Source organism: Zingiber officinale, chromosome 4B (genome assembly GCF_018446385.1).
Source record: "Zingiber officinale cultivar Zhangliang chromosome 4B, Zo_v1.1, whole genome shotgun sequence".
Classification (NCBI taxonomy): Eukaryota; Viridiplantae; Streptophyta; class Magnoliopsida; order Zingiberales; family Zingiberaceae; genus Zingiber; species Zingiber officinale.
The window spans coordinates 23,548,488-23,620,576 of NC_055993.1; the positions used below are offsets into that span (position 1 = coordinate 23,548,488).

A 72,089-nucleotide genomic window follows, 5' to 3' on the forward strand; every position below is an offset into this window, starting at 1 on the left:
AGGCTATTTGATTTTATGCAAATTCTCGTTCTGTAGGAAGGTTTGAGAGGGGAGGAGTTGTGGATTTTAATACACACCTTTTAAGTTACGAGAATCACTAACTGCCATTTTATTTTTAAGTCAAAAAAATTAGGCAGAGATTAAATCTATGTTCCAATACTATTATCTATATTTCACTCCCCACGCTGTTGACTTAAAGCCCATAGTAGCACGTTTTTATGTTATATAAGGGAGAGATAGTATCAATATTTTTGAAACCTATCAGGCCCACGTTGAGCCTAATATGGTTTCATATCAAGCCCACGTTGGACCTGATATGACTTCATATCAGGCCCACGTTGGGCCTGATATGGTTTCATATCACGCCCACGTTGGGCCTGATATGGTTTTATATCATGCCCACGTTGAGTCTGATATAGTACTATATCAGGTCCAATATGGGGCTGATATTTTTTCAGATCATACAACCACCCCTAGAGAGCTTTACATCAGTAATGGATAGCACTGTTGGAGTCCTTGCAATACTAAAATCTAACTAGACTTTGAATGAGTCTAATCAAAGGTATCCAGGTCCATCAGTGGATTTTGACCAAAACCCACTGATGACCCTACGCTACTTGGATTTACTTAAAATCAGGTTCCCTATGAAAGTTTGAGAGAGGAGATTGTATATATTGTGACAAGACTTAGTTATACACCTTAGATAAGAAGTTCTTGCTCTGTGCCATTTGACACAGAACATGTGAAGCTTATTTGTATTCAATGAATAACAACCGAGAGAGGAGAAGCTTTAATATTAGTATCAACATTTTTGAAACCTATCAGGCCCACGTTGGGCCTAATATGGTTTCATATCAGGCCTGCGTTGGGCCTGATATGGTATCATAGTATCAACCAAGAGAGGAGAAGATTTAATATTAGTTTATATATATATATATATATATATATATTCTTATTTTATTTGAATTTTTTGTGGTTATTCAAATTTGTAATTTCTTTAGCTCATATTGTATCAATTTATTTTATTGTATATATTACTCCTAATTTTTAGGGTATTTGATTTTATTCAAATTCTCGTTCTGTAGGAAGGTTTGAGAGGAGAGGAGCTATGGATTTTAATGCACACCTTTTAAGTTATAAGAACCACGAACCGTCATTTTATTTTTAAGTCAAAAAATTAGGAAGAGATTAAAGCTATGTTGCAATATTATTATCTATATTTCACTCCCCACACTGTTGACTTAAAGCCCATGGTAGAACGTTTTTATGTTATAGAAGGGAGAGATAGTATCAACATTTTTTAAACCTATCAGGCCCACGTTGGGTCTTATATGGTTTTATATCAGGTCCATGTTGGGCCTAATATGGTACCATATCAGGCCCAATATGGGGTTGAGATTTTTTTAGACCGTACAACCACCCCTAGAGAGCTTTACATCAGTAATGGATAGCACCATTGGAGTCCTTGTAATACCAGAATCTAACCAGACTTTGAATGGTTCCAATAAGAGGTGTCTAGGTCCATCAGTGGGTTTTGACCAAAATCCACTGATGACCCTACGCTACTTGGATTTACTTGAAATCAGGTTCCCTATGAAGGTTTGAGAGGGAAGATGGTATATATAGTGACAAGACTTAGTTATACACCTTGGATAAGAAGTTCTTGCTCCGTGCCATTTGGCACAGAACATGTGAAGCTTTTAGTTGCCGGATTAACAACCAATTTTTTATTTTACTCTTAACTTAGTTACTTTGGAGTTCCCTAATTACATGCCTAATTCAAATTTTGGTTTAACAGAACCTTGTATACTTGAAACCAAGTGTTGGGCCTATCCTATTTGATTTCAGAAAAATCCCATCCATTACAAAGTTTTAAGTTTTCAGAAGATAGATATGGTGTGCAGGTGAAGTTATATAAATTATGTCTCTTTTCAATGATAAGCACCAGCATGACAATTTGGATATTATGATTTTTAGTTCACTAAATCACTATGCAATAGTATTATTATTCCTGTGACAGTTTAGTATACTCTTCTCATATCATAAATACCACTGTATTATACAACATATACTATATACAAAGATATAAAACTACCAACACTATGTAATTGTACCTTTACATTCCCTATCAGCTTTTTGGCTTACAACACTATAGATATTTAATCCAATACTTTACAAAACTTATCCCTCAAAATTAATATAATTACATCGATTCTAATTTTGTTCATGTCTCCTTGTTTGAAGTCCATCTTCATATCGTATAGAAGACATCGAATGTATTGGATCACAAAGAAGGCACATTCAAGGCTGTAAATAACATCACCAATTTAATGTACAATATTTTATATCAATATTTTCTATTCACACTATTTGCTCGACTTACCTAGCTTCTTGTTGTGGGCATTCTATTGTATGAGACATCCATTGATCGAAGGGATGATGTCTTTCAAATTTTGGATCAATAGAAGCAAGGTGCTCATGACTATAGAGTTTTAAATCTGATACCTGTAAGATTGAAGAGGAAATTTAAATTTTACATCAACTAGCTTTGATACTACAAAACAAACGTGCACATGAATATTGGATATTCACCGCTGCATCAAATTCATATTTGTACTTTCTTCTAGTTGCTAGTGAATTGTAATGATTGAACGTCAATGATTTGGTGTCCACCATCAACAAGTGGAAGTGTGCATTATCACTACACAAAGGTATAAAAATATACCTAACCTCTTCATCTTCTGTATCTGTCTTTATCAATTATTAGAAGGCAACCTTGCTTGAGATTTTTATTAATGACTACAAAAATGCAAAGTCATACATACTCAACTGAATAATAAAATGTATTCAAATTTTAACTATTCTCAAATCGATTCTTTACTGTGAAGAAGGTTGAACAATAAATAGACTTGTTGTATATCCTACTAGACGATGATGCCCCCTAAATATAATTTTACAATACGTGTCAATTACCTCCTCATTTGTCAACATCTCTCCATTCACACTGGATAAGAGGGAATACACATTTAAACCAAAGAGTGGTTCCTCTAGAGAGATCGGTGACTGGTTTGAAGGGGGGTTGGATAGACGGCACCCCCAAATACTCGCTTCCTACACTTGTTAGTTTGCGCAGCGAAAATACAAACTAATATGAATACAAAGAAAGCTAAAGACAAGAAAGAAATCAAACCAAACTACACAATCATTTAACGTGGTTCGGAGATTGCTTGCTCCTACTCCACGGCGTGCTTGAGGCGGACGATCCCTATCCGTCGGTGGATTAGCCCCCGATAAATTCCGGCTATCCCAAGTCGCTCCTTATGGGTGGAGAAACCTCACCACAACACCAACCAAGACTCTTGAAACTAGTAGACTACTAATTAGGGTTTACCACCACTAATTTTGTCAACTGTAACCAAGCTCCCAAGCTTTGGTTATATAGGTCGCGGGTTGAAAACACCGCTTACCAGTCGACTGCTAAAACCATCAGTCGACTGCTCTCTGTGGAAATTCGACCGTTACATCCCAACGGCTCGATACCAGTCGATTGCTAAATCTAGCAGTCGACTGCTCCACACTGTGTAACGCCCCGCCCCTTCCTGCTTAAGCTGACGGGGGTTACTTATCATTTCTTCTTAAAAAAACAGCGGAAGTCTTATCTATAGTATATATTTTTTTTTTCTTTTTAAACTTTTCTTTTACTTTTCAAATCATCATCGCTAACTACCTATCATATGAGTCACATAACATGCTTAACATAAATTTAACCCATAATACTAAAGAGCATGATGAAGTGTCATAGAGTCATAAAAGAAACAACATGAACATAATTCTTATTAACTAGAAGCAGGTCTTTCTCTTTAGCCAAGTCACTACTACACACGTCCTCCTTGCCCCCTCCTACTGCTCCCTTAGTACATCCATTCTTTGCCCTTATCTGTGGTACAAGGAAAGTAAGCTGTGAGCACTCAAGGCTCAGTAAGATCCTTTCCTACTCACGAAAACCGTATAACATAAATAAAGCTTCAAGGCATAAAGCATAAAGACAACTCATCATATCATGTATAGAAGCATTATATCATAACATAATCATATGGTATCATAAAATATCCTAATAAGGTCAATATGTGCATCCTAACATAACATAATCATGATCATAACATATTCTAACATAATCGTAAGGTTCATCCTAACATAACATAACATAATCATAGACATCATGGTGTATCGTCACATAATCATAATGTGTTATGCAAGATGACTTACGAAAACATGATTCATGCAATAACATATGCAACATGTCCTTTGAAAACTTATTACTTGTATACTTAAACATATTCATAACATGATTAGGGCCCCGGCTTGTACCACATACATAAATGCGCGCGTCCCATGTAGGTCCAAGGTAGCAAGTCTTGAACCCTATAAGGCATACATAACTAGGCCCGTTTCTTAGTCCATCGACCTAGGGGCACTTAGGAACCCATCCCTAACGAGGCCCATTTCTTAGTCCATCGACCCCGGGGCGCTTATGGAGCCCACCCTTGGTACAAGCCATACAAAGTAAAGTAGCATGTCATACATATCATAATTCTTATCATTTCTTGCACATCATATTTCTTATCATATCATACCATATAGAATTTTGGGCACACAGTTCATCATAATGGTATGTAAAATTTGGGCACACAGCACATCATAAATACATGCATAGTTTGGGCACACAGCTCATCATAAATAGCATGTAAACTTGGGCACACAGCTCATCACATATATCATGCGTAAATTGGGCACACAGCTCATCATAAATAACACACAGCATAGCATAAGGGTTTCCATCATGTATAGATCATATATGTGCATAATTAAACATAGAAACATAGAAATCTCATAAACATGGCATATAAGATACATGGGAAACATAGTTAGATTTCTAACCCTAATGTCTTATAGGGGCCGAAACATATAGATTGGGTTTTAGGTAAAAACTCCATACCAACATGTGAACCCTAAATAAGTATCATTTCCTATACCATAAGAAAAACACCATGAGCAAGTTTAGGTAGAGTTCTAGGTTTTCTTAAGCTTACAACTTATCATGGCCGAAACTTATCAAACATTCATTGGGTTAAAAATTATCATTCAAGCTTGTGAACCCTAAACAACTTCATAGCAATTATTTCAAGGAACAACGTGAGCATTGTTGAGTTAGGTTTTAAGTTTCCTAGGCCCTTAAACATGATATGGCCGAAACTTATAGGACTTAAAACTAGGGTTCAAGTGTCCTAAAAGCATGAGAACCTTAAACAACTTTCATAGCAAATATTTCAAGGAACAACATGAGCATAGTTGAGTTAGGTTATAAGTTTCCAAGGCCCTTAAACATGACATGGCCGAAACTTGTAGGACTTAAAGCTAGGGTTCAAGTGTCCTAAAAGCATGAGAACCTTAAACAACTTTCATAGCAAATATTTCAAGGAACAACATGAGCATAGTTGAGTTAGGTTATAAGTTTCTTTGGCCCTTAAACATGACATGGCCGAAACTTGTAGGACTTAAAGCTAGGGTTCAAGTGTCCTAAAAGCATGAGAACCTTAAACAACTTTCATAGCAAATATTTCAAGGAACAACATGAGCATAGTTGAGTTAGGTTATAAGTTTCCTAGGCCCTTAAACATGACATGGCCGAAACTTGTAGGACTTAAAGCTAGGGTTCAAGTGTCCTAAAAGCATGAGAACCTTAAACCACTTTCATAGCAAATATTTCAAGGAATAACATGAGCATAGTTGAGTTAGGTTATAAGTTTCCTAGGCCCTTAAACATGACATGGCCGAAACTTGTAGGACTTAAAGCTAGGGTTCAAGTGTCCTAAAAGCATGAGAACCTTAAACAACTTTCATAGAAAATATTTCAAGGAACAACATGAGCATAGTTGAGTTAGGTTCTAAGTTTCCTAGGCCTTAAAACCTTGTGTGGCCGAAAGTTATAGAGCATGTATCCAAATTTCCATGCAACAAACTAGCCTAAGAACATTAAGTTAGTTTCATATCATTTCATCAAGAAGGTCATGAGCATCTTAGACTTGTTTTAAACTCCCCTAGGCCTCAAATCTAAACATGGCCGAACCTTTATAGACATGAAATATAGTTCAAATCAACATAAAATCATGGCATATCATAATAGCTTCATATCTTATCTTAGGGAGATCATGGCATGCTTAGTTTTAAGTTAAAGCTCTCCTAGGCCCTTAGTTCTACCATGGCCGAATATTCATGAGCATGAAACTGAAGTTCTAATCAACATACAAGTAGGAGAAAATGTTAACAAAACCATTGTCATAGGGCACCTATCATAAGAACAAAGGAGCATGTTTTAGTTTAAGGCTTAAGCTTACCTAATTCTTTTGTTCATGCTTGGCCAAAAGTCTAGGATCATGAATCTAAGTTCTAACTAACATTCTAGCATAGAAACATGAAATAAATCCCTACCATAAAATACATTTCACAAGAAACATATCAAGCATGTCGAAATTTAGATCTTTATAATTCCTAGGTCCTTCCTTTGGTCTTATCTTGGCCGAAATTCTTCATAAGGTTTGCTTAGATTTTTATGTAACCGAATCTTCATAGAACACACAAAAACTATTTTACCACAGGTGAGGGAAACTTACATCCTTTCGCTTGTGGTTTTCCTTAGAGAGAAAAGTATTCTAGGTGCCAAGGAAGGAGAAAGCTTCTTCTTCTTGTACCTCCTTTTGTTTCTTTTTGCTTGGAAGGCTAGGATTTGAAGGCTTCTTCACGGAAGTTAGTTTTCTTGGAGAAGAACTTATCTTAGCTATTGGAATGAGGAGAGGAAAAAGTTCTTGGTTCGGTGAGGAATGAAGAAGGAAGAAGGAGGAAGAAAGAAAAGGACTTACTCTCTTGTTTTTCCTTCTCCTAAATCTATTTATTCCTTTGTTAAATGAAACATGTCTTCATTCATTCCCTTAACTCTTCTTCGCCATTATTCCTTTAATTCCCACAAAAATTGAGAGAGGGAGGGAAGTAAGCAATTCCTCTTTTGCTTGCTCCTTTTCTTAACCAAGAGGAAAAGAAGGTAAGCCACTTGGTTTTCTCTTGCTCTTTTATTTAGTTTTCTTTTATTTCCTTCTCACCTTTAATTAAATTTCTCATCTCTTTCCATCCAAATATTACTCCTTATCCTAGTGGTTATCTTGCATCAATTTATCTCCATCATATGTGGGAGGTTCAAGGTTCAATCCTTGACCTCACCTCTTCTTATTCTATTTTTTTGTTCTTATTTTCCCTTTTTCTCTTATTCTTTTCATTTCTATGCTCTAAGGAAAAATAATACTCATATACCTATCTTATAATTTCATGGGTGTTACAGTACCCCATACCTCATAGAAAGTTCGTCCTCGAACTTAGAATAGTGATGGATACTTTTGTCTCATATCGTCTTCTCGTTCCCACATGGCTTCTTCGTATCGTTGATTTTGCCACAGAACATTTACTAAGGGTACTTCTTTGTTCCTTAGTCTTTTGACGTCTCGATCCAATATCTGAATTGGTCGGCTCTCATAAGTTAGGTCCTCTTGCACTTGTACTGCCTGTGGTTCGATCACTTGATCCGTGCTCGGAATGCATTTCTTTAGCATCGAAACGTGGAACACGTTGTGTATGGCTGACATCTCTTGAGGCAGCTCTATTTCATAAGCTACTTTGTCGATTCTTTTTAGAACTCGGTATGGTCCCACATAACGTGGGCTTAGCTTTCCTTTCTTACCAAACCTCATTACCCCTTTCATAGGGGCTACTTTGAGAAATACTGAGTCTCCGACGCTGAATTCCAATGGCCTTTGTCACTTATCCGCATAATTCTTTTGTCGACTCTGAGCAGTTTCTATTCGTTGGCGGATGTTCCGTATAGCCTGGGTGGTGTTATCGATGAACTTGGTTTGGACTCCCATCTCCTTCTTTTCACCGCCTTCGTACCAACATATAGGGGATCTGCATTTCCTCCCGTACAGAGCCTCGTAGGGGGTCATCCCAATAGTAGCCTGGTAACTATTGTTGTAGGCAAATTCTGCCAGGCATAAATATCGGCTCCAGCTTCCCTTGAAGTCTAATGCGCATGCCCATAACATATCTTCTAGCACTTGATTAACCCTTTCTGTTTGTCCGTCGGTCTGAGGGTGAAAGGCGGTACTGAATAATAACTTCGTACCAAGAGTCTTCTGGATGCATTCCCAGAAATATGAAACAAAACGACCATCTCTGTCTGAAATGATGGTCTTAGGGATCCCATGTAGCCTAACAATTTCCTTGACATATAATTGAGCCAGTTGCTCAATCGAATAAGTCATTTTGATTGCTAGAAAATGGTCGGATTTGGTCAATCTATCCATAATTACCCATATGGCGTCGTAGCCGTTTGTTGTCTTGGGTAATCCTGCTATAAAGTCCATAGAGATATCTTCCCATTTCCATTCTGAAATTTGGACAGGCTGCAGTAATCCTCCCTGTCTCTGATGTTCTGCTTTAACCCTCTGACAGGTCAGGCAAGTACCGACATACTGAGCCACATCTCTTTTCATACCGGCCCACCAAAATTTCTTTTTCAAATCTTGGTACATTTTGGTGGATCCTGGGTGCATTGCATAGGGCGTTGAATGAGCTTCCTCTAGTATCCTTCTTCGCAACTCTGGATCCCCGGGAATACATAATCGATCCCTGAGGCATAATATTCCATTGTCCGCGATCCGGAATCCGTCATTCTTTCCTTCTAGGGTTTCTTGTTTAATCCTTTGGAGACTTTGGTCACTGGTTTGTTTCTCTAATAAATTATCGAATAATGTGGGTGCTATGGTCATGGTAGAGAGCTGCCCGGACATATTTTCGATCTATTGACTAGTAATATCTCTCGGTTTCCCAATAATTTCGAGCACTGGTTCGCCTTTAGCATCAGATATAGCTTTGGCATATTGACTAAAAGTAGGTAACTGACCTGTGACGACAGTAGTGGCGTCTGCCATATCTTCTTTAGTAAGCGAGAAAACCCTGGCGTTCGTTGTAGTTGTTGGGCTTCCAATCTCCCTTGGCTAATCGGTGTTCCTTCAATGGTAGCTTGCATCTGATGTAGTTGTGAGGGGGTACTCTTGGTTTGGTTGTTTTGCTGGGGTGGTACCTGGAACCGGTTAGTGCAGTCTCTGGCCAGATGTCCTTCCCCTCCGCAATTATAGCACCTTATTGTACCCTTGTGACATATTCCAGGATGCAGCTTTCCGCAAATTGTGCACTGAGGGTACTTCGGTTGTTTATTCACCGAGCTACCTTTTGCATTGTCCCACTATTTCCTTTTTCCAGTAGAGGTCCCTTTCCAGCTTGTTTTGCTACCTGAGGGTCTCTGTCCTTCTGTTCGGGCCTGACTCTTATTCTCGTTCATTGCTTTCTGATAATGTTCTGTGATGAGGGCACTGCTGACCAACTCCTATGTAGTCTGAGGTCTATTAACTCCGCCGACCACGTTCAGTGCTATTTCAGGTCGAAGCATCTTTAACATCAGTCTGACCCTTTTTCTTTCTGTGCGAACCAATTCTGGACATAGGCGTGCCAAACGGTTGAAGCGTTTTACTGCTTCGTTCACTGATATATCACCTTGCCGAAACTCGGTGAACTCGTCATAGTGCCGGTTCGTCACTTGCATATAGAAGAATTCCTCGAAGAACTCTGTCTCGAAGTCCGTCCAGTTCATCAGATTAATCTATCTCTTTGCTTTTACTCTTTCCCATCACATCCTTGCGTCTCCGGAAAAACATAATGATACACACTTGATCTTTTCCGTTACGGGCCAGTCCAGTAATTCCACTATGTTTTCCACTGTCTTGAACCAAGCCTGAGCGTCCCATGGCTCGCAAGTACCTGAGAAATTTTCTGGCTTCAGCCTTAGCCACTGTATCAAGTAGGTCTCCTGTCTGACCACTGGAGCAGGGGCTATCGGTGGTACTGGTGCAACGACTGGGATGACGGGCGCTGCATTCTGATTTACTGGCGGGGTGGCAGGATTTTCTTGCTGACCCATCAAGGTCGTGATCAGCTGTTGTTGCTCCGTGATCTGACGCTGGAGGTCGGTAACTATCTGAGTCAGATCTGGTGGAGTAGCTGCCTCGTCTGTTCGGGTAGTACGTCTCCTAGCCATCCTTATCTTCATTAATAACAATAATTTATCGTTATTTCTATCCAGGCTAAAATAAGATCGTTATTATTCCTATCCTACCATCATGCATACCTAAACTAGGACTGTGACTTAACATCATAAAAACAAAATAAGAAATCATGCATAATATTAAAGCATCATAAAAAAAAATTAATTTTAAGCATATAGATTCTTACTTGGAGCGGCAGGATGGAGGCTTGACATGTGTGTAGTGAAAAGGCTAACCTGGCTCTGATAGCAAACTGTAACGCCCCGCCCCTTCCTGCTTAAGCTGACGGGGGTTACTTATCTTCTCTTCTTAAAAAAAACAGCGGAAGTCTTATCTATAGTATATTTTTTTTTCTTTTTAAACTTTTCTTTTACTTTTCAAATCATCATCGCTAACTACCTATCATATGAGTCACATAACATGCTTAACATAAATTTAACCCATAATACTAAAGAGCATGATGAAGTGTCATAGAGTCATAAAAGAAACAACATGAACATAATTCTTATTAACTAGAAGCAGGTCTTTCTCTTTAGCCAAGTCACTACTACACACATCCTCCTTGCCCCCTCCTGCTGCTCCCTTAGTACATCCATTCTTTGCCCTTATCTGTGGTACAAGGAAAGTAAGCTGTGAGCACTCAAGGCTCAGTAAGATCCTTTCCTACTCACGAAAACCGTATAGCATAAATAAAGCTTCAAGGCATAAAGCATAAAGACAACTCATCATATCATGTATAGAAGCATTATATCATAACATAATCATATGGTATCATAAAATATCCTAATAAAGTCAATATGTGCATCCTAACATAACATAATCGTGATCATAACATATTCTAACATAATCGTAAGGTTCATCCTAACATAACATAACATAATCAAAGGCATCATGGTGTATCGTCACATAATCATAATGTGTTATGTAAGATGACTTACGAAAACATGATTCATGCAATAACATATGCAACATGTCCTTTGAAAACTTATTACTTGTATACTTAAACATATTCATAACATGATTAGGGCCCCGGCTTGTACCACATACATAAATGCGCGCGTCCCATGTAGGTCCAAGGTAGCAAGTCTTGAACCCTATAAGGCATACATAACTAGGCCCGTTTCTTAGTCCATCGACCTAGGGGCACTTAGGAGTCCATCCCTAACGAGGCCCGTTTCTTAGTCCATCGACCCCGGGGCGCTTATGGACCCCACCATTGGTACAAGCCATATAAAGTAAAGTAGCATGTCATACATATCATAATTCTTATCATTTCTTGCACATCATATTTCTTATCATATCATACCATATAGAATTTTGGGCACACAGCTCATCATAATGGTATGTAAAATTTGGGCACACAGCACATCATAAATACATGCATAGTTTGGGCACACAGCTCATCATAAATAGCATGTAAACTTGGGCACACAGCTCATCACATATATCATGCGTAAATTGGGCACACAGCTCATCATAAATAACACATAGCATAGCATAAGGGTTTCCATCATGTATAGATCATATATGTGCATAATTAAACATAGAAGCATAGAAATCTCATAAACATGGCATATAAGATACATGGGAAACATAATTAGATTTCTAACCCTAATGTCTTATAGGGGCCGAAACATATAGATTGGGTTTTAGGTAAAAACTCCATACCAACATGTGAACCCTAAATAAGTATCATTTCCTATACCATAAGAAAAACACCATGAGCAAGTTTAGGTAGAGTTCTAGGTTTTCTTAAGCTTACAACTTATCATGGCCAAAACTTATCAAACATTCATTGGGTTAAAAATTATCATTCAAGCTTGTGAACCCTAAACAACTTCATAGCAATTATTTCAAGGAACAACGTGAGCATAGTTGAGTTAAGTTTTAAGTTTCCTAGGCCCTTAAACATGATATGGCCGAAACTTGTAGGACTTAAAACTAGGGTTCAAGTGTCCTAAAAGCATGAGAACCTTAAACAACTTTCATAGCAAATATTTCAAGGAACAACATGAGCATAGTTGAGTTAGGTTATAAGTTTCCTAGGCCCTTAAACATGACATGGCCGAAACTTGTAGGACTTAAAGCTAGGGTTCAAGTGTCCTAAAAGCATGAGAACCTTAAACAACTTTCATAGCAAATATTGCAAGGAACAACATGAGCATACTTGAGTTAGGTTATAAGTTTCCTAGGCCCTTAAACATGACATGGTCGAAACTTGTAGGACTTAAAGCTAGGGTTCAAGTGTCCTAAAAGCATGAGAACCTTAAACAACTTTCATAGCAAATATTTTAAGGAACAACATGAGCATAGTTGAGTTAGGTTATAAGTTTCCTAGGCCCTTAAACATTACATGGCCAAAACTTGTAGGACTTAAAGCTAGGGTTTAAGTATCCTAAAAGAATGAGAACCTTAAACCACTTTCATAGCAAATATTTCAAGGAACAACATGAGCATAGTTGAGTTAGGTTATAAGTTTCCTAGGCCCTTAAACATGACATGGCCGAAACTTGTAGGACTTAAAGCTAGGGTTCAAGTGTCCTAAAAGCATGAGAACCTTAAACAACTTTCATAGCAAATATTTCAAGGAACAACATGAGGATAGTTGAGTTAGGTTCTAAGTTTCCTAGGCCTTAAAACCTTGTGTGGCCGAAAGTTATAGAGCATGTATCCAAATTTCCATGCAACAAACTAGCCTAAGAACATTAAGTTAGTTTCATATCATTTCATCAAGAAGGTCATGAGCATCTTAGACTTGTTTTAAACTCCCCTAGGCCTCAAATCTAAACATGGCCGAACCTTTATAGACATGAAATATAGTTCAAATCAACATGCAATCATGACATATCATAATAGCTTCATATCTTATCTTAGGGAGATCATGGCATGCTTAGTTTTAAGTTAAAGCTCTCCTAGGCCCTTAGTTCTACCATGGCCGAATATTCATGAATATGAAACTGAAGTTCTAATCAACATACAAGTAGGAGAAAATGTTAACAAAACCATTGTCATAGGGCACCTATCATAAGAACAAAGGAGCATGTTTTAGTTTAAGACTTAAGCTTACCTAATTCTTTTGTTCATGCTTGGCCGAAAGTCTAGGATCATGAATCTAAGTTCTAACTAACATTCTAGCATAGAAACATGAAATAAATCCCTACCATAAAATACATGTCACAAGAAACATATCAAGCATGTTGAAATTTAGATCTTTATAATTCCTAGGTCCTTCCTTTGGTCTTATCTTGGCCGAAATTCTTCATGAGGTTTGCTTAGATTTTTATGTAACCGAATCTTCATAGAACACACAAAAGCTATTGTACCACAGGTGAGGGAAACTTACATCCTTTCGCTTGTGGTTTTCCTTAGAGAGAAAAGTATTCTAGGTGCCAAGGAAGGAGAAAGCTTCTTCTTCTTGTACCTCCTTTTGTTTCTTTTTGCTTGGAAGGCTAGGATTTGAAGGCTTCTTCACGGAAGTTAGTTTTCTTGGAGAAGAACTTATCTTAGCTATTGGGATAAGGAGAGGAAAAAGTTCTTGGTTCGGTGAGGAATGAAGAAGGAAGAAGGAGGAAGAAAGAAAAGGACTTACTCTCTTGTTTTTCCTTCTCCTAAATCTATTTATTCATTTGTTAAATGAAACATGTCTTCATTCATTCCCTTAACTCTTCTTCTCCATTATTCCTTTAATTCCCATGAAAATTGAGAGAGGGAGGGAAGTAAGCAATTCCTCTTTTGCTTGCTCCTTTTCTTAACCAAGAGGAAAAGAAGGTAAGCCACTTGGTTTTCTCTTGCTCTTTTATTTAGTTTTCTTTTATTTCCTTCTCACCTTTAATTAAATTTCTCATCTCTTTCCATCCAAATATTACTCCTTATCCTAGTGGTTATCATGCATCAATTTATCTCCATCATATGTGGGAGGTTCAAGGTTCAATCCTTGACCTCACCTCTTCTTATTCTATATTTTTGTTCTTATTTTCCCTTTTTCTCTTATTCTTTTCATTTCTATGCTCTAAGGAAAAATAATACTCATATACCTATCTTATAATTTCGTGGGTGTTACACACTGGTCGAGCAAATAGAATCATTCTGTATGCTCCCAATCGACTGCACGAGTCGACTGGCGAAACTACCAATCGACTGGCGACTGGTACCCGAGTACAATCTCTCAGCACTCGGACCCTCACCCTTACGACTTATTTGACGCTTCCTTCGCAGCCTCGACCTCTTGCCTTCAAGTCTACTTCCTTTGGTTCTTATCCCTCGGATGCATTCAAGCCCGCGACTCATCCCCAATGACATCCTTCGCGTATACCTCGATGTCGCTTCCCTCGGCCCTTGTCCTTGCTGCCTTGTCCATGGTCGCTCGGATGCTCCATCCTTCATCAGACCCGAAGCCATCAACCTGAGTCACATGTGTATCCTGTAAACCTACACACTCACATACACATATCAAATACAAGGGTGAACCTAACTTAAACCCTTTGCCCAAACACCAAAACACATGGTCGCACAGACCATCGAGATTGCTCCAACAATCTCCCCCTTTTTGATGTTTGACAATTCATTTAAGTTAGGGAAAACATAATAGCAAATAAACATGCTAAAACAAATGGACTTACGTTGCCAAGGCTACACACTTGGACTTACACCGTTGAAAGGACTTACGTTGCCAAGACTACACACTTGGACTTACACCACCGAATGGAAACAATGCAACATGCATTAGAACTTATCCCAAGGCTCCCCCTAAACCTATGCTCCCCAATGAGCTAGGAATTTTCCCACAGGCTTATTTAAGAACCTATCACAAGGATTCCTCTACACCTAAGCTCCCCAATGAGCTAGGATTTTCACACAGGGCTATTTAAGAACCTATCGCAAGGCTCCCCCTACGCAAAGACACTAAAGTTTTCCCAACTAAACCTTACTTCTCCCCCTTTGCCTAACATCCAAAAAGTGTTCCAATAATATCCCAATTGTTGAAAACTTGTCATCCAAATTGACCCTAAATTCGTGTATTCATCCCCCATGGATCTCACACACCTATACGAACTGACCCAGTCAAAAACCAATGCTGAAAACAGTTTCAGACTGGTATCAGTCAACTGCACCAGTCTACTGCCTTTATCGAAATAACACACAGAAACATTCTGTGTTCGATATTGTAAAATACCGGAAATAGGCGAATATGATTAAGGGAATTTTTCGGAATTTTTGGAAATTTTTCGGGAATTTTTCGGAGCTCGTACGGACGAGTTAACGGGGATAAAAACGGGGCCCGGAAAAGCCTGTTTAGGCTACCCCATTTTAACGAGGAATTTTTTTCTTTATAAATTCCTTATTTATTTTCTTTTTCCTCATTTATATTTTTCTTTCTTCCTCGTTACTGTGCCCGTGCCCGAGCCCTCATTCTCTCCTCTCTTCTTCTCCCTTTCGCCGAGCCGAATTTGCCCTAACCGCCGAGCGTCGGCCACAAGGGCTCTCTGTGCCCTAGCGTCGGCCGCCGCCGCCGCATCTTGCCCTACTCGCCGGCGCCTCTCCTCACTGCCGCCCGACGCCTTTGTTAGAGTGTATACTAAAAGTCTAGCTTTTGGTATAAATATTTATCTAGAAATAAGAATCACATTGGTCAAAAGTCTACATTTATGATAAATGTAGTTGCTCAATTAATTTATATTGTAGATAACATGGTGTGTGGTGTCACACACAGAAGATCATGTTATTGGTTCCTTATAAATTATAAACAGTAGCTCACGACCAAGATGGAAAGGAACAAACCATTGGAAGGTCATAGTGTAATTAGGTATTAGTATATCTTAACTATATAATTACACTAGTACACTTAGAGTGTATTGAGTAGGACCATTTGAGGTCGTTCCTTTTATACTGACTTTATAAAGGAACAAAGACCTCAGTTATTATGGAAGTGTGTGCTCTTAATCCTAATATAATAACAAGCACATATATTTGATATTTATTTCTTTAATTTATCAATGGGTGAGATTTAGTTCGATGAATCAATAAGCCCGATAAGTTGGGAAATGATATCACTTATAGTGTGTGTTGTTGATTATAGAAGAAACTGTGTCCTAGTAATCTAGGTTGAGAATGTCCCAAGAGGAGCTCATAAGGATTGTCATGTTAAACCTCGGGTGGACTTAGTCCGACATGACGATGAAGTTGAGTGGTACTACTCTTGGAGCTAGATATTAATTAAGTGAGTTGTCGAACTTACTTAATTAGTGGACATTGTTATCTTAAACACAGGGAGACTAACACACTCATAATAAGAAGGAGCCCAAAATGTAATTTGGGATTGGTGCGTAGTTCAATAATAGTTCTCTAGTGGAATGAATTATTATTGATAAAATTAAGTTGTGTGTTCGGGCGAACACGGGATGCTTAATTTTATCGGAGACCAAAACCAATTCCTCCTCTCGGTCCCTATCGTAGCCTCTAGTATATAGAGATTTATACCCACCATACCCACCTTCTTACCCATCCAATGGGCCGGCCAAGAGCTTGGAACCCAAGCTAGGGCCGCCAAGACCAAGTGGATGAGTTAAGTTGGTGGGCCAAAGCTTGGGTCCCAAGCTTAGGTGGCCGACCAGAATATTAAAAGGATTTTATTAAAATTATTTCTCATGTGGATATCATGTTTTTAAAGAGAGTTTAAAATTAAAATTTCCTTTTATAGCTTTCTACAAAGATTAAGAGAAGAGATTAATCTCTTTCCTTATTTGTAGTTTAAAAGGATGGTTTTAATTTTGGTAAAACTTTCCTTATTTGTAAATCATCTATATGTTTAAAGAGAGTTTAAAATTTGAAATCTTTCCTTATTTGTTGATTAAAGGAGGATTTTAAATTTTAAGAAAACTTTCCTTTTAAACATGTTCATGATTTAAAAGAAAGTTTAAAATTAAATATTCTCTTTTATAAGTTTCTATAAGAGATTAAGAAAAGATTTGATATCTTTCCTTATTTGTAGATTAAAAGAGATTTTAATTTTAGAGATAACTTTCTTTTATTCACATGTTTAAAAGAAAGATTTTAATTTATTAAATTTCCTTTTATAAACCAATCATGAAGGGATAAAATTATTGAGAAATTTTATAAAATTCCGGAAGCAAATAAGGAAGTTTTAATTGGTGTTTAAAATTTTATTTGCTTGGAGTTTTTTTCTTGTGGTCGGCCATTATAAAATTGAGAAAGGAAATTATTTTTAATTAAATAAATTTTCCTTTTCAATGGGAAAAGAATTAAGGAAGTTTTTATTAAAATTTCCTTATTTGCCAAGATCAAGGATTATAAAAGAGGGGGTAGAGGAAGCTTCATGGCTAACGAATCTATTCTATTTTTCTCTCCCTCTTTTCTTCTTCTTGTGGCCGGCCCTAGCCTTTCTCCTTTCTTCTCTTTTGGTGGCCGAACCATACATCTCTTGGAGCTCTTGTTGGTGGCCGGACCTAGGAAGGAGAAGAAGAAGAGAAGGAAGCCTCATCTTGAAGATCCCTTGGAGTATTGGTGGTGATCAAGTTCTTCTTCCTTGGAGGTGGTTCTTCTTGTGGCCGAACCTTGCTTGGAGAAGAAGAAGGTGCGTGGTGGTTCTCGTCTCGGAAGATCGTCGCCCACACGACGTCCGGGATAAGAAGAGGAATACGGTAGAAGATCAAGAGGTTTTTCTAAAAGGTATAACTAGTAATTTTTCTTTCCGCATCATACTAGTTATTTTTGGAAATAATACTAAATACAAGAGGCTTACGTTCTAGTGTTTCGAATATGGTTTTTCGAAGTTGTGTTCTTTTGTTTCTTTCTTTTCCTTGTGATTTGATTGTTCTCTTTGGTTAACCTAAAGTTATTTTAGGAAATTGAATATTAGCTTTCTATTAAAGGTTTTGTCTAGTCGGTGGTGGTTGCTCCCATATCCAAGAAGGCCATGTGCCTCGCCACGTCAGTACTGGGAACCTTTTATGGAAATTAATATTTAATGGAATTAATAACTTAAGGAGACTTGGGTCAAACGTGTTAAGTTCCGCAGGAGATCCAAGTCAAAACCTAAAAGAACAAATAGATTAAGTTTTGGATCAAACGTGTAAAGTTCCGCAGGCGATCCAAAATTTAATTTAAAAGAACACATGGTAGCTAGGAAAAGGTTCAGACCTTTGTACAAAATTTTTGTACAGTGGAACCTATAGGTTTTCCGAGTAGCAACCAACAATTGGTATCAGAGCTAGGGTTTTGCCTCTGTGTATTTGGTATTTAGTCTAATTATGCACATGTCATACATAATTTAGGCAGGATAATAGTAGGATGTGCTAACTTTGTGGATGCAGGATCCAACTATTATGGCTTATAGTTATTATGTGTGTGATTGGACCCTTGGACATGTCAAGGGCATTTTATTGTGTGTGCATGATTGTATTATAAAATACAGCAGGAGCTGTATTTAGTTTTATTAGGATTTTATTTTTGATCTAGATACATGTACATTCCTTTTATGGAATATAGGATCAAAAATGTAAAATTCTATTTATGTCGCGGATCGAATCTTGCAAAGCGTGGAACCTTTTATGGACCAGAGGCGCAGCGGAACTAGGAGCAAGATGGATGCGACAGCTAGACCCAGTAGCGGTGGCCAAATATGGCAGCAGCTTGGGATGACAACACACGGAAGACAACTAGAGATAAAAGCCATAATAATTGAAAATTAGATTTTCTATTTATTGCTTTTATATTGTGCTGTGTGTGCATGTTAGTTTACAAGTTTAGTAGGCTAGTATAGTTAAAATTCCTCATTAATAAATAACTAAGTGGGAGAGGGATTTTTAAGTAAATCCCATGGTCTCCATTACTGGTTTGTAAGTGATGCAAACAAGCTTGCGCGTTGGCTCTGAGTGCCTTCCTCCATAACGGATGAGCTAGTTTGCAGATCACTAGAACAGACTTCCATTTTGGATGACTATAGGAAGTTAATTAAGAGCGTGTGATCTTCCCCAACGGAAGGGGCATAATCTTATTAATGGACTTAGTGTCAAGTAATGGTATACACTTAGACACATCTAATAGTATCCTCCCCATCGGAGTCACTGCTATTATTTGTGTGACCAAATGAAACCAACTATTAATTTGTCATAAAACTAGGTTGACAAGATAATAAAATTAAAGGGTTAAAACCCCTCTTACAAATGATTGATTTTGTATACGTCCACACTAACGTGGCATACAAAATTAACGGTGTTTGAGATAATTTTATTTGTCATAAAGTTACGTTGACAAGATAGTTAATGGGTAAAAACCCTCCTCTTACAAATGTTGATTTTGTATACGTCCACACTAACGTGGCATGCAAAATTTACGGTGTTTTGAGGTGTTGGTAAATTTAAATAGTATTGTTAGAGGAATCAATATTATTTTAAATTTAGAGTCTTGACCAAATATTTGATTAAAGATAGACCAACTAATAATTTTATTCGTCATAAAGTAAGGATGACGAGATAATAAAATTAAATGATAAAATTTCCTCTTTGAATTTGTATACGTCCACACAAACGTGGCATACAAAATTCATGGGGATTTTTAAGGAGTTGGTCTTAACCAAATATTTTTGTGATTCTTAGGATAATGGTCAATCCCTAGCTAATATACTTAGTGGTCCCAATTATAATTGATTGGAAATAGGATTTGGACATTAAGGTAGACTGTCCTCTTAGAACTAAGAACAATATAGGTGTATTTTATTCATTAGTTGAAACATGTTTAGTGGAGTTATCTACCGGTACCTGGTGTGTAGATATGGGAGCCATTGATTCATGTTTGCAATTCAAACAACTAAATGAAAATAAAAAACACCGTCCACATGGGCACTACTGCAAAAGTAGCAGCTATTGCAGTGGGAGAGGTTTATTCTCTAATAGGAATAAAATTTGGATTATTAGTAATCGTCTTTACGTACTAAGTTTAGGAAGAACTTGATTTCAGTTCTAAACTATTATAGAATAGATATTGTGTCTATTTTGATAACAAAGCTGTTATCAAGAAAAATAGACAAGTTATCGATTCTGGTATGTTGGTTGACAATTTATAATCCAATAACTCCCACGATGTAATAAATGGAAATTATAACACATCTTCTAACTTTAAGAGGAAGCAACATTCGGAGATGAACCAATTATATCTTTGGCATCTAAAGCTAGGTTATATTAACTTAAGTAGGATTCATTGGTAGCTGATGAACTTTTGGGTTCATTAGTAGTAATCTTTCCAACCTACGAGTCTTACTTGGTAGGAAAAATAACCAAGAAGCTTTTAAGTCAAAGGGGTATGGAGCCAAAGATATGATGGAATTGGTTCATTCTGATTTGTATGATCCTATGACTATCCAGGCAAGAGGTAGTATCGAATATTTCATCTATTTTATAGATAACTATTCAAGATACAAATACATTTACTTAATGTGCCGCAAGACTAAGTACTTTGATTAGTTCAAAGAGTACAAGGCTGATGCGGAGAAATGTTAAAGTAAAAGTATTAAGTCACTATGGTAAGATCGTAGTGGCAAGTACCTCTTAGGATAATTTGGGAGTCACTTATCAGAAGTCGGGACTCAATCCTAACTAACTGCACCTGGTACACCCCAACAGAATGGTGTAGTAGAAAGAAGGTATAAGGCTCTTATGGAATAATTAGATCGATGATGAGTTATTACCAAATTTGTTTTAAGGATATACACTAGAAACAGAAGTGAACATAATACCTTCTAAAGTCAGAACTCTCTACTCCCATAGAATTGCAGAATGGGCGTAAGCCTAGTCTGAAGTATATTCGGATTTGGGTGGTCTAGCACATAAGAGACACTGATAAGTTGGGCAGGAGTTCACTTGTTTGTGAGTTATCCCAGAGAAACAAAAGTAGGTTTATAGTCTTAAAAATCAGAAGGTCATTATCAATGACCGATTTTTAGAATAGGACTATGTAATAAACCATATGCCCATAAGTAAATTTGTTCTTAAGGAAATAATAAAGGACATGTCTAATCTAGTACCAACTGTACAAGATGAAATATCACAAGAAACTGCAACACGTATCATAAAAGATACACAATTACAGATAGTGCCTCTTCGTAGTGGGAGGGTTGTCAAGCAACCTAAGAGATTCATGTTTTGGGAGAGTCTTTGGACTTGATCCCAAATAAACATGAGCCTGATCCCGGACATATGATGAAGCACTCCAAGATAAAGATCCAGCATCTTGGCAAAAAGTAATGAATAACAGAATTAGAATATATATATTCTGATAAAATCTGGAAGCTTGTAGAACCACCAGATGGTGTAAAAACCTTTGGGTGTAAAAAGGTCTATAATAGGAAAAGAGGGATAGACAGGAAGGTAGAAACTTTCAAAAGCAAGGCTTGATGAAAAAGGAAACTTTTTCACTGGTAGCCATGTTTAAGTCTATCCAGATTCTTTTATCTATTTGGCAAGTGGATGTCAAGACAGCATTCCTTAATGGAAGTCTTGAAGATAGCATCCACATAAAGCAAACCAGAAGGGTTCATTATAAAGGGCTAAGAGCATCTTGTGTGAAAGCTCAATCAGTCTATGGACTGAGGCAAAGCTTCAAGGTCTTGGAACATCCAGTTTATCAAAGTAATCCAGACCTTTGGATTTATTGAGTAAACGGATAAGTCTTGTGTATACAAATGGTGTGATGGAAACGTGGTGGTGTTTCTTGTACTATACGTAGATAACAATTTTGGTAGTTGGAAACAATATCAAAATGTTGTCAGAAGTAAGGGTATGGTTGTCCAAATAATTCGATATAAAGGACTTGGGAGAATGTATATATTTTTGTGATCAAAGTAATAAGGGATCGCAAGAAAAATATATATATAGATATATCCCGAGTTTAATATATCGAAAAAATCCTTACTCGTTTTAAGCATGCAAAACTCCTAGAAAGGTTTCTTACCTTTTAAGCATGGAGTGTCTTTATCTAAAGAGATGTCTCCGATGACATCAAAGGAGATTGAGGACATGTAGGCAGTTCTTTATGCTTCGGCAGTTAGACAACCTAATGTATGCTATGCACGAGATCAGAAATCTGTTTTGCCAAGGGCATAGTTAGCAGATATCAAAGTAACCCTAGACAAGGATATTGGACTGCAGTAAAGCATATAAGTACCTTAGAGGCACTAGAGATTATATGCTAGGCAGTTATTTTGGTCCCTGTGGGTTGCATGGATTTTAACTTCCAATCGGATAGGGACAATATTAAGTCAACCTCGGGGTTTTGTGTTTACTTTAGGAGGTAAAGTCATAACTATGGAAAAGTGATAAGCATAGGTGTTTATCTGGACTCCACCATAGAAGCTTAGTATATGGCAAGCCTCTAAGGTAGCCATAAAAGCTGAATGACTCAATAACCTCAAGATAGATTTAGATATGATTTCTGGTTTGTCCAAAGATTATTACAATTTATTGTAATAATATTGGTGCAGTAACAAACTCGAAGAAATCATAAGTCTATAAGGCAAGTAAACACAATAGAGCGCAAGTACCACCCAATACGAGAAATCGTATAAACGAGGAGAAGTTGTTGCCGCCTAGATTGCATCAGATGATAACCTAAGGTCCTTAAGGCAAGAGCTTTTGAAAGGCATGAGAATCAGATGTATGGCAGCAGATATGGCAGCTTAGTCTTTTAGTATAAGTGGGAGATTGTTAGAGTGTATACTAAAAGTCTAGCTTTTGGTATAAATATTTATCTAGAAATAAGAATCACATTGGTCAAAAGTCTACATTTATGATAAATGTAGTTGCTCAATTAATTTATATTGTAGATAACATGGTGTGTGGTGTCACACACAGAAGATCATGTTATTGGTTCCTTATAAATTATAAACAGTAGCTCACGACCAAGATGGAAAGGAACAAACCATTGGAAGGTCATAGTGTAATTAGGTATTAGTATATCTTAACTATATAATTACACTAGTACACTTAGAGTGTATTGAGTAGGACCATTTGAGGTCGTTCCTTTTATACTGACTTTATAAAGGAACAAAGACCTCAGTTATTATGGAAGTGTGTGCTCTTAATCCTAATATAATAACAAGCACATATATTTGATATTTATTTCTTTAATTTATCAATGGGTGAGATTTAGTTCGATGAATCAATAAGCCCGATAAGTTGGGAAATGATATCACTTATAGTGTGTGTTGTTGATTATAGAAGGAAACTGTGTCCTAGTAATCTAGGTTGAGAATGTCCCCAAGAGGAGCTCATAAGGATTGTCATGTTAAACCCTGCAGGTGGACTTAGTCCGACATGGCGATGAAGTTGAGTGGTACTACTCTTGGAGCTAGATATTAATTAAGTGAGTTGTCAGTAACTTACTTAATTAGTGGACATTCGTTATCTTAAACACAGGGAGACTAACACACTCATAATAAGAAGGAGCCCAAAATGTAATTTGGGATTGGTGCGGTAGTTCAATAATAGTTCTCTAGTGGAATGAATTATTATTGATAAAATTAAGTTGTGTGTTCGGGCGAACACGCTTAATTTTATCGGAGACCAAAACCAATTCCTCCTCTCGGTCCCTATCGTAGCCTCTAGTATATAGAGATTTATACCCACCATACCCACCTTCTTACCCATCCAATGGGGCGGCCAAGCTAGCTTGGAACCCAAGCTAGGGCCGCCAAGACCAAGTGGATGAGTTAGTGGTCGGCCAAAGCTTGGGTCCCAAGCTTAGGTGGCGACCACTAGAATATTAAAAGGATTTTATTAAAATTATTTCTCATGTGGATATCATGTTTTTAAAGAGAGTTTAAAAATTAAAATTTCCTTTTATAGCTTTCTACAAAGATTAAGAGAAGAGATTAATCTCTTTCCTTATTTGTAGTTTAAAGGATGGTTTTAATTTTGGTAAAACTTTCCTTATTTGTAAATCATCTATATGTTTAAAGAGAGTTTAAAATTTGAAATCTTTCCTTATTTGTTGATTAAAGGAGGATTTTAAATTTTAAGAAAACTTTCCTTTTAAACATGTTCATGATTTAAAGAAAGTTTAAAATTAAATATTCTCTTTTATAAGTTTCTACAAGAGATTAAGAAAAGATTTGATATCTTTCCTTATTTGTAGATTAAAGAGATTTTAATTTTAGAGATAACTTTCTTTTTATTCACATGTTTAAAAGAAAGATTTTAATTTATTAAATTTCCTTTTATAAACCAATCATGAAGGGATAAAATTATTGAGAAATTTTTATAAAATTCCGGAAGCAAATAAGGAAGTTTTAATTGGTGTTTAAAATTTTATTTGCTTGGAGTTTTTTCTTGTGGTCGGCCATTATAAAATTGAGAAAGGAAATTATTTTTAATTAAATAAATTTTCCTTTTCAATGGGAAAAGAATTAAGGAAGTTTTTATTAAAATTTCCTTATTTGCCAAGATCAAGGATTATAAAAGAGGGGGTTAAGGAACCTTGAAGAGAGACAATATTCTATTTTTCTCTCCCTCTTTTCTTCTTCTTGTGGCCGGCCCTAGCCTTTCTCCTTTCTTCTCTTTTGGTGGCCGAACCATACATCTCTTGGAGCTCTTGTTGGTGGCCGGACCTAGGAAGGAGAAGAAGAAGAGAAGGAAGCCTCATCTTGAAGATCCCTTGGAGTATTGGTGGTGATCAAGTTCTTCTTCCTTGGAGGTGGTTCTTCTTGTGGCCGAACCTTGCTTGGAGAAGAAGAAGGTGCGTGGTGGTTCTCGTCTCGGAAGATCGTCGCCCACACGACGTCCGGGATAAGAAGAGGAATACGGTAGAAGATCAAGAGGTCTTTCTAAAAGGTATAACTAGTAATTTTTCTTTCCGCATCATACTAGTTATTTTTGGAAATAATACTAAATACAAGAGGCTTACGTTCTAGTGTTTCGAATATGGTTTTTCGAAGTTGTGTTCTTTTGTTTCTTTCTTTTCCTTGTGATTTGATTGTTCTCTTTGGTTAACCTAAAGTTATTTTAGGAAATTGAATATTAGCTTTCTATTAAAGGTTTTGTCTAGTCGGTGGTGGTTGCTCCCATATCCAAGAAGGCCATGTGCCTCGCCACGTCAGTACTGGGAACCTTTTATGGAAATTAATATTTAATGGAATTAATAACTTAAGGAGACTTGGGTCAAACGTGTTAAGTTCCGCAGGAGATCCAAGTCAAAACCTAAAAGAACAAATAGATTAAGTTTTGGATCAAACGTGTAAAGTTCCGCAGGCGATCCAAAATTTAATTTAAAAGAACACATGGTAGCTAGGAAAAGGTTCAGACCTTTGTACAAAAATTTTGTACAGTGGAACCTATAGGTTTTCCGAGTAGCAACCAACAGCCTTTCCCTTCCATGCCCTAGCGCCGGTGCCGCCACCACAGTCGACGCCGAGGATTTCTTCTCTTCTCCTCTCCCTGCTTTAATCGGCGCCGCAACATCCGCCGCCGAGGCCTTAATTCCTCTGCTGCCGAAGCCCTAGCCTTTGCACAGTGCCACTGCCGCGGCATCTTCTGCCGTAGTTTCCGGCCGATTTCCCCACTCACTGGAGTAGGCTACGGTTTCCAATCAGTGACACTCTTCACCAGAGAGTAACCTGCCAATGTGGTTAGGAGTATTTGAGTGGAGATTTTGACCCCCACCTTGCTGCAATCACTGGATCCGGCAGTAACTTCAGCCACAAACCTTGATCCAGCAGTATTAGGGTAAGGAATTTGGTGATTTAATATTTATGTGAGTGAAGGATAAATTGACACATAATTAATTGATAATTATTTGATCATTAGGTTTGTTGGCAGCGACCCTTTGATTTACAGCAGCAATTAATCTTTGCTAGCAGTAGAGTTTTGTTTTCCGGCAGCAGCTTGGTCTAGCAGCGGTTGATTTGAGGTAAGGTTTATGGTTTCGATCTTTGTGTTAGATTATTGCTAGTTGTGTTAGCAATAATTATTGATTTAGGTTTATAAGTTGTATAACGGTGTAATTGGGGTTAATGTAACTAACCCTAACTGGTCAGTGGATTAGGAATTAGTTTAGCTATTTGTTTAAAATTGAATTAGCTAAACTGTGCGATTTAACACAGGACTTTGACGCGAGACGAGTATCTCGGAGTCAGATCGGACCTTTCTATTTTCGGAGGCGGGTACTTTTGACTATTTGTCTTTGATATGCTTAGTAATGAAAATAATATGTTGCATTAATTGTGTTTCCTATTTATTTCGGTTAATCACTGCCCAATACATGTTACCTGTTTGATTAATTGTTTGATTGCATCTCGTATTGGTCTTGTACCTGATCTATCATGCTCATGGGTAGTGATATAACCACGTTTCACATGTTCAGGACCTAGGTTTGATACCTTATTGATCAGTATATCTTGATATGATTCATTCGCTTTTGTGCACATTATGATATGTCCAGAGGTTGGATTAGTATATTACCATGCTTAGTGACATGCACCATTTGCATGATCGCATGCTGTGCGATAGATTGCTCCATTATTGTCGAGCACATTGCCAGTTTCATCACTGTTGCTCCGTTGTGACGCTCATGGGTAGCGAGATAGCGTGGTAGCACGTCGGTTTGACTCTTCGGTGCTCCGTTGATCCGCTCGGGGGTAGTGTGACGCAGTGTAGACGAGAGATTCCTCCCGTCATAGCGCATGGAGTTGAGAGCATTGCGCTCCCCATTTATGATTTGGGGTAGGAGTGCGTATGTACTCCGAAGCATCCGTCCACTCGATCACTCATCGGGAGTAGTGTTCTGAGTGCACGGTTGTCACCATGACTCTGGGAGGTCCCTTGGTCGGTGGTGGCGTCGGGGTGACCATGACATTGGCATCATATGCATGATGCATTTATTGTTTGTGTTTGTGTTTGTTGCACTTATATGTTGCATATTGCTTGGATACCTTGATTGACATGCATATAGGTCTTCTATACCTTTCGGACTATTTGTCCTGGTTAGTACAGATTTCTCTCCTGTCTTCTTCGGTTTGTAGTTACCTTTATCTTTATCAGGAGACTGTACGCATGATTAGTGCTAGGTGTTATTTCTTTACTTTGCATATCAATTGTACCTGCTGAGTGTTGGACTCACTCCGCCTCCATTGTTGTTATTTTCAGGTTGATGCTGTCAGGAGGGAGTTCCAGTCGCTAGTCCTCACTGCACGTAGTGCTGGTCCTGCAGACCTCCAGGATATGTTTGGTTTTCTTTGGTTTCTTTTTGTTCTAGACTGTTTGAACTCGTTATGTTCTGGATTTATTTGCTTATGGACATGATATAGATTTTATTATATCGATGGATTTGGATTTGGTTTTTATTCTACTACATGCCTGCCTGGACGGCAGAAGAGGTGAGTTCGTCGGATTTGAGTTGTACGAGTGTAGTGGAGTAGGGTGGATTTCGAGTCAGAGTATTATTTTACTGTTTGATTATCTTAACTGCGTGGTTGTGACAGCCAGAGGCTGAATAGATTATATATAACTGCGTGGTGATGTTTTATTTTATTGTTATTATTCCAGCCGCCTGTGGCTGAGTATTTAGTGCTTGTAGAAAATTTTTGATTGTCCGCCGTACAGGGGAGATGCTGCCGAAATTTTCTCGGACAGGGACTCCTCTGGGGCGTGACAGATATTCACTATTACCAGTCGACTGGTAACTGTACTAGTCGACTGACACACTATTTTCAGCCTATTCTACATTCTGAATCCAATTTCAGAAATGCGCCAATAATTCCACAGGCATCCAAAAATCCCCAAATTTTATGGAGATGTCTATTTTACCCTTGTCTACTTGGGAAAAATACATTACAAAATGTATCTATCATCAATCCCAAGATTGACATAAAATCCAAAACTAGTTAAATGGTTCAATTGAACCTTGATCTAAAATCCTAGTTTTGGGTTCCTCTTGATGTATTTGCCCTTACTAACCCGCAATGCATCCCTAGCATTGATTTATATGATATCTATACATCCAAAACCAATTATCATGCTATATGACCCCAATGTCATATTTCTAAGCATGAAACATAATCCAATTATGTGTCAAATCCCTAACTTTGAGACTCAAGTTCGTCTTCAAACCACTTGGCACAATCCATGACCCAATCTAGACTCCCAGTAGTACCCACTTGAGATCCATTTGCCATGGGTCCCAACTTGACTCTTAGAGCTCCCCCTAGAGCTCTTAACCTTAACCACCTCCCTAGGTGACTCATCTACAATAGCTAGGCCACATTGGTGCACCTCCGGTGACACTTGACCTACAAACTTAACTTTCTTAACCTTGGACACCTTGTCCTTGGTTAATTTCTCCTTACCTTTAAATGTATTTCTCTTTCCATTTATTGGCTTCTCCTTTCTATAGTCATATGCAACTCTAGCATAAGACTTTCCCTTAGCATTGGAGCCACTAGATCGGTATCCTAAACCCGATCTATCATTGTTGGATCTTTGGCTACCCAACACCATACCTAAACCCATAGATCCAACATTGAATCTTTCTAGGGTTTTCTCAAATTTATCAAGATTTGTCTTCAAAGCTTGATTTTCTCTTTCTTGGTTCCTAACCCTAGAATTGACTTGTCCACATTGGACATTCCTAGACCTACCCATTTTTCTAGCATATGTCTCCCCTTCTTGGGATTAATGCCTTGGGTCTCCTTAGGTCTAATGTTTCTAGAGTTATCATGAATGGATACCTTAGGGTTTTGATCTACATTAACCCTACTTCTATCATGATATATAAATCCAAAATTTTTCATTGCTACATAATGATTATCATTATTTTTCCTAGCATGCATGGGAACATAAGAATTTGAATTACGATTCAAGTTAGCGTATACCTCCCTTACCCTTGAAGCTCCCCCTTGATTTGAGCTCCTCTTCTTCTCTTTCTCCCATTTCTTTAATTGTGTCAACTTCTTGAGCTCTCCCTTCCTTGGACATTTTGTGTGGTAGTGTCTCATTTCTCCACACGTGAAGCACCTAATGTATTTCTTCTCCTTCTTCCTACAACTCAAATTAGATTCTAAAAAAATTGAATTGAGTTTAGGAGATACCTCTTTCTTACCCATAGGACATCTACTATTGTAGTGTCCCTTCTCATTGCACCCGAAGCACACAATGTGGTCCTTTGACTTGACTTCGGTGGAGGTGCTCACTAGGTTGACCTCCAAGACCTCTTCTTCGCTTGTCTTGGATTCTTCTTCAACCCTTGAGATGTGGATGATGTCTCATTTTCCTCATCCACACTTGTGGATGACCTCTCTTCATCCTCCTTCTTGTCGGACGTGACCGAATTCACTTCCTCTTCTTCTTTTAATGTTGAATTGGTCTCCACATCCGATTGGTCCTTCTTCTCCTCTTGGACCACTTCATCCTTTTCTTTGGATTTTTCCTCTTTATGTGTAGTCATGAGTTCTTCCCATTGAACCTTCTTTATCTTGCTCCACAAATTGTGAGCATTCTCGTACTCACCTACACACCTCATCACATTAGAAGGCAACATATCAATTAAAATTGATATTACCTTATTGTTTGCCTCCGATCTTGAGGTTTGTTCCTCCGTCCAATATCGTGGTCGGAGGTTCTTCCTTTTCTTGTCTTTTGGGACTTCGAACGGTTCCTTGATCACCATCCTGGTATCCCAATCTGTGTCGAAGAAGACCTCCATCTTCACCATCCAATAGGTGATGTCCCATAAACCTCCGCCTTCAAACTTCGGCGGTTCAATCAAGCCGGTCATCTTCTTGTATTTGCTCTTCTCGGTGATTAGTCCGATGAAGTGCGACCTCGGCTGTGATACCACTTGTAGGGAGATCGGTGGCCGGCTTGAAGGGGGTTGGATAGACGACACCCCCAAATACTCGCTTCCTACACTTGTTAGTTTGCACAACAAAAATACAAACTAATATGAATACAAAGAAAGCTAAAGACAAGAAAGAAATCAAACCAAGCTACACAATCATTTAACGTGGTTCGGAGATTGCTTACTCCTACTCCACGGCGTGTCCTTGAGGTGGGCGATCCCTATCCATTGGTGGATTAGCCCCCGGCAAACTCCGGCTATCTCAAGTAGCTCCTTATGGGTGGAGAAACCTCACCACAACACCAACCAAGACTCTTGAGACTAGTAGACTACTAATTAGGGTTTACCACCACTATTTTTGTCAACTATAACCAAGCTCCCAAGATTTGGTTATATAGACCGCGGGTTGGAAACTCCGCCTACCAGTTGACTGCTAAAACCATCAGTCGACTGCCCTCTGTAGAAATTTGACCGTTACATCCCAATGGCTCGATACCAGTTGAGTGCTAAAACTAGCAGTCGACTGCTGCACACTGGTCGAGCGAACAGAAGCATTTTGTTCGCTCCCAGTCAACTGCCCCAGTCGACTGGACCCTCACCCTTACGATTCATTTGATGCTTCCTTCGCAGCCTCAACCTCTTGCCTTCAAGCCTACTTCTTTTGGCTCTCGTCCCTTGGATCCATTCAAGCCCGCGGCTCGTCCCCAATGCCATCCTTTGCGTATGCCTCGAAGTCGCTTCCCTCGGCCCTTGTCCTTGCTGCCTTGTCCACGATCCCTCGGATGCTCCATCCTTCACCGGACCCGAAGCCATCAACCTGAGTCACATGTGTATCTTGCAAACCTGCACACTCACATACACATATCAAATACAAGGGTGAACTTAATTTAAACCCTTTGCCCAAACACCAAAACACATGGTCGCACGGACCATCGGGATTGCTCCAACAATTCCTCCCAAACTAATTCATTTGTAAACCTACAAAGTAAATCAATGATTATAATTCATAAAATTTAATTAGAGAACCATATAATTATATAAATTATAAAAGAATATAATTGTCTTGACTTATCATTTAATTAAATCAACTATGTAATTCACATACTTTAGTTTCTCCAACACTTTTAATAAGTACGCCACATCTTCATCTTGTTTTTTTTTTCTTCAAAGTCTTAAATTGCTTCTTCACAAACTATGCCCATCAACATAGAAGGAATTTAATTAATGATTTAAATCAAACAAATTACTATAAAATTAGTAAATATCAACTTACATCAATGATTTGCTTCCTCATTTTGTTATGTGTGGCAAGCCTATATGCATCCTTCTCTGCCTCTTCTTCAGAATTATCTTCATTCAATTGTACAATGTCTCTTTCTTCTTCTATATCATCCACATTAATTTTTCCTTTCCCCTTCTCCATAACATCAGGTTCTTTTACAAATTTTTTTCCCTCTCCTTCTCTTGAAATGTTCTCCGTAAGCTCAAATATTTGTGTATTTCTCCGCTACCTCTTAGGTAAAATTTTCAGCCACAATGGACTATAATTAGAGTATCCTTATAATCATAGCAACTTCTGTCACATCCTTTCCTACTTCTTGTTGCAAAAGCTACTAGTTTACATTGAAGATCGTCTACAGACTCGCTATGTTGAGATTGCATGCCTTTATTTTCTAATATTTTAAGTAATTCTTTCACCCTATCATTCAATGCATGTTCTCCATTGTTAGATCCTTAATTCTGTTTGCTTGAATAATGTAATTACAGCATTCCTTATTACTTTGGATTCCTTCTTCATGTACTTCAAATTGTGATGTCTCCATTTGTTACGCTTCAGCAAGTGAATGGATTCGTCATCAGTAATAAAGATTATCGATCCCACGAGGACTGGTTATAAGCACTAGTGATGGCACACTTAGGATTAGCTACACTATCGATGGTTGTAAGTAATCTAAGAAAAGAGATTAGAAAGCGGAAACGAGAACTAGCAATGAGAATAAATCAACCTGGTTAACGAAGAGTTCTAGGAGTTCAGTTTCATTGTGGTGGTATTGATGTATCACATACTACCCTATACTCATTGTCCATCAGCATGCATTCACCAAAAGCTAAAACAACTATCCTTAAGCACCAAACAAAGACGATCCCTATGAAATCCTATTACAGTTAACCCCTGTCACTAGGGCGCCTTGATAGATCACAAGAACACAACTCTAATTGATGTTATCAAAGATAGAATTAAGGAACTTAGTTTGGTCTCTTACTTCCGTGTGGAGGAGTCACCTCTCCTTTCAAGGAAGTACCCTAGATGTCTGTGAACGAGTTACCCCTGTCACTAGGACCTCTCGGGTGTACGATCCAAGATATTCCCTCTACGAGGTTGGCAATTCCTACACAATCAATCAACACGACAAAGAGATCGAGTAGTCAAAACAAAGCAAGTGAAATCATCCAATAAATATAATAAGCATAATATGAGTCTTACATCAAAACCAATCCACAATTACTCCCTCATCCTAGAACAAGGACTCTATTCCATTGACGTCGGAGAAAAACCCGAAGACATGATGTATATAAACATACAAATTCTCAACATGAAGAGAGAAGGAAGAAGTATGCTTATCCAACGACGACGAGTGATCTTCGGATCCAATCCTTTGCTTCTGGAGTTGATGTGGTGATGAAAGATCACTGGACCGATGTTTTGGACGGCGTGGAACGATACCAGAGTGATTCTTCTATTGACGGCTCGCCTCCCGGCTCTCCCCTCCTCGAAAAAAGGGTTAAAACCCCTTTTATAGGCTAGGGCGCGGCGTGGCGGTACGACCGTGCAAGGATGGCACGACCGTGCCCTTTCTTGTCTCTAGGTGCACTGCACGACCGTGCCAATTGGCACGACCATGTGATGCTGGGACTCGGATCTGGGAACACAGCCGTGCAGGGTTGCACGGTCGTGTGCTGCTTGGTCTTGGTCATGGGGGGCACGGTAGTGCAAGTATGCACGGCCATGCTCTGATCTGCCTCTAGGTTGGCCGCACGACCGTGCAAGGGTTGCACGGTCGTGCACTTCTCCTCTCTTGTTTGGCCACACGACCGTGCAATGTTTGCACGGCCGTGTTCTCTAGCTTGCTCCGGTGTGTCAACAAACGCTGTTTTCGCTCCGAAAGTTGTCCTTGTCAACACAAAACCAAACAAAGAGCAGATATCTGTACAAAAGAGTATATATGATGAGTACATGATAAAAGAGGTGATCATACAAAGAATATGTACGTATAAAGCAAGTGAATGTGCGTAAAAACATGTATAAACTATCATAATATTTACGCACATCACACCCCCAGACTTGAACCTTTGCTTATCCTCAAACAAAATGCTATAAACTATATTCATGAGCGCATGACAGAGTTTCATAATCCCTAGTGCATTCACCTAACTCTATCAACTAGTTTCATTGACAAGCAATATGATTGTGGAGTCACCTAAGTATGACCTAAGCATAAGTTCTTTGTGCTCGGTGCAATAAGTATCTCAAACTCTTTAAGTTTCAATTCTTTATCCTAGTTAAGTCGTCATACAATTAAGTTCCTAATGTTCCCAATGATAGGCACTTACCTGCCACACACTTGGTTCATTTTTCTTAAATTACATAAGGTCTCAAAAGATACTTCTCGGAATCAAGAGAAACATAACATTCATTTCTCCAATAACCTAACTCGGTCATAAAGGGGTGAATTATTAATTTCTACTCATGACAACTATTTTTATCCTTTATTCTTTTTTTTCATTTTGTTTTAATTTCTTTTTGGTGCTATAGTGTAGCACTAATTACACATGCGGGATGCATATGTTGGGATTTAGATTTTTTCCAAATGAGCTTCCATGATCCGATGTCATCCAATAACCAAAATGTAAATAAGAAATCACCATGGGAACAAAAGTACTAAACAATTTGGATGAATCATAACTATTCCAAAAGTATTTCTACTATTCAAGCTTAAGTACTTAGGTGTAGTGTAAATAAGATCCTTAAGGTTAGGCCAAAACTTATACCAAACTCCGTACAATACTTAGCTTATTTCATGCTACTAGAGATAGAGAAAGGAGATACACCAAACATACTAACACTATATTGACACCACATAAACTAAGAAAATGCTAGTCATTTTGCTATCAGACAAGTAGTAGAAAAAGTAGAATGTTTGATGTTCTCAAATATGCCTCAAAACTAGAAATATGAATCTCATAAATTGCAGATAAACCAAGCAAAGTGCAAATAGAAATATGAAACTAGAAAAATATGAATAAACAAAACAGACTAATAAAATATGCAAAACAAAATAAAAACTCGACTCAGGTTATGCAGACAGACACAACACCCCCAAACTTAGACTTTTCATTGTCCCGATGAAATCAATACGGTGGTGGGGGTGGGGGATAAGGGGGTCCCCGATGTGTGTAAGGGGGAAATCTAGGCATACCAGGAAGATGACCAATGTGTTGATGATATTGATAAAGGGCATCTACTTGTTGTCTAGTGGTATCTATATCATCCATAAAATTTCTCATTCTTTCCTAGTCAATCTCATAATCCTGAACGAACCCTGTCACCTGACTATGGAAATCCCTAGTAAAGTGAAAATGATCATGTACCTCCTTAAACTGGTCGTCAGATAATTTGAAGCGACCCTCCAACAATCACTATTGGGTATTATGCTTCTCATGAAGAGAGTCTAAGAGGCATGGAAGTCAGAAAAATCAAATCTAGAGGATCCTGTGCCATATGCAAAAGAGTACCTAGGAGGTTCCGGATGTCTGGAAGGCTGCGGGAATCCTGATGACAAGGGGTCTTGGTGCTACTCGGTTTCTTCTATAATGGAGGGTACAATCTCGGGGTGTAAATCAGTAATCACCTAATTCACGGGGTCGCGAACTGAAGTGCACTCGGGGTAAGGAAGGGGTAATGAAAAACCATTGGTCCTAAGGAAAGCAAACACATTCTCATCCCGACAAATCATCCTCATAGCAAGACAAGAATCGATATCGATCTTGTCATTACCATTAATCACCTCTCTCCATCAAGCTCACAACCCAGATTGAATGTTATTTGGGTGATCAATCCACCAAACACTATCATCCCCGAAGATGCCTTAGCTGCCCTTAACAAAGTTTGTAAGAAATGAAATCTGGAATCAAAATCAACTTTATTCAACATCACCCAAAGAGAATAGAGTTCTATCTTTCTAACCACCCCATCACTCTCTCCTCGACCAAAGATCATTTTGCTCATCACTCGGTGAAGGTATCTAAAGGTTGGGTTTTGCATGCGGGATGCCTTAGCTCTAGAGGATTCATAAGGGTCTTTTGATCCGGTTATCAACGTCCAAAATTCATTCCATCTTATTTCATCATCAAATCCACGAGCACCACCAATGGGTAAGCCAAAACAATTATTGAAATCATTAAAAGTCCACCAAACTTCTTTATTCGTCATCCTAAAAGTTATGACCCCTACGTAGTCATCCTCAGAAGAAAAATTTAACATCAATCGAGCTCAAAAATTCAAGTACTAGGTGGAGGTAAGTCGGTGCATGAGCGTACATAATGTCATTCCAATCTAAGGACTAATCATCCAATCTACATCATCCCTAATTCCTAGCATGTCCATAGTAATGAGATCCATATATTTAGTGCATGTAATTTTCCTAGCGACAAGGATATCAAATCTAGCTTTTTGTTCATGATTTCTAAAAATAATATTGAACTCGTTTTCGTTACCTTCATTGCGCGTCACCCTTTTTCCTTTGCCTTTTGAAGAAGAAGCCTTCCCTTTGCCTTTGTCGCCTCCCGATGCATCTCCTTCACCAGATCCACCACTTCCTCGACGAAGTTTCTTTAAGATTTGCGACATGGTGCAAGGTTTTGAGGAATTTCTTGTGGAGATGGGTCTTGAGGATGAAAGAGGAGGAGAAGGAAGGAAAAATAAGGAAGTTTCTGTTGGAGCAATCCCAATGGTCCGTGGGACCATGTGTTTTGGTGTTTGGGCAAAGGGTTTAAGTTAGGTTCACCCTTGTATTTGATATATGTACTTGAGTTGTGCAGGACTGCAGGATACACATGTGACTCAAGTTGATGGCTTCGGGTCTGGTGAAGGATGGAGCATCCGAGGAACCGTGCACTACAAAAAAAGCACCCGTATAGGGGTGGTTTTTTTTACTTTTAAGTGCGGTTTTCAACCACTCCTACACTCTTACCAATGGTTTGAAAAACGCTCCTCTTGTCGCCGTCCCTATATCCTATCGAAGCGGTTTTCATAACCATTGGTAAAAATTAAAAAACCGCTCCTATTATACTTTATAGGTACAGTTTGAAACCGATCTTACACGTTATACATATAACAACGATCTCAAACCAACTAGACTACAACTATTAATATTTTTATGTGTTAGTTAATTATTTAATAACTAGTCAATAGTTTCTTTTGTTATATTGTTATTCTTAGTAATTAGGAGAAGATTAAGAGATATATTTATTCATTTATTTATTAATTTATAATTGCTTACTGATAGATAATTTTATATGCTAGTTAATTATTAAATAATTAATTAATAATTTTATTTTACTATATACTTATTCTTAATAAGTTCAACAATGTCAGGTTTAGTAAATGATTTTGATTACCTATGGGAATATGAGACTAAGATGATCTATGGAAAGGACTTTGGTTCTAGTTGATGTTGAAAAGTGGAAAGGAAACAATTTAGATTAGCTTTACTTGCTATTACAGGCTAATAAAAGCAAAATTTTAAGAGAAAAAATAATAAGGTTAATATATTTTAAAAATAATGGTTCTATATAAATAATAATAATATTTAATAATATTATGATCATAAATAATCTAATATTACTTTTAAATTTTAAAATAAATAATTTTTAATAAATGTCATTATAAAATATTTATAAAAAAATATCAAAGTTATATTCTAATAGTGTGAATTGGACGATGGATAGAATCGAATAAAGAAAGAGAAAGATTTTCATAGTGAGATTTAGGATTTTGGAGTTGAATAGAGGAAGAAGAAAAATTTTTGGCGTGAGATTTAGGTTCGGAGTTGAATAGAAAAAGAGGAAAGATTTTTGACATGAGATTTATAATTTCAAAGATAGATAGAGGAAGATGAAGGTATGGAGGTTGCGTGCAATGCTGGGAATGAAAGTTATGTGTTTAGGGAAAAAATATTAAGGAAAAAATTTTCAGGAAAATACATATAAGAAAAGAAAGAAAATTGGTATATATAAAATTAAGAATTTTCTTTTAACAAAAACAAAAAATAAGAAAAAAATGAAAACAGATATAAATAAAATGATGATTTTATAAGTTATTTAAAGAATAATTTATTTGACTAATAAATATTTATATTAAATAAATAAATTTAAATTTGAGATGTACAAAATAAAATTACATTAAGTAAATTGTACACTTTAATTCTTATTATTTTAAAAAAATATTGATTAATTTTAACTTCGAAAAGAGTTGGTTGTTAAAAGTATATTGTTTGATAATTGTTATTAGAGATTAGAGCAATAAAACAGTTAGTAGTAGCGTTTAACATAGAACCACTGCTAAATGTACCCAATATCAATAATTTCAAGATTGCTTTTAATAGTTGAATCATTAAGAGTGGTTTCAGCAACGATTTATTCAAATCGGTGTTAGAACTATTCAACAAGAGAGGTTGCAAAACCGTTCTAAAAAGGTAAGGCATTAGAAATGATTTAGTTCAAACTGTTTCTATTGTTTGTTTTCAAGAGCGATATTAAAATCGCTCCTAATAAACCACTCCTATACGGGTATTTTTTTTGTAGTGGTGGACAAGGCAGCGAGGACAAGGGCCGAGGGAAGCGACTTCGAGGCATACACGAAGAATGGCATTGGGGACGAGCCGCGGGCTTGTATGCATCCAAGGGACGAGAGCCAAAGGAAGTAGGCTTGAAGGCAAGAGGTCAAAGCTGTAAAGGAAGCGTCAAATGAGTCGTAAGGGTGAGGGTACGAGTGCATGAGAGATTAGTTTTAGGATTTTACTGTAGCGTTACTGTAGCAATACTGTAGCAGTCGACTGCATGTTTTAGCAGTCGACTGGTGCAGTCGACTGGGTGCGAACAGAATGCTTCTGTTCGTTCGGTCAGTGTGGAGCAGTCGACTGGTATCGAGCCGTTGGGATGTAATGGTCGAATTTTCACAGAGGACAGTCGACTGCATGTTTTGACAGTTAACTGGTAGGCGGGATTTTCAACCCGCGGCCTATATAACCAAGGCTTGGAAGCTTGGTTAACTCTGACGAAATTAGACTTGGTTAAGGTCTAATTAGTAGTCTACAAGTGCTCAAGAGTTTCCCTTGTGTCCAAGAGGTCTTGGTGAGTTTGTGGTGAGGTTTCTCCACCCACAAGAAGGTTTGAGCTAGCCGGAGATCTTCCGGGGAGTAATCCACCAACGGATAGGGATCGTCCACCTTACGGACACGCCGTGGAGTAGGAGCTTTATCTCTGAACCACGTAAATGATCGTGTAGCTTGGTTTGCTTTCTTTTCTTGTCTTTAATCTTTAGCTTGTTTGTATTTTGTATTATTCCGCTGCGCAAGCTAACATCGTAGGAGAAGCGATCGATTTGGGGGCGCCGTCAATCCAACCCCCCTTCAAGCCGGTCATCGATCACCAACAAGTGGTATCAGAGCCAAGTTCACACTTCACCGGACTAATCGCCGAGAAGAGCAAATACAAGAAGATGACCGACTTGATTGAACCTCCAAAGTTTGAAGGAGGAAGCCTTGGGGACATCACCTATTGGATGATAAAGATGGAGATCTTCTTCGACATAGATTAGGACACCATGATGGTGGTAAATGAACCGTTCGAAGTTCCGAAGGATAAGAAAGGGAAGAAACTCCGACCACGATATTAGACGAAAGAGCAAACCTCACGGTCAAAGGCAAATTCAAAGGTAATATCGGTTTTAATTGATATTTTGCCTAATAACTTGATGAGTCGTGTAGGTGACTATGAGAACGCCCATGATTTGTGGAGCAAGATAAAGAAGGTTCCATGGGAAGAACCTTTGTCTACACAAGAGGAAGAAAAATCCGAAGAAACGGATGAAGAAGCTCAAGTAGAGAAGAACCAATCGGATGTGAAGACCAATTCAACATCAAAAGAAGAAGAGGAAGTGAATTTAGTCACATTTGAGGAAAAGGATGAAGAAAGGTCATCTACAAGTGTGGATGAGGAAGATATAGCATCTACATCCTCAAAGGTTGAAGAAGAATCCAAGACAAGTGAAGAAGAAATCTTGGAAGAAGTCAACCTAGTGAGTACCTCCACCGAAGCAAAGTCAAAAGTTCACATTGTGTGCTTCGGATGCAATGAAAGGGGACACTACAAAAGTAGATGTCCAATGGGTAAGAAGGTAACTCTTAAACCCACTCAAATTATTTTAGATACTAATTTGGGTTGTAGGAATGATGGTACCAAGAAGAAGAAGGAGAAGAAGCACATTAGATGCTTCACTTGTGGTGAAATAGGACACTACCACACCAAATGCCCAAGGAAGAGAGAGCTCAAGAAGTTGGCGCATTTGAGGATGTGGGAAAAGAAGTGGAGGAAGAATGGAGGCTCATGTCAAGGGGGAGCACCAAAGGTAAAGGGTAAGGTAAACCCTAGTTTAAATTTGAAGTCAAATTTAAATTCCTCTATGCATGCTAGGAAAAATAATGTTAATCATTATATGCCCATGCAAAATTTTGGTTTCAAATATCATGATAGGAGTAGGGTAAATGTAGATCAAAACCCTAGGAAATCAATGCATGATAAACCAAGAAATGGTAGACCTAAGGAGACCCAAGGCATTAATCCCAAGAAGGAGAGACATATGCCTAGAAAAATGGGTAGGTCTAGGAATGTCCATGGTGGACATATTGGCTCTAGGTTTAGGAACCTAGAAAGGAAAAATCAAGCTTTGAAGGTAAAACTTGATAAATTGGAGAAAACCCTAGAAAGATTTAATGTTGGATCTAAGGATTTAGGTATGGTGTTGGATAGTCAAAGACCCAATAATAATAGATCGAGTTTGGGATACCGATCTAGTGGCTCCAATGCTAAGGGAAAGTATTATGCTAGGGTTGCATATGACTATAGCAAGGGGAAGCCAATAAATGGCAAGGGAAAGTCATTTAATGGTAAGGAGAAATTGACCAAAGACAAGGTGTCCAAGGTTAAGAAAGTTAGGTTTGTAGGCCAAGCCATTATGGATGAGTCACCTAGGGAGGTGGCTAAGGCTAAGATCTCTAGGGGGAGCTCAAAGAGTCAAGTTGGGACCCATGGACAATGGATCTCAAGTGGGTACTACTTGGGAGTCTAGGTTGAGTCATGGAATGTGCCAAGTGGTTTGGAGACGGACTTGAGTCTCAAACCTAGGGAATTGGCACACATGGGTTATGATTCATGCTTTGAAATATAACATTAGGGTCATATAGCATGATAATTAGTTTTTGATGTATAGATGCCATATAAACCAATGCTAGGGATGCATTATGGGCTAGTATGGGCAAATACATCAAGAGGAAGCCAAAACTAGGACTTTAGGTCAAGGTTCAATTGAACTTTTTAGCTAGTTTTGGATTTTGTGTCAATCTTGGGATTGGTGATAGATATATTTTTTGTATATATTTTTCCCAAGTAGACATTGATATAATAGACCTCTCCACAGAATTTGAGGATTTTTGGAGGTATGTGGAATTTCTGGCGCATTTCTGAAGTTGGCCAGAAAAGGTTAATGTTTGCATGAATAGTGTACCAGTCGACTGGTAATAGTGTTTTTGAGCACAGAATGTCTCTGTAAGCTCGTTTTCATGGGGGCAGTTGACTGGTACTTCTTGCAATCGACTGATACTAGCCTGAAACTATTTTTCAGCGCTGTTCTTGACCGTGTCAACTCGTTTAGATGTATGGGATCCATAGGGGATAAATACACTAGTTTAGGGTCAGTTGGATGACAAGTTTTCAACAATTGGAATATTGTTGGAAAGCTTTTTGGATGTTAGGCAAAGGGGGAGAAGTAAGGTTTAGTTGGGAAAACCTGAAAATACCTTTACGGTGTGAGAAAATCCTAGCTCGGGAGCATAGGTGTAGGGAGAGCCTTGGGATAGGTTCTTAAAAAGCCTTATGGAAAATTCCTAGCTCAATGGGGAGCATAGGTGTAGGGGGAGCCTTGGGATAGGTTCAAATGCATGTTGTATTATTTTTATTCGGCAGTGTAAGTCCAAGTGTGTAGCCTTGGCAACGTAAGTCCATTCGGCGGTGTAAGTCCAAGTGTGTAGCCTTGGCAACGTAAGTCCATTCGGCGGTATAAGTCCAAGTGTGTAGCCTTGGCATTGTAAGTCCATTATTTTTAGCATGTTTATTTGCTATTTGTTTTCCCTAACTTAAACGTATTGCCAAACACCAAAAAGGGAGAGATTGTTGGAGCAATCCCAATGGTCCGTGGGACCATGTGTTTTGGTGTTTGGGCAAAGGGTTTAAGTTAGGTTCACCCTTGTATTTGATATGTGTACTTGAGTTGTGCAGGACTGCAGGATACACATGTGACTCAGGTTGATGGCTTCAGGTCCGGTGAAGGATGGAGCATCCGAGGGACCGTGGACAAGGCAGCGAGAACAAGGGCCGAGGGAAGCGACTTCGAGTCATACGCGAAGGATGGCATTGGGGACGAGCTGCGGGCTTGTATGCATTCGAGGGACGAGAGCCAAAGGAAGTAGGCTTGAAGGCAAGAGGTCAAAATTGCAAAGGAAGCGTCAAATGAGTCGTAAGGGTGAGGATACGAGTGCATGAGAGATTGTACTCGGAGTAAAATCCTAGTTTTAGGAATTTATTGTAGCAATACTGTAGCGTTACTGTAGCAATCGACTGCATGTTTTAGCAGTCGACTGGTGCAGTCGATTGGGGCAGTCGACTGGGTGCAAACAGAATGCTTCTGTTCGTTCGGTCAGTATGGAGCAGTTGACTGCTAGTTTTAGCAGTCCACAGAGAGCAGTCGATTGCATGTTTTGGCAGTCGATTGGTAGGCTGGATTTTCAACCCGCGACCTATATAACCAAGGCTTGGAAGCTTGGTTATCTCTGACGAAATTAGACTTGGTTAAGGTCTAATTAGTAGTCTACAAGTGCTCAAGAGTTTCCCTTGTGTCCAAGAGGTCTTGGTGAGTTTGTGGTGAGGTTTCTCAACCCACAAGGAGGTTTGAGATAGCCGAATATCTTTCGGGGAGTAATCCACCGACAGATAGGGATCGTCTACCTTACGGACACGCCGTGGAGTAGGAACTTTATCTCCGAACCACGTAAATGATCGTGTAGCTTGGTTTGCTTTCTTTTCTTGTCTTTAATCTTTAGCTTGTTTGTATTTTGTATTATTCTGCTACGCAAGCTAACATCTTAGGAGAAGCGATCAATTTGGGGGCGCCGTCTATCCAACCCCCTTCAAGCCGGTCACCGATCACCAACAATTTCTTCTCTCTTTTCGGATTTGTGGCTTGAAGAAGTGTTAGATCTTGATGTAGATCTAAGCAAAAGTGAGTTATAGAGGTGGGAAATTAGGGTTTGATGAGGTGTAGTAGGGAGGATAAGACTTTTGGGAGTGAAGGAGATGGAAATAGGGTTTTTTGGAGATGTGGGCGGCGCACATGGGCAGGGGCACGACCGTGTCTTATAGACACGGCCGGGTTAGGTGGGGCTCTGCACGACCGTGCTAATTATCACGACCTCCTCTTTTCTCCCTTCGACCAAGGTCATATGGCTGTGCCAATTGGCATGGTCCAGTCCTCCCTGTTCTCTGGACATGTCTCACGGTCGTGCCAATTGGCACGACCCGAGTCATCTCCTTCTCTGGCAATCTCGCACGGCCGTCCCGAGTGGCACGGCATGTGTCCTTCTTCTCTCTGCATAGGCCACATGGTCGTGCAAGGTTGCATGGCCCGTGGCCTTCATCCTTCTGCTGGCTTTGCACGGCCATGTGGGATCACACGACCGACTCCTTTAGGCTCACGGTGACTCGCCTTTCACTCTTTCGGTTCCTCTGACACCTCCGCTCCCATGAAACTCTCACGGCCAGCTCGTGGAGGATCTGCACATCCTGAAAATGAATACCAAAAAATAAAGAAATAATAAAAATACTCAACTAAACTCACCAAAACTAGAACAATGAACTAGAATGAAAGAAAAACCCTTGGGTTGCCTCCCAAGAAGCGCTTATTTTAGGTCTTTAGCTCGACCCTGTTTTAGTTAATGTGGACTAAACCCGTGGAAGCACGACTCTCCTCCTAGGGTTAATTCTCCAGTCTATGCCTGTAGTTTCGCTCATGCAGGACAAATGTATTTCTTATTGCTCGCTGGAGGGGAACTCTCATGGAAACTGCACTCCTCGACTTTGTGTGTGTTGATCTTGCTAGAATTTCCTTGAGAAGAGGGGTCACAGATGGAGGAATCAGATAAATCAAATTCAATCTTTTATTTTCCGATATCCAAGGATAACCTGTGACTTTTTACATCAATGATGGCTCCAGCTGTGGCAAGGAATGGTCTTCCAAGGATGATCGGTATCTTGGGATCTTCCTCCATATCCATGATAATGAAATCTGTGGGAACAATACATCCACCCACTTTTACTGGCACATCTTCCACTATTCCCATGGGGTATCTACATGAATGGTCAACTAATTGCAGTGCCATAGTAGTCAGTTTAATGTTCTGGAGGCCCAGCTTCTTACATAAAGACTACGGAAGTAGGCTAACGCTGGCCCCCAAGTCGCAGAAAGCTCTCTGTATGAGTTCAGGGCCAATTTTGCACGGTATGAAAAAACTTCCTGGATCCTGAAGTTTTGGTGGAGTATTTGCCATAAGTAGAGCGCTGTAATTCTCTGTTAATTCTACGGTCTCGAAGTCGCCCTTCTGCCTCCTGTTAGATAAAATACCCTTCAAGAACTTTGCGAACTTCAGCATTTGGTGCAGTGCATCTATCAGTGGTACTTCTATTCAAATTTCCTTGATCTTCTTCAGGAATCAGTTGAACTCTTCATCCTTATGGGAGGTTATCAGTTTCTGAGGGAAAGGAATCGTCTGACTCTGTGGGGGAACTTGAAGAGTTCCTTCAACTTTCTTAGTAACCTCCTCTCCATCCCTGGTCTGGGTCTGATTGGGTATTGGGGAAGAGGGCTCTTCCTCTGAGTCAGGTTCCTTCTGAGTAATGATTTGGGGGTCTCCCAAAGTCTGTCCGCTCCTCAGCTCAATGCAGTTACAATGTTCCACTGAGTTTATATCTGGCTTCCCTGGAAATGTTCCCTGTGCTCTTGAGATAGATTGGGCTATCTGGGCTATCTGGTTGTCTTGCATCTTTTGATGTTTCTTAGAATTTTCCATTCTTTGGGTTAACAGCTTGATCTCATTCTTCATCTCTTTTTGCTCTGAGAGAGCTTCTTCAAGCATCTTTTCAATCCTGGACAATTGTGAAGGTTGCTGTTGAAAAGTATGTTGTCCAGATGAGTAGCTCTGCTGCCTAGGTGAGTAGCTCTGTTATCCAAGTTGATAGCTTTGTTTTGCTAGCCTTTGGTCCTGATTGTTCCGGTATGAGAAGTTTGGGTGATTCCTCCAACCTGGATTGTATGTATTGGAGTACGGATTATTTTACCTTTGGTTGTAGTTGACTATCGCATCACACTGCTCAAGTTGGTTTATCTGTGCTTGTATTGGCCCTAGGGGGCAAGTATCTTGAGCATGATTCGTACTTCCTACTTCCATAAGTTTCGCAAACATAGACTATCGCATTGGCCGTGTTATTGTTGTTCCCCATGGACTCAAATTTCTTGGTCAAAGCGTCTAGCTTTGTAGACATGAGAGTGACTGCATCTACATCGAATTTTCCTAACGCTTTTATTGGATTCCCTGAGAAAGAACCACCAGATCTTTCTGATGCCCACTGATGGTGATTCTGTGCCACATTCTCTATGATCTCTTCAGCTTCATCAATGCTCTTGTTTATCAGTGCTCCTCCTGCTGCAAAATCAAGGGATACCTTCATGTGATAGTTGATTCCATTGTAGAAGGTGTGTAGAACCAACCATTTCTCAAGGTCATGATGGGGGCACTGTCTCAGCATACTTTTGAATCTGTCATAGGCTTCAAATAATGATTCTGAGTCTATCTGTTTGAAGTTTGCAATCAGATTCCTCATATGAGCAGTTTTGCTTGGTGGATAGAATTTGTCCAGGAATTTCTGCTCACACTGCTCCCAGGATGTAATGCTATTTGCCGGAAGGGAATTTAGCCACTGCTTGGCTCTGTCTTTCAGGGAGAATCCGAAGAACAATAACCTTACTTATTCTGGAGGGACTCCGTTCACTTTCATGGTGTCGCAGATCTCGTAGAAAAGCTCTAAGTGGTGGTTTGGATCATCGTGCGGTCCTTCTCCAAATTGATTCTGCTGAACCATGTGAATTACTGCAGGCTTGATATCAAAGTTGTTAACTTCGATTGGCGGTCGAGTGATGCTAGACCGAACCCCTCGTGCATAAGGAGCAGCATAATCCTTCAGTAATTTATCAGCCATCTCTGAAAATTCTTGTGCTGCTTGAAATACTTTCTGAAGGTTTTTTCTTCTTAGGAAAGTCCTATCAATCTCTGGATCGAACGGTAGAAGCTGTCCTGAAAGATTAGCTCTTCGAATGCAAAAAAAAATATGAACTATAGTAAAGAAGAAGAAATGAAATAATAGTATTTTTGGCATTTTAATAAAATTACAGAAAGTAAAGAAAAACAAGAATAAAATTATTTATCTCTAAATGCAAAATAAAAGAAAGATGCAGTCCCCAGCAACGGTGCCAAAAAAGAAAACAAAGTCTAGTTCAATCTAGTATGACTATCACCAATGTTATAGACGCAGTCCCCGGCAACGATGCCAAAAACTTGTTACGCTTCCGTAAGTGCACGGATTCGTCATCAGTAATAAAGATTATCGATCCCCACGAGGACTGGTTATAAGCACTAGTGATGGCACACTTAGGATTAGATACACTATCGATGGTTGTAAGTAATCTAAGAAAAGATATTAAAAAGCGGAAACGAGAACTAGCAACGAGAAGAAATCAACCTGGTTAATGAAGAGTTCTAGGAGTTCGGTTTCATTGTGGTGGTATTGATGTATCACATACTATCCTATACTCATTGTCCATCAACATGCATTAGCCGGAAGCTAAAGCAACTATCCTTAAACACCAAACAAAGACGATCCCTATGAAATTCTGTTACGATTAACCCCTGTCACTAGGGCACCTCGGTAGATCATAAGAACATAACTCTAATTGATGTTATCAAAGATATAATTAAGTAACTTAATTTGGTCTCTTACTTCCTTGTGGAGGAGTCGCCTCTCCTTTCAAGGAAGTGCCCTAGATGTCTATGAACGAGTTACCCCTGTCACTAGGGCCCCTCGGGTGTACAATCCAAGGTATTCCCTCTACGAGGTTGGCAATTCCTACACAATCAATCAACACGACAAAGAGATCGAGTAGTCGAAACAAAGCAAGAGAAATCATCCAATGAATATAAGCATAATATGAGTCTTACATCAAAACCAATCCACAATTACTCCCTCATCCTAGAACAAGGACTCTACTCCATAGACACCGTAGAAAAACCCAAAGATATGATGTATATAAACATACAAATTCTCAACACGAAGAGAGAAGGAAGAAGTATGCTTATCCAACAACGACGAGTGATCTTCGAATCCAATCCTTTGCTTCTGGGTTAATGTGGTGATGAAAGATCACTGGACCGATGTTCTGGACGGTGTGAAACGGCACCAGAGTGATTCTCCTATTGATGACTCGCCTTCCGGCTCTCCCCTCCTCGGAAAAAGGGTTAAACCCCCTTTTATAGGCTAGGGCGCGGGGCGGCGGCACAACCGTGCAAGGATGGCACGGTCGTGCCCTTTCTTGGCTCTGGGTGCGCTGCACACGGCCATGCTAATTGGCACGACCATGTGATGCTGAGACTCGGATCTGGGGACACGGTCATGCTGTAACACCCAAAAATTCTCAAATCAATTTTAGAAATATTCTATGATTTTTCTGGAATTTTAGGATATTTTTATGAAAATTTTAGAATAGCGGAAGTAGCAAAAACAAATAGAAACGTAAAATGGTCTAGGCGGGAATTGAACCCGAGACCTATGGGCCCTATGCCTGATAGAGGACTCTAGTAACCAAGTGACCGAGCAGGACCGTGCTGAAAGAAGAGGGAACCAATTATATTTATGTTAGAGTTGGGCGGAATTACCCACTTAGTATAAATAGGAAATTATTAAGTGGAGAGTTGTTTTAACGCTACTCTTCTCTTCCTCAAATCCTCACCCGCCGACCCCTCTCCCTTCTCTTCTTCTCTCGGCGCACCAAGCCAAAGGAAGAACCTAGGTTTCCATCCCTAGGGCCATAGGAGTATCTTCCGGCAACATTAAAGGTATGAGGACGCTCCTCTCCGCGAGAAGAACGCATAGACGCGAGAAGATCGTCGAAGAGATCCCTTCTCCGGAAAACCTAGCGATTGGATTGTAAGAAATCTAGCACAGGAGGTAAGAAACCCCTCACCTGCAGTATAAGTAGCTCTTTTCGAGGTTTTACGCATTAGTTTGGTTGTATGTAGAATTTTAGCATGTAGGGTGTGAACTAGTGCACACCATATGCTTGATAAAATGTGTAGCTTAGTTAAATGCCACCATAGGCATTATAATAGCTCAGTAAATGCAATAGAAGCATTTTTACAGCATGTTCAGCTTTATTACAGCTTATATGGGACTACGGTCCAATGGGTGGGCTCCCACAGTCGCCTCTAGGTTCAGACAACATAGCTCTAGGTTCAGATAACCTAGAAATAGCAAGATAAGAAAAATTTAGCTATAACCAGTATTTTATTTTCAGCGGTGGCACTGTACTGGACTAGATGTCCATTGGGTTGGGTTCCCATAGTCGTCCCTAGGTTTAGATAACCTAGTAAACCCTACTAGATTCGGAATGTGTAACCCCGGGTTTAGTTAGGGATGCGCGCACAACAAGTACAGTTGTCGGGCCCATCAGCAGCATGATTATGTATTTTCATCTATTTATGATAAATAGTTTTCAAACTTCACAAATTAGTTATGTGAATGCAGTGCAGCTTTAGCATTAGTTTGATATTAGTCAGCTCAGCTTTCATTTCAGTTTAGTTTCTTATGGATTCACATGATGGTTCTATGCTTAGTTTTGAATGTCATATATTGTATGTGATTATGCCATGTTTTAGAATCCATGTTTAGCAATGTCAGCATATATTTCAAATAGCATGTTTTAAAAGCATAAATTGCATCGAATGCATGTTTTGTGAGGTAGATGGTTTCTTACTAAGCGTAAGCTTACAGATACTTCTTTTCCTTATACTGCAGATAAAGGTAAAGGAAAGATGGACTAGCGGAGGCTGGAGGACAATGCTACAAAGATGTGTGTGGGCAGGAACTTGGAATAAAGATGCTTGGGAACTAACAAACCTGAACTTAGCATTTCTGATTTTAGTTGCTTTCCTACATTTTAGAATGTTTGAGTAGCACGAATTGTGTAGTATGCATTAAATTTGATATTAGATAGCACCCTATGAGTAATGTTATGACTAGTAGTTTTGTTTTATGCTTCTAGAGTTGATACATGTGATTTGGGCACGAAACAGTGCTGAAATCAGACTCCTGGTACGAAATCAGAAAACTCAATCGATCAGCCGATCTATTGGAGGTTCCTCAATCGATCAGCGGATCGATTGGGCAACTTGTTGTGTGAACAGTAAGGCCCTGGATCGATCAGCCGATCGATCCGGACGCATTATGTCGAGAACAGAGAGCTCTGGGATCGATCACTGGATCGATCGGCCAGACCGGATCGATCAGTCGATCGATCCAAACGGGACCTCCGTGCACAGTAGCATGCTGAATCGATCAGTGGATCGATTGATGTAGCTGGATCAATCAACCGATCGATCCATTAATTCTTCCGCGCACAGTAGCACGCTGAATCGATCCAGGGATCGATCAGGCCACTCCAATCGATCCACCGATCGATTGGGAGGCCTGATAATAGCTGGAAACTCCTTATTTCAGTCCTTGTTCATATGTGAAGTCTAGATTACTTCCTTTAGCATAGGAACAGCATTCAAGATATAGTTTAAACATGAATTTCAGATCTAATAGCAATTAGCAGAAGAAATAGTAGTAGTTAGCAAAATTTTGAATCAGATCAGTTTTCCACACCTTAAAAATAGTTTAACACAGCATAATGTGACGGTCCGGCCTTACAGTTTAGTATCAGTGGGAGGTGGGTCGTTACACGTGCAGAGTTGCACGACCGTGTGCTGCTTGGTCTCGGTCATGGGGGGCACGGCCGTGCAAGTATGCACGACCATGCTCTAATCTGCCTCTGGGTTGGCCACACGGTCGTACAAGGGTTGCACGGTCGTGCACTTCTCCTCTCTTGTTTGGCCAGACGGTCGTGCAAGGTTTGCACGACCGTGTTCTTTGGCTTGCTCCGGTGCATCGACAAACGTTGTTTTCACTCCGAAAGTTGTCCCTATCAACACAAAACCAAACAAAGAGCAGATATCCGTACAAAAGAGTATATATGATGAGTACATGATAAAAGAGGTGATCATACAAAGAATATATACGTATAAAGCAAGTGAATGTGTATAAAAACATGCATAAACTATCATAATATTTATGCACATCACCATTGCACGTGGAATGTCATCAATACCAACAAGGTTCTCAACCAATGATTTCTCATATTCGGTAGGGATTAGGTCAATCAGAACCTGTCAAATTATTAAAGCACATGTTAAAACAGGATTTTTAACCTAACTAACGTCGCAGTAATGAAAATTTACCTCTTCAGATGAGACTCGATCGAACAAATCCCTCACCTTACTAATATGTGAAGGAATATTCCTCCACTTATTTATTCTTGCTCCTTCTATTTTGTATGATATTTGGATTGGAACATGCTCCAAAAACCATGCCTGATTCACCATCACAAGTGTTAACTATTCATACATGTCCGTAAATTATTGTTAAATTTAACATCATTTATAAACTTACTATCAAAAGACCAGCAAAGCCCTTTAGGTAAGGGAGGTTGGTGTGAGCATGTATTGTCCAAGTTGATAAAAATATGTCCCCAATCTTAGGTAATTGTGAAGCCATAAATTCATGGATGACTTCAACTCAGTTGAATATAGTAAGATTCTCAAAATCATCTACTATATCTATAAGACATAACGGGACCTTATATGTACTAGAAGAAAATAAGACACAAACAAATATATGCAAAATATAGAATTTACAAAATAAAAAAATATCATCTTTTCCTTCAACGCGATTGGCATAAAATTTAAGCTACTCCTCAATTCTTGATCTAGTCGCTTCTTTTTTGTTTGAGAAGTATGTTAGAAAGGGGTCACCGAATATTTTATTTGAATTGATCGGAATTGAAGCACCTCGGTCTGCAATACCAAGCAGAAATGAAATGTCTTTTCTTGTGAAGGCAACCGGAACACCTAACCAAGTTAAATAATTAGTTGACATCTACGAGCATATACTTAAGTATTGGGCACACTGTGGGCCCGATATGATCATATCAAGCCCATGTTAGGCCTGATATGGGAACGTATCAGGCCCACGTTGGGCCTGATATGATGTCATATCAGGCCTACGTTAGGCCTGATATGATGTCATATCAGGCTTGTACGGGATCAATGGTCAGCTTGAAGGGGGGTTGGATAGACGGCACCCCCAAATACTCACTTCCTACACTTGTTAGTTTGCAAAGTGGAAATACAAACTAATATGAATACAAAGAAAGCTAAAGACAAGAAAGAAATCAAACCAAGCTACACGATCATTTAACGTGGTTCGGAGATTGCTTGCTCCTACTCCACGGCGTGTCCTTGAGGTGGACGATCCTTATTCATCGGTGGATTAGCCCCCGACAAACTCCGGCTATCTCAAGTCGCTCCTTGTGGGTGGAGAAACCTCACCACAACACCAACTAAGACTCTCGAGACTAGTAGACTACTAATTAGGGTTTACCACCACTAATTTTGTCAACTATAACCAAGCTCCCAAGCTTTGGTTATATAGACCGCGGGTTGGAAACCCTGCCTACCAGTTGACTGCTAAAACCATCAGTCGACTGCCCTCTATGGAAATTCTACCGTTACATCCCAACAGCTCGATACCAATCGACTGCTAGAATTAGTAGTCGACTGATCCACAATAGTCGAGCAAACAGAAGCATTTTGTTCACTCCCAGTCGACTGACCCAGTCGACTGACCTAGTCGACTGCACCAGTCGACTGGTGAAACTAGCAGTCGACTGGTACCCGAGTACAATCTCTCAGCACTAGGACCATCACCCTTACGACTCATTTGACGCTTCTATCGCAGCCTCGACCTCTTGCCTTCAAGCCTACTTCCTTTGGCTCTCGTCCCTCGGATGCATTAAAGCCCACAGCTCGTCCCCAATACTATCCTTCGTGTATGCCTCGAAGTCGCTTTCCTCGGCCCTTGTCCTTGCTGCCTTGTCCACGGTCCCTCGGATGCTCCATCCTTCACCGGACTCGAAGCCATCAACCTGAGTCACATGTGTATCCTGCAAACCTGCACACTCACATACACATATCAAATACAAGGATGAACCTAACTTAAACCCTTTTCCCAAACACCAAAACACATGGTCACACAGACCATTGGGATTGCTCCAACAATCTCCCCCTTTTTGATGTTTGGCAATACATTTAAGTTAGGGAAAACAAATAGAAAATAAACATGCTAAACAACAAATGGACTTACGTGGCCAAGGCTACACACTTGGACTTATACCGCCGAATGAACTTACGTTGCCAAGGCTACACACTTGGACTTACACCGTCGAAACAATGTTACTTCTCCCCCTTTGCCTAACATCCAAAAAGTTCTCCAACAATATCCCAATTATTGAAAACTTGTCATCCAACTGACCCTAAACTCGTGTATTTATCCCTCATGGATCTCATACACCTACACGAGCTGACACGGTCCCAAACCAACACTGAAAATAAATTCAGACTGGCATCGGTCGACTGCCCTAGTCCACTATCCTTATCGAAACAACACACAGAACCATTCTGTGTCTAATTTTCATTGTTACCAGTCGACTGGTAACTGTACCAGTTGACTGACACACTGTTTTATCCCTTTTCAACATTCTAAACCCAATTTCAGAAATGCATAGAAAATCCCACAGACATCCAAAAATCTTCAAATTTTGTAGAGAGGTATATTTTACCCATGTCTATTTGGAAAAAATATATTAAAAAATGTATCTATCACCAATCCCAAGATTGACACAAAACCCAAAACTAGCTAAATGGTTCAATTGAACATTAACCTAAAGCCCTAATTTTGGCTTCCTCTTGATGTATTTGCCCATACTAAACCACAATGCATCCCTAGCATTGGTTTATATGACATCTATACATCCAAAACAAATTATCATGATATATGACCCCAATGTCATATTTCTAAACATGAAACACATCTCATTTGTGTCAATTCCCTAGGTTTGAGACTCAAGTCCGTCTCCAAACCACTTGGCACATTCCATGACCCAACCTAGACTCCCAAGTACTACCCACTTGAGATCCATTTTTCATGGGTCCCAAATTGACTCTTAGAGCTCTCCCTAGAGCTCTTAACCTTAGCCACCTCCCTAGGTGACTCATCTACAATAGCTAGGCCACATTGGTGCACCTCCGGTGACACTTGGCCTACAAACCTAACTTTCTTAACCTTGGACACCTTGTCCTTGGTTAATTTCTCCTTACCTTTAAATGACTTTCTATTGCCATTTATTGGCTTCCCCTTGCTATAGTCATATGCAACCCTAGCATAATACTTTCCCTTAGCATTGAAGTCATTAGATCGGTATCCCAAACTCGATCTATTATTGTTGGGTCTTTGACTATCCAACACCATACCTAAACCCTTAGATCCAATATTAAATCTTTCTAGGGTTTTCTCTAATTTATCAAGTTTTACCTTCAAAGCTTGATTTTCCCTTTCTAGGTTCCTAAACCTAGAGCCAATATGTCCACCATGGACATTCATAGACCTACCCATTTTTCTAGGCATATGTCTCTCCTTCTTGGGATTAATGTCTTGGGTCTCCTTAGGTCTACAATTTCTAGAGTTATCATGAATGAGTTTCCTAGGGTTATGATCCATATTTACCCTACTCCTATCATGATATTTAAAACCAAAGTTATGCATGGGTAAATAATAACAATTATTTCTAGCATGCATGGAGGAGTTTAAATTTGAATTAAACTTCAAGTTAGGATATACCTCCCTTACCCTTGAAGTTCCCCCTTGATTTGAGCTCCTCTTCTTCTTCTCCCACTTCTTTAAATGTGCAAGCTTCTTGATCTCCCCCTTCTTGGAGCATTTGGTGTGGTAGTGGCCCTTCTCCCCACACGTGAAGCATCTAATGCACATTCTCCTCATTTGGGCTTCTTCATTCCTATAACCCTTGTTAGTATTTAAATTAACTTGAATGAGTTTAGGAGTTACCTTCTTCTTACCCATTGGCATCTACTCTTGTAGTATCCCTTCTCATTGCACCCAAAGCAAGTGATATGATCCTTTGATTTCACTTCAGTGGAGATGCTCACTAGGTTGACTTCCAAGACTTCTTCTTCTTCTTCAGTTGTCTTGGATTCTTCTTTAACATTTGAGAATGTCTCCTCATCCACACTAGTGGATGACATTTCTTCATCCTTCTCCTCTTCGGATGTTGAGCATGGCTCATCTTCCGCTTGCTCCTCCTCAACTTGAGCCATTTTATCCTTTTCTTCGGATTTTTCCTCTTCATATGTAGGCATGAGTTCTTCTCCTAGAACCATTTTTACTTTGGTCCACAAATCATGGGCATTCTTGTATTCACCTACACGACTCACAACATTATTAGGTAAAATATCAATTAAAATAGATATTACCTTTGAATTTGTCTTTGACCATGATGTTTGCTCCTCCATCCAATGTCGTGGTCGGAGCTTCTTCCCTTTCTTGTCTCTCGGGACTTCGAATGGCTCTTACACCACCATCATTGTGTCCCAATCCGTCTCGAAAAAGTTCTTCATTTTCACCAACCAAAAGGTGATGTCCCATAAGCTTCCTCCTTTGAGCTTTGGAGAATCTATCAAGCCGGTCATCTTTGCTTCCTTGGCGGTTAGTCCGATGGAGAGCGGTCTCACTCTGATACCACTTGTAAGGGATCAGTGGTCGGCTTGAAGAGGGGTTGGATAGACGGCACCCACAAATACTCGCTTCCTACACTTGTTAGTTTGCGTAGCGGAAATACAAACTAATATGAATACAAAGAAAGCTAAAGACAAGAAAGAAATTAAACCAAGATACTCAATCATTTAATGTAGTTCAGAGATTGCTTGCTCCTACTCCACGGCGTGTCCTTAAGGTGGACGATTCCTATCCGTCGGTGGATTAGCCCCTGGTAAACTCCGGCTATCTCAAGTCGTTCCTTGTGGGTGGAGAAACCTCACCACAACACCAACCAAGACTCTTGAGACTAGTAGACTAATAATTAGGGTTTACCACCACTAATTTTGTTAACTATAACCAAGCTCCCAAGCTTTGGTTATATAGGCCGTGGGTTAGAAACCCTTCATACCAATCGACTGCTAAAATCATCAGTCGACTGCCCTATGTGAAAATTCAACCGTTACATCCCAACGACTAGATACCAGTCGACTGCTAAAACTAGCAATCGACTAATCCACACTGATCGAGCGAACAGAAGCATTCTGTTCGCTCCCAGTCGACTGCACCAGTCGACTGGTGAAACTAGCAGTTGACTGGTACCTGAGTACAATCTCTCTGCACTCGGACCCTTACCCTTACGACTCATTTGATGCTTCCATCGCAGCCTCGACCTCTTGCCTTCAAGCCTACTTCCTTTGGCTCTCGTCCCTCGGATGCATTCAAGCCCACAGCTCATCACCAATGTCATCCTTCATGTATGACTCGAAGTTGCTTCCCTCGGTCCTTGTCTCCATGGTCCCTTGGATGCTCCATCCTTCACCGGACTCGAAGCTATCAACCTGAGTTATATGTGTATCCTGCAAAGCTACACACTCACATACACATATCAAATATAAGGGTGAACCTAACTTAAACCCTTTGTCCAAACACCAAAATACATGGTCGCACGGACCATTGGGATTGCTCCAACAAGGCCTACGTTGGGTCTGATATGATGTCGTATTAGGCCTACGTTGGGCCTGATATGATATCGTATCAGACCCTCGTTTGTCATAAGACTCCACCATTAGTGAATTAGCTGACTAAAATATTCACTTTTGCAAAATATTTTATTTTACTATACAACTACTTAGTGATTAAAATATAAAATTATAAATTGTACTTGAGAATCTAAAGGTTTGAGTACTTGAATCCCAATTTTGAAATATATTGGCCAAAATACCATGGATATGCTGCATATCTTGTATGTCCAAAAAAATACTAAAGGGTGAATGTTTGATCAACGCTATGTGTCAGTCATGTAAAATAACATATCCATGATTCCTTCCTTTCTTTGTGGATCCTTGAAAAAACTTTTAAAGTGACCTAGGATACTATTCCAATGTAGTTTCTGTGCAACATCAACTGAACCCTATAATTTAGAAAAATTAAAAAATTTTAATTATACTCGTTGAGCTTTTCAAAATCACACAATTTCTAAACTACCTTTACAGATATTTGAAGTGGAGAGGATGATACACCCGATCCACTTCTTCACACCATTATGAAAGGAGATTATTGACGGAAACCCTAAAACCCTTCATTGGAGCCTTGCGCATACTGTGGATTTTTAGGTTGAAATGCTTGATGCCGCTTGAGAGAGACATGAAGACACTTACGTCGGGTTTCACTAGTGGGACGATTTTGCCACAAATTTAAGCTGCAATCGAAGAGTTATGAAGAGCAAGAACCACATGCACGAGTTGAGAGAGGAAGAGAGAAAAATGATCGCACGATTGTTTTTAAATCAAAATGATTCAAAATGTGGTTCGGATGCCTGAGAAATCACGACTGAAGAGGGAGGTTGGTGGGAGGGTTAAAATGGGAATTTCACATCACTTAACTACGCCCTTTGGTAAATACACAACTACGATATGTTTTTTGATAATTTCCTTATTCTGCGTACGTCTTTTGGTAAATTACCGAAGAAAGGATGAAAAGTGATATTCGGTCTGATTTTATATGGACAAAAATATATTCACAAATTGGACAACGGATGAATTTATATATCCATCCGTCCTTTGCTTTGCCACAAGTAAATAAACAAGGATTAATAATTCATCCTTTTTCATCAAATAAACAACATAAAGTATTTTGCATACAAAACTTTCCTTAATTTTAAATCGGTCCTCTCAAGTAATCATAACATATAAGAGATATTAGGAATACACAGGGGTGGATCCAGAGATAATTTCTAGTGAAGGCTAATAGATTTTTTTTTTATGAAGGCTAAAAAAAGGGATAAAGACAGTGAAGACAGAAGCTTTTTCTTTCTCATTTCTTTGAAGTACTGATCAGAGGGTGGAGAAATATAATTCAACAAGACTAAGATACAGAGTTTGATCCATAAATCTCAATTAGTTTAGAGTACCAACTTGGTAATACTGGCGGAAAACAGCCATGTCAAACAAAGCTTACTTTGAGGAAAGAAATCGTAGGTTTCTGGTTGTTTTTGCATCTCAAAGTTTATGTTTAGCATAAAGACTCTTCAAAGAAATGGAAATCTCAGTAAAACTTTAAACATGTTAATACCCTTGTAAATGATAAGTCATACATAAGAGGATTTAGGTACATGAAAAGGAAGTTAAACGTAGTTTAGCAAGAAGCACCACACTTGCAGCTATATAACTCTTATAATTATAAATGTCGTCACAAGACTCTTCACCACAAACTACAAGGAATATTGGGCCTTTAGGAGCTTGGTAGTGATCAAGAAATTCATAATAACGCTGATATCCCTGCAAATCACATTAAAATTAAGAATTACTTTTCTTTTTCATTAAAAAATCCCACTAATTTAATACGAACACGAAGAAACATATCAAAATGTTACTAGATAGCCAATTGCTTGAACGAACAAAGGCGCAGAGGGAAAATAACAAAAGAAAGAGAATTGCAAGGAGGAAAAAGATAAAGGAGAAAGAGGTGCAAATCGTAATGGAGAAGTGGTCGAGGGTTTCATTGAACCAGTGCTCCTTTTGGGTGACGAAGTAGTCGTTTTCTTCTTCCAACTTACAGACATGAGAATCCTAGGACTTCGCCGCAGGGAGGAAGGAGGAGAAGAAGAAGAGGACAATGAGAGAAAATACACATATGAGAATCGTCAATCCATGGCTCCTTCTCCGGAGGATTTTGGCAAGGGTTTCAGCCTCCGCCAGTCCTCGCCTAGATCCACCCCTAGGAATGCATTGACCTTGGTTTGAATTGAATATGAAAATTTCAAGTCCATTAGTAAATTTTGACTAAAAGTGATTTTAAAAAAAAAAATTATTTTTGAAGGAGAAAAATAGTAGCTTCAAAACCTTATAAAACGTGAATCATTTTTTTAAAATTTTAAATATACTTTGGTTTGGATGATTTGTGAAACGGTGCGTGATTTGATAAATTTAAAAGTATGGTGCATGATTTATGTATTTGTGAAAATTTAATTTGTTGTTTAGTCAAATGTAAAGGTTTTCATTGTATGAATCAAAATTCTTTATTTCTTTATTTCTTTTTTTTTTTATTATTATTATTATTATTATTATTATTATTATTATTTACTTTTGTTGTTTTAAATAGAATTAATCATTATATCGAGTTGTTCCTAAATCCCTTGCAAATTCGTCGACTCGACCTCCATCGAGTGCATCGTCTTCCTGAGGGCGCCGCTGTCTCCCCTCCTCGCCTGTGCAAGCAACACTAGTCCAGAGGAGACGAGGTCTTCGTCTTTGTTTAATATTTTGCGAGCAGCGAGCTCTTCAGCAACAAGCACCCCCCTGTTATTTCATCTCTGGTAAGCGGAGGAATCAAGCCCCTTGTGAGCAGAAACGGTACCCTCTAGGGAAAGATCTATAAATATGTTTCCTTTCCATTTCCTTCGTCCATAGTTGTTCTTAATCTGCTTTTTCTTCTTGTGTTGGGCAGCAACTGGGGGGAATACATCGAAGACTCTGAATCCAATTTTTGTCATCTACAAAGTTTTCTTTTTGAGGCAAGTATCCTGACCTTCATTGATAAGCACATCTATCGAGTTAGAGGATCAATGAATGGACGATTGACCTATGCGAGTGAATCATCTAAAGAGAGAAGTATTAAGACTGTATGATTGGCCTTGAGGAGAACTTTCATATTTCTGAGATCTAGTAACCACCCTAGTCTCTTTTTTGTTAGAGATATAATGAGAGAATTGTCAAAGCTTTTGGTTCTTCAAATTTCTTTTTAGGTGAAGGAATAAAATATGTGGGAGATGTGTGCCTCTGAACTTATGTTCATCTAAAATCTTCCATTTCCTTTTAAAATTCTGTGAAAGTTCTTCTGTAGCATACGGACATCTGTCTCTTTGAAAAAGATTTCTTCTGACTGTAAGTTATTTTCTTATTCAAGTTTTGTTCCATGTTATCATTCATTAAGGATATCATTTCTTTTCAACTATTTTTTGAAAAGATTTGTTAACAATCTTTGATCTAAAAAGAAGCATTCAAGTATTTTACCATTCTCATTTTTATGGTTCTTGAAGGTTTTATCATAAATAATATATTTTTAGCATGTAACCAAGAACTGATCCACAATTTCAGCGTCTCTCTTGATGTGTCTCAATGGTTTCATTGTTTCTTTTAGTTTTGGTAAATATTCTCTTTCCATCAGCTGGCAAACTTTTTTCTCGATTCTTATATTGTGTATTTTGTTTCATGTCTCTATTTGTTTGTTTGTTGGTTAGTCTTTGTGAAGTCTTCCTTTCTTCTTGCATTGTTTAGTCCTTTTTTATCTCGATACGCCCTTTTTAATTTTTTTTATCTTTAATTTTCTAAGGTATATACAAATGATTTATTATAATACATTTTTTTTTTTATTTTTCTCAATTTTTCATGTTTTTAAAGCTTTTGATTAGAACTATAAAATTTTCATTGTTTATTAACCCTCCATGTCTTTGGTTTCGCCAAGTTGCCATTAATTTCTTAGCATATCGTTTTAATTCTTTTTCTCGTTATCGTCATATGTGGCTGCTTCTGTATATCAAAAAAGAAATATAAAGCAATTAATTTGGCTATTAGATCTTGGAAATAAGAAAGTTCTTGACACTAGTCATACAGCCTAAGAATTCATTGCCGAAGAAGAATTTGTTTCTGGTTTCTGTTTCTTATATCAAAATAGATTGATTTATTAAATTGGTAAGATGAGCCCATTTACTTTGAAGATGGAATTATATGATTGCAGTTTTGATAGTAAGAGAAGGAAACATTTGCTTTGAAGGGAACGAGGAATCAGATGCAGAAATTAGGAGACTTTAAGCTTCCTCAGTTCTTTAACTATCCGCCCTTTTTCACGTAATGTTTCACCCTAAAACTTTCAAGTGGTTCCTTTTCAAGTTTCTAGATGTTGAAATAAATTGACTTATGCAAATTAATAGCAATTTTAGATATTGATGGAAATTTCTATGTTTTGTGTATTTTGTTTTAAGTTGACTTATTCCAGTTAGATCGTTATATCAATTCCTAATGTAGAATATTCCCATTTCTATGTTTCAGTAGTTTTAAAAAAAACAAAAAAGTGCGATCATTCAACACCATAGTTGAGTTTCAAGAGAGCATCATTTGCAATGCATGGCATTATTAATTCTCTAATCTCTCTATGAAAATAACCTAATTGCCTAATATTGGGGTTGTGTGATGCTTTGTTATATCTAATTGCCATCTAGATCCAATAGATTGATGTAGTTGGAAGAGATTTCAGATTTTAAAAAGTATCTTCTATTATCAGCAGTTTTTCTTGTGAACTTGTATTGGGTTTATTATTGCCCCTAGAGCTATGGTGCAGCAGTAAGGGTGTTCAGTTGTCTCTCAGGCAGCCACGGTTCAATTCACAACATATTTGCAGTGATTTTTTCTCTAAATGGGACTTGCTCTAACATATTTGCAATGATTTTACCCTTGGTGGCCGGTGGAAAATTTCCATGGGGTCGGGCCGGTCACCCCAGGCTCGACGTTACCCAGCCTGGTTAATCATTTTTTTTTTGTATTGGGTTAATTATTGACTTACTTCTTGATACAATGCCTCCTCATCAAACATGCCTTTAATAACAATCTTTTGTGAAATTGCCATTAAGAAGAGTTGTACTGGATATTGGGTATCCTGGATATTGATCATAGGCCAGACCTGATACAAACGTATCCACTATTATTGTACATTCTTTTTTATTTAACTATTTAAGAAGAGTTGTTGAAGCTTGGTTATGTATAAATTGAGCCTTTACATTGATTGAGTCACAATAGCAAGATTGTTTAATGATTCTTTCATTCTATGACATACATACTGTTGTGCCCTTTCCAAAATGTTCAAATGTTCAATATGGTCCATATTTTATAAATATATGGTATCACTAGACTTTTTTTTTCTCATTGATTATATTGTTTCACTTGATAAGTATAACTAGCTTCACACATATGCCTCATTATGCCACGTTTTAGTGAAATTTAATTGTTTGCATGATTGGAGATTTGCACTTCTTCTGTATAAGAAAGTGAGTTAAATCATTATCTTCTTTCTTCCTTTAGTTTGCAGCCTGTGAAGGAAACACGTGATAATCAAGTGAAGCTATGGAAAGAGCTCATACTTGGCTACTGCAGAAGTCAACGGACATTTGTGATAGGATTAGAAGAAGATTTCCCCCTTTTTTCTAATCCAGTAATTGAAAGTTAGTCGACATCATGCTGATTACATATTCATTTTGTGTCCATGCTTAGCTAGACATCAGGCTCTTTTTCCCTTTGTTTTTTTTTTCGCTCTAAGTGCATAGGAATTTGAGCGCAAAGCTTCAATTTGATATCTAATAACAAGAAGGTATTCTACATAAAGTAAAACTTGAATACATTAGAAATTGACATGGCTATTGGCAATCATTCAATGATATGAAAGCATAAAATATAAATGATCACAGACTGGAGCTCTCTCAAACAGATTTCCCTTGTTCCTGACAAAGACTAACTGAAAGTTTGACAATTGGAATGTAGGATCTTTAAGCCATGAGGCAAGGGAGGTATTTCTTTCTGCTCTGGTAAATGAAGGTTTGTTTTTAGTTACAGTTGATGTTATGATGCGCTTCAAGTCGAATACAAAAACTTTGAATTAAAATATAACAATTCATGTGTTAGATTTCAAGTACAAGTATTATTCCCCGTGACTTGTTTTTTCCTTTCAGGTCGTGCAGAATGGATGGACAAAGGTCATAAGAAATGTCTCCTACTTTGGTTAAGAATCCAAGAGTGGGCTGATTATATTTTGAACTTTGTGAGTTAAGGATTGGACCTACATTACAAAGTGGAAACAATCCCAATGGCTGCTTATTGTTGTTTATCCCTGCACTTTTCAGGTTAAAGAAAATGGGTTTGAGGACAGTGTCATGACTATCGAAGAAATACGGTCGGGGATTGAAACTCGTGGAACTGGTAATGCCACTCTAACTTGATGAATGCATTGAATTGTTTGTCCTAGAGATTTTCTGAACATCCAGCATTTTTAGATGAGTGCTTTTGTCCCTGTTTGTATTAGAACCTCAAAAAAAAAAAAAAATTAGAAAGTGAATCCTATCAATATCGATTACTCAAATTATCGATAGCTTTGCCAATCTAGATTTACATTGCATCTTTTGCCGATAAGATGAACTTGTGTTGGTTCTTTTGCAATCGCTGAAGAGCTTGCGGGGATTGATCGTGGTTTGCTCGTGCGGGCTCTGAAACTACTCGAGCAGAAAGGTAAAGTTGCAATCTTCAAGGGGACGTCAACAGATGACGATGGGGTAAAGTTCTCGGCTTAATCTTAATCTGTGTTTTACAAACCCATTACCAATTGGGGATCATTTCCATCCACTTTGTCTAAGTGAACCTTGATGTAAACTAAAATTTCAGCATACTTTTGTTTTTTTTCATGAGCGAATAATTTATATCTACATGCACAAACATGCATAGATTCTAAAAACAATATGATCAAATACAATAAATTTTTTTTTAGAATATATTTGGCATTTTTTGTTTCAGATGTATTTTATCGTATTATTGAATATTTAAGATATTAAAAATATAATGTTATTGTTTATTTAAAATGGTGGTAAATTTTCTGGAATTATTATAAGATTATGACATACAAGTATTTAAATTTGTAAGGCAGGGCAGCTTAAGGTAAATTGTATTAGCATGCAACGAGGCATCTCCAGGTGCCACATGGCACCGCATTGAGGCCGTGGCTTTAACGATTAAATTTGCGTTGCCAACGAAGAAGAATTCTGAAGGGATATATATATTTTTTAATCCGATTAAATAATATTTGGATTTGGATATAAAGGTGGTTCTGGTAGAACTTTTTTTTTCAGATCTAAATACTCGGTTAAATTATTTTATTTTTATTGGATGATGATGTTGAAATAAATTATTATATATATATATATATACACACACGATGTTTTGTTTGTTTAATTTTTTCTAAAAATTTGATAAATATTCATGACTTTATGAACTAATTTAAATTTGAAAAAAAAAATTAATGGTAGGTGGTAATAAAATATTTGGACAGGGGATTAATGTCAGGATGAAAGATATGGAATCAGATTCAAATTTGATCCATCGTCAGTATTAGTTGTGTTCAAATATTTTTATTTTTTTCATATATCTAGCTTTCATTCATCTAGAGGTAGTCGACCTAGTTTCATGGTGCAAAGGTTGATTTAAGCTAATATTCCATCAAATTTTATCTTGAATCTTTTTCACATTCAATTTTAGAGTGGAATAGGTGTGTAGATGATCGGCTCCTTAAGTCTGCCGATCTAAAATGGAACATATAAATATAGCCAATATATTATATTCTACTCTAAAAAAATTATAAATGTAGATTTTGGATTTTGGTAAGCATCAATCGCGAAAGACCTTATTGATGATATACTCTTCCAACTTAATCATGTATATTTTACAAAACATTTTTTACATAAAAATAGAAGACTATTGGTTTGTTGTAGCGGATGTTAAAAAAATAATTGAAGTTGCTAAATGGATTTGCCTTTTATCTTCATTTATGAGTTATTTCTGAAGTTGCTAGTACACGTAAATTAATATATGTTTTTCTGAAAATCTCTTTAATATATTCATATTCTCAGATTTAAATTCTGTAAATTAAAAATAATATATCTTTTGAATGGATAGTGATACGTATATGGCTTGAGGGGTATAGGAGGAAATAGGGGGAGAAGGAAGGGTAATTTCGTCAAAGCACTGTTTAGGGATTTAGAGGAGGAGGGGACACGGTTTAGAGGGGGGCGGGTGTGTGTGTGTGTGTGTGGGGGGGGGGGCGGCCGCCAACAGGAACGACGAGGGGACCCTTCCTCCCTCTCACGCTTCTCGCCGGGGCCGGCGCCGGCGCCGACCGATCCCTTCCGAATCCTCCTTCGGCCACCCTTTCTTCTCCTCTCTCTCCCTATTCTCCGTCGGCCTCACGCGCAAGGGAGGAGCCTCCTGCTTCGCGCCGACCGTTGCCGTCGATGCCTGGTGCATCACTCGCCGCGGCGTCTGCTGGAACCCATCAGCTGACGCCAGTGGTCGCTCCCTTCACGCCGCCATCGCTGCTTGCTTCTTTGCCGCCAACAACCCTCACTGCCCTCTTCCTATCTTCTTCTCCTCTCACCAGCAACCTCTCTTCCTCTCCCTCGCCTCTTATCGATAGCTCCTTTCGTTAGCAACGCCATTAAGCAATCCATGCGCCGATAGACCTCTCGTCTCCCTTTCTAGTAACGCTCGAAGCTCCTCCCGGCCAATGCTACCGTCGCCACCGACCACGAGCAGCCATGACCAACTCCTACCGCCGCTCTCCTCCTTTCCAGTGCTGTCACTATCTCCGCCCACAGCCATAGCGGCTCAACTGGAAATCTCCTCTCCAGCTGCTACCGTAGCAGATCACCGGCTAGCCCTTCCAAGGTTTGTCGTCGCTGGTACTGCACTGCCGGGGCAACCATCTCCGGCGGCCCCCAGCACCTACTGTCACGGTAGACCTCATTATCGCCCATCAGATAGTATTTTATTCTCGCTTTGTTCTGATTGTCGCGTCGATCCAGCCTTATGGTTATTATGTCCGGTCTTTGCGTCGTTGTCTTGTTTTGACTTGTATGTCATGTTCTCATCTGTGTATCATTATTATACTCCGGCTTGCGTGCTGAGCCCGTGTCCCGGCCTGCGCGCCGATCTTGTGTCCCGGCCTGCGTGCCGATATTATTTCCCGGTCTGCGTGCCGGTGTCTTATCCCGATCCGCGTGCCGGTGCATTATCCCGGGCTGCGTGCCGGTGTCTTATCTCGGTCTGCGTGCCGGTGCATTATCCCGGTCTGAGTGCCAGTGCATTATCCCGATCTGCGTGTCAGTATTATATCCCGACCTCCAGCTCGTCTTCCGAGCTCGTACCGCGGGCAACTCCTCGTCGTCAGATCCAGCTCTCCAGCCTGATCGGAGTCATCTACTCTTCCGGGTCGCGATAATTTTAGCCGCGTCCTATCCGAGGGCGCCCCCCGGGCCAGGGTACGTTTTCCGTCCATATTCTCTCTGCATTTTATTATTTTATGGCTTAGTCTTGTACTCATATATTTGTTGGATCTGCCTCGAGTATCGAGGTACCGGGGGCCGGGCCAACCCGGTCACTGGCTACAGGTAGCGTTGACCAGAGGACTTTTGAAGACTTGGTCAACACGGGAGCCATCTCAGCACACCCCCCTCCGGGACGTCGCGATTCAGTCAACATTCTTGCCACCTCACCCGACAATCCGTCTGACTCAGCTTCCAGACCGGATCAAATTTGGCGCCGTCTGTGGGAACATCCTTCACCTGTTCTGGAACGTGAAGATGGACGACGTCGGGAGGTTCTATGCTATTATCACAATCCCGGAGGATCTTGATGCACCTATTATTTTCTATCCTCACTCCACTGGTATTCGGGAGTCGAGGGACCGAGTGGAGCTTCAGTCGGCTAACAGGTTAGTTTTTCCGTTATGTTTTTTCCCTGACTCCACAGGTATTCGGGAGTTAAGGGACCGAGACAAACCCTTAGTCGGTTGGCACGACTCCCCGATCAGGTACGATTACAAGCTCTGCTATCTTTTTACGATTATAGGAACTGCTATATTTTCCTGATAAAAGAGTAAGAGCCTAGTTCCTTGATCAAAGACTAGAGCCTTCAATTTCTGATCGGACACTTGGGACATAGCTCCCCGCTCATACTCTAGGGGCACAGCTCCCCATTCATACACTTGGGACACAGCTCCCTGATCATAGACTTGTAGTACCACTTCTCGATCAGGATCTACGGGCCTTGCTCTTTGATTACAGGCTGGGAGCCTTGCTCTCCGATCAGGGACCAGGGCCCAGCTCCTCGATCAGCATCTTCCGCATACAGGTTTTGCTCCCTACATTCACGGTGCTCTGTTCCTATTGTTACGGACTCTGCTCCCTTGTGTGGCTATGGACTTCACCCCCTCTGACGGTCAGGGCTCATATTATCATCCTCTCCCCTCGCTCCATAGGTATTCGGGAGTTGAGGGACCGAGATAGATCCTTAATCAGGTGACACCACTCCGTGATCAAGTATGATAAATGCTTCATTCCCTTTTATTGCTATAGGCTTCGCTTCTATGGGCTTCAGGGCTTATCTTCCCCCGTTCGGGGTTGAGCGATCTTCACTGGTCTTGGACCAGCTTATCGGATTTCATATCTCCCCCGTTCGGGGTCGAGCGATTGTCACTGGTCTCAAACCAGCTTATTGGATTTCTTATCTCCCCTATTCGGGGTCGAGTTTTTGACACCGGTCACGGACCGGAATATATCATCTTTTACCTCCCTAATTCAGGGTCGAGATATCGCTTGACACCAGTCACGGACCGAAATATATCATCTTTTACCTCCCCCATTCAGGGTCGAGATATCGCCTGACACCGGTCATGGACCGGAATATATCATCTTTTACCTCCCCCATTCAGGGTTGAGATATCGCCACCGGTCTCGGACCGGAGTATCATTACTGGTCTCGGACTAGCGCCATCGCCACCGGTCTCGGACCGGAGTATCATTACTGGTCTCGGACCAGCGCCATCGCCACCGATCTCGGACTGGAGTATCATTTCTGGTCTCGGACCAGCGCCATCGCCACCGGTCTCGAACCGGAGTATCATTACTGGTCTCGGACCAGTGCCATCGCCATCGGTCTCGAACCGGAGTATCCCAGACTCTCGTCTCAGTGCGAGTTATAAGTGAGCTCTGTTCTCACGCCCAACGACCTTTCAGGTCGGCTCCCATGCGAGAATCAAAAGTGAGCCCTGTGCCCACGCCCAACGACCTTTTAGGTCGGTTGTCCCAGACTCTCGCCTCAGTGCGAGTTATAAGTGAGCTCTGTTCTCACGCCCAACGACCTTTCAGGTCGGCTCCCATGCGAGAATCAAAAGTGAGCCCTGTGCCCACGCCCAACGACCTTTTAGGTCGGTTATCCCAGACTCTCGCCTCAGTGCGAGTTATAAGTGAGCTCTGTTCTCACGCCCAACGACCTTTCAGGTCGCCTCCCATGCGAGAATCAAAAGTGAGCCTTGTACCCACGCCCAACGACCTTTTAGGTCGGTTGTCCCAGACTCTCGCCTCAGTGCGAGTTATAAGTGAGCTCTGCTCTCACGCCCAACGACCTTTCAGGTCGGCTCCCATGCGAGAATTAAAAGTGAGCTCTGTTCTCACGCCCAACGACCTTTCAGGTCGGTAGTCCCAGACTTCTGACGGTTATGACTCAGATTATTCTCTTCTCCCCTTGCTCCCCGGGTATTTGGGAGTTGAGGGACCGAGACGGATCCGACCTTTCAGGTCGGTAGTCCCAGACTCTCGCCTCAGTGCGAGTTATAAGTGAGCTCTGCTCTCACGCCCAACGACCTTTCAGGTCGGCTCCCATGCGAGAATTAAAAGTGAGCTCTGTTCTCACGCCCAACGACCTTTCAGGTCGGTAGTTCCAGACTCTCGCCCCAATGCGAGTTATAAGTGAGCTCTGCTCTCACGTCCAACGACCTTTCAGGTCGGCTCCCATGCGAGAATTAAAAGTGAGATCTGTTCTCACGCCCAACGACCTTTTAGGTCGGCAGTCCCAGACTTCTGACGGTCATGGCTCAGATTATTCTCTTCTCCCCTTGCTCCCCGGGTATTTGGGAGTTGAGGGACCGAGACGGATCCTCAGTCGGTTGACATCACTTTGTGATCAGTCATGATAAAGGTTATGTCCCCTTATATTGCTACAGGTTTCGTTTCTATGGGCTTCAAGGTTTATCCTCACCCGTTCGGGGTTGAGCTATTACCACCGGTCTCGGACCAGAATATTACCACCGATCTCGGATTAGAGTATCATTAACGATCTCTCGGTCAGACGGTCAGACCAATTCCTAGTCAGTCTTCCAGACAAATTCCCGGTCAGGCTTTCAGACAAATTCCCGATCGGGCTATCAGACAAATTCCCGGTCGGGCTTCTAGACCAAGTCCTGGTCAGACCCTCAGATCAATTCCTGGTCAGGCCTCCAAACTGCTTCTTTGTCAGGCCCTCAGATTGTTTCTGGGTCAAGTCTCCAGATCGAGTACTGATCAGGCCTCCAGAGCACCTCCCGGTCGGGGTCCCTGACTCTCGCCCCGGTGCGAGTTATAAGTGAACTATGCTCTCACGCCTCCAGGCTCTCACCCCAGTGCGAGTTATAAGTGAGTTCTGCTCTCACGCCCAACGACCTTTCGGTCGGCACTCATCGCTCTGCTCGTAGCTCTGCCTGACACTCACCGCACTCGCTCTGCTCACTTGCCGCTCTGCCCGGCACCCATTATACTCACTCTGCTCGCTGCTCTGCACGACACTCGGCTCCCACGTTCCGCTCATCGCTGTTGCTCAGTCGACATTCATCGCTTCACTCATCGCTCTGCTCGGCACTCATTGTACACACTTCGCCGCCCTGCTTGGCACTCATCATGCACACTTCTCCCGCCCTGCTCGGTACTCATCATGCACGCTTCGCCGTTCTGCTCGGGACTCATCCTTAACGCTTCGCTTACCGTTGTAGCTCGGTCAGCACTCACCGCTCACTCGCCATCCTGCCCGGCACCCATCCCACGTGATTCACTCGTCGCTTTGCTCGACACTTTTCGTTCACGTCTAGCTCATCGTTGTTGTTTGGCCGTTGGCTCGACTACTCACTAGTATCGCTCGGCTACTCGGTTTACGTTGATCGACCTATCACTTAAGGGCTTCCTCGGTTATGCACTTGACTTCGCTCGCCCTCGCTCGCCCATTCTTAGCTTGCTCAGTCGACACTCGCTCAGTCGACACTCGCTCGGTCAGCACTCGCTCAGTCGGCACTCGCTCAGTCGACACTCACTCGGTGGGCACTCACTCGATCGGCACGTTCCCGGTCGCACTTACGGCTTTTACTCGTCCCGATCATGATTTATTTGGATGACATTTTCTCGGTCGTGCATTCAACATCGCTCGTCCATCGCCTTTCGCCTCGCTCAGCAATCGCTTGATCGCTCGATCGCTCTGCTCGGCCTCGTCCAAGCGTCTTCGCGATATCTCTCGATCTCCCTCAGCATCTGATCGACCGTTTGCTTGTCATGCATTTCGAATTATTTCTCGTCGCTCGCTCGATTCTGTTTGAGTCACATGCTTAACATTGTCTCAGCTACTCGTTCGACGTTATATGACAGACCTGAGATATGACTCTGCATTCAGTAGCGATTCTGTTTTTTGTTCGGATGGGTCTAGTCAGTCGGACTAGCGCCTCCTTCGACTAGACTTGAGGGGGAGGCTTGTGATACGTATATGGCTTGAGGAGTATAGGAGGAAATAGGGGGAGGAGGAAGGGCAATTTCGTTAAAGCACTGTTTAGGGAATTAGAGGAGGAGGGGACACGGTTTAGAGGGGGGGGGGGGGCGGGTTCGTGGGTTGGGGGGGCGGCCGCCAACAGGAACGACGAGGGGACCCTTCCTCCCTCTCACGCTTCTCGCCGGGGCCGGCGCCGGCGCCGGCGCCGACCGATCCCTTCCGAATCCTCCTTCGGCCACCCTTTCTTCTCCTCTCTCTCCCTATTCTCCGTTGGCCTCACGCGCAAGGGAGGAGCCTCCTGCTTTGCGCCGACCGCTGCCGTCGATGCTTGGTGCATCACTCGCCGCGACCTTTGCTGGAACCCATCAGCTGACGCCGGTGGTCGCTCCCTTCACGCCGCCTCGCTGCTTGCTTCTTTGCCGCCAGCAACCCTCACTGCCCTCTTCCTATCTTCTTCTCCTCTCACCAGCAACCTCTCTTCCTCTCCCTCGCCTCTTATCGACAGCTCCTTTCGTCAGCAACGCCATCAAGCAATCCATGCGTCGGTAGACCTCTCGTCTCCCTTTCTAGTAATGCTTGAAGCTCCTCCCGGCCAATGCTACCGTCGCCACCGACCACGAGCAGCCATGACCAACTCCTACCGCCGCTCTCCTCCTTTCCAGTGTTGTCACTATCTCCGCCCACAGCCATAGCGGCTCAACCGGAAATCTCCTCTCCAGCCGCCACCGTAGCAGATCACCGACTAGCCCTTCCAAGGTTGGTCGTCGCTGGTACTGCACTGCCGGGGCAGCCATCTCCGGCGGTCCCCAGCACCTATTGTCACGGTAGACCTCACTGTCGCCCATCAGATAGTATTTTATTCTCGCTGTGTTCCGATTGTCGCGTCGATCCAACATTATGGTTATTATGTCCGGTCTTCGCGCCGTTGTCTTGTTTTGACTTGTATGTCATGTTCTCATCTGTGTATCATTATTATACTCCGGCCTGCGTGCCGAGCCCGTGTCCCGGCCTGCGTGCCGATCTTGTGTCTCGGTCTACGTGCCGATATTAGTTCCCGATCTGCGTGTCGATATCTTATCCCGGTCCGCGTGCTGGTGCATTATCTCAGTCTGCGTGCCGGTGTCTTATCCTGGTCTGCGTGCCGGTGCATTATCCCGGTCTGCGTGCCGGTGCATTATCCCGATCTACGTGTCAGTATTATATCCCGACCTCCAGCTCGTCTTCCGAGCTCGTACCGCGGGCAACTTCTCGTCTTCAGATCCATCTCTCCAGCCTGATCGGAGTCATCTACTCTTCCGGGTCGCGATAATTTTAGCCGCGTCCTATCCGAGGGCGCCCCCCTGAGCCAGGGTACGTTTTCTGTCCATATTCTCTCTGCATTTTATTATTTTATGGCTTAGTCTTGTACTTATATATTTGTTGGATCTGCCTCGAGCATTGAGGTACCGGGGGCCGGGCCAACTCGGTCACTGGCTGCAGGTAGCGTTGACCAGAGGACTTTGAAGACTTGGTCAACAAGGGAGCCATCTCAGCACACCTCCCTCTGGGACGTCGCGATTCAGTCAACATTCTTACCACCTCACCTAATAATCCGTCTGACTCAACTTCCGGACCGGATCAGATAGAATAAAAAATTTAAATATGCTTATGTAAATCTATATAATTATATTGTCAAAAGAAGGGGGTATAATGAGAATGTGTTGTATAATTGTAGTACTATCTGTTGGTGCAACCTTAGGTCAAGGTTGACCTGGTTGACCCGACTCGAGGTGACTTGAGTCGAGTTGTATTTTGATGTTTGACTTGGGAAGATTGTCGGTGCAACCTTAGGTCAAGGTTGACCTAGTTGAGTTGCATGTTGATGTTTGGCACTCGTGGGAGAGTTCTATTCTTGATGTTTGACAAGAATAGGTGTTTGGGAGATTGTAGGTGCAACCTTAGGTCAAGGTTGACCTGGTTGACCTAATTCGGGAAAAGTCCAAGCAGGGAGCTTGGCACGCGAAAAGTCCAAGTATGGAGACTTGGCACTGGAAAATTCCAAGCAGGGAGCTTGGCACGCGAAAAGTCCAAGTATGGGGACTTGGGACGGAAGCAGGGAGCTTGGCACGCGAAAAGTCCAAGTATGGAGACTTGGCATCGAAAAGTCCAAGCAGGAGCTTGGCAGCGAGAAGTCCAAGTGTGGAGACTTGGCACGGAAAAGTCCAAGTATGGAGACTTGGATCGAAAAGTCCAAGTATGGAGACTTGCACGAGAAGTCCAAGCAGGAGCTTGGCACGAGGGAAAGACCTAACTGGATGTTAGGCATGTGAAAAGTCCCGGTGAGTGAAGCCAGGCAAGGGAAAGTCCTAACTGGATGTTAGGCTTGGAAAGTCCCGTGAGTGAAGCCAATGAGAAAGTCCTAACGGGATGTTAGGCGGTGTGGAAATCACGGTGAGTGAAGCCGGGAAGTCCCGGTGAGTGAAGCGGGCAAGGAAAATCCAGATAGATCAAGGGTGATCGGACATCCGGTGTTAAGAAGTCCAAGTGAGTGAAGCTTGGCATATGGAGTCGGAGAGGGCTGTAGCTCGTTCTCCGAACTAGGTTAGAGAGGGCACTCTAAACCTAGGAGTTGGATCGGTCTGCAGGATCCTGATCGGTCCAGGGATCGATCAGGTTCGTACTCCAGGAAGCATATCAGGAGTTCCTGATCGGTCCCCGAACCGATCAGTGTACGATCAGTGAAGAGGTCCCGATCGGTCCGGTGACCGATCAG

General features: G+C 40.3%; 2 protein-coding genes and 1 long non-coding RNA gene across 4 annotated transcripts; 2 read left to right on the top strand and 1 right to left on the bottom strand.

The window, feature by feature from the left end:
- Positions 1 to 25,602: 25,602 nt before the first annotated feature.
- LOC121977456 lies at positions 25,603 to 26,361 on the top strand. The gene is made up of 3 exons (XR_006110842.1): positions 25,603 to 25,936; positions 26,030 to 26,120; positions 26,314 to 26,361. It is a non-coding gene; the product is annotated as an uncharacterized LOC121977456 (long non-coding RNA).
- A 16,742-nt stretch (positions 26,362 to 43,103) lies between these two features.
- Positions 43,104 to 44,533, bottom strand: LOC121978161. Its single transcript, XM_042530538.1, has 4 exons — positions 44,154 to 44,533; positions 43,863 to 44,039; positions 43,631 to 43,781; positions 43,104 to 43,217 (listed from the first exon to the last, which is right to left on the bottom strand). Exons 1-4 carry the CDS (start codon positions 44,531 to 44,533, stop codon positions 43,104 to 43,106), a joined length of 822 nt encoding a protein of 273 aa, XP_042386472.1.
- Positions 44,534 to 58,084: 13,551 nt separating this feature from the next.
- On the top strand, positions 58,085 to 62,496 carry LOC121974865 (vacuolar protein sorting-associated protein 25-like). Of its 2 annotated transcripts, none has more exons than XM_042526132.1 (8): positions 58,085 to 58,318; positions 58,413 to 58,479; positions 59,703 to 59,812; positions 61,040 to 61,179; positions 61,496 to 61,549; positions 61,684 to 61,772; positions 61,855 to 61,930; positions 62,177 to 62,496. In XM_042526132.1, exons 3-8 carry the CDS (start codon positions 59,754 to 59,756, stop codon positions 62,296 to 62,298), a joined length of 540 nt encoding a protein of 179 aa, XP_042382066.1. In that variant the 5' UTR covers positions 58,085 to 58,318; positions 58,413 to 58,479; positions 59,703 to 59,753; the 3' UTR covers positions 62,299 to 62,496. The 2 variants fall into 2 exon arrangements, with proteins under 2 accessions (XP_042382066.1, XP_042382067.1); XM_042526133.1 differs by having other exon boundaries at positions 58,085 to 58,281.
- The last annotated feature ends 9,593 nt before the right edge of the window (positions 62,497 to 72,089 follow it).

Bases quoted from the DNA above. Each gene is read 5' to 3' on its own strand.
- LOC121978161 (XM_042530538.1), bottom strand. From the start codon at position 44,533: ATGAAGAATGAGATCAAGCTGTTAACCCAAAGAATGGAAAATTCTAAG. The intron at 44,040-44,153 runs GTTCAACTGATT...TTTATCTAACAG, and splicing joins ACCTCCCATAAGGATGAAGA to GAGGCAGAAGGGCGACTTCG. The intron at 43,218-43,630 runs GTAAAAAGTCAC...ATTCATTTTCAG, and splicing joins CAGCTGGAGCCATCATTGAT to GATGTGCAGATCCTCCACGA.
- LOC121974865 (XM_042526132.1), top strand. From the start codon at position 59,754: ATGCAGAAATTAGGAGACTTTAAGCTTCCTCAGTTCTTTAACTATCCG. The intron at 59,813-61,039 runs GTAATGTTTCAC...TTCTTCCTTTAG, and splicing joins AACTATCCGCCCTTTTTCAC to TTTGCAGCCTGTGAAGGAAA. The intron at 61,931-62,176 runs GTAATGCCACTC...CAATCGCTGAAG, and splicing joins GATTGAAACTCGTGGAACTG to AGCTTGCGGGGATTGATCGT.